Genomic DNA, 72089 nt, shown 5'->3' on the forward strand with positions numbered 1-72089 from the left:
CATGCAAAAACAATTTAAACTGATCTAACATTATAACATCAAATAAGGATTCCTCAAGCAGGTAGCAAAGGAACACGCCGCGAAGTACCCACAATACGCAACATATGCAAATCAAATGAAAGTTGTGGGTAGAACCTGTCCATATGGTATCCATTAGTGGGGGTGTGCATTTAACAGGCACATACATTTCAGTGAGAGGACAGCCCCAAAGATCATGGCCATAGCCGAACCTTCTGCACATGCAATGACATGTGAGTCGGGCAAGGTCACTAGGGCACGATTATGATTAGAGCTGAGCCTGCAGACATGAGAAGTTGTGCCAATGTGATGCCAGGCATTGTCAAAAGGCATGCAACTCAGCGGTGACCTGGGAGAGCCACAAAGGCTGCATGTAGCATCATGATATTGTACATTCTTAGTGGAACACAGCGTCACGTTTATAGGGAGGATGCAAACAGTGTAATAATGAGCAGTTAGAGATCATCTGCTGTGTGCGGAGTAATTTCTGAGTCGTTATTAATGTAGATGGAGGTGGTATGGGAGCTTTCCGCATCAGAGCAAGAGTCTAATCTTTGCGTGTATTTTAGTGCTGCAACAGCATTCACCAAGTTTTGAGTGATTTCCTGAAGAACTTTTGCTCATTCTTCTGCTGACTGAGATTTGGTGGGTTTGGACTGTGGGTTGTTACGACGGTGGCAATGGTTTCGGGGGGGTCACCAATTCGTCAGACTTTGTTTCTCCTGTTGAGGAATGGGATATACCTTTGGCATGCATCCATGTCCAGATGTCCTCCAGCGTGGAAAAGATGTGAGTCTTCTCGCCGTCCACCATTCTCAGCCTGTCAGGAAACATCAAAGCATACTTGAAGTTCTCCTCCTGTAGGCATTGTTTGATCTTCACATAGGAGCTGCATTGACATTGCACGTCTGCTGTGAAATCTGGGTACGCTGTGATAGATGCGTTCTCATATTTCCATGGCCCATGGGTTTTAAATTGTTGCAGGATCATGTCCCGATCTCGGTAATTAAGAAGTCGAGCAATTAGCAGCCGGGGTGGGGCGCTGGGTGGTGGCAGCCTCCCTGGGATCCTATGTGCTCTTTCAATTGAGAAGAATTTCCCCCTTCAGTAGAGTGTTGTTAGACTTTTCATCCTTGGCGTGGTCTCCCTTAACTTTTTGCCTCTGTTCTCCCGGTTATTGATGTGTGCTGGACTCTGATTTTGCTGTTTTTATTACTCTGGGCACTTTACCACTGCTAACCAGTGCTAAAGTGCAAGTGCTCCTGTTCAAAATGTGTATGTAATTGGTTCTCCATGATTGGCATATTTGTTTTACTGTTAAGTCCCTAGTAAAGTGCACTAGAGGTGCCCAGGGCCGGTAAATCAAATGTTACTAGTGGGCCTGCAGCACTGGTTGTGCCACCCACACAAGTAACCCTGTAATCATGTCTCAGACCTGCCACTGCAGTGTCTGTGTGTGTAAATGTGCACTGTAAATTTGACTTGGCAAGTGTACCCACTTGCCAGGCCTAAACCTTCCCTTCTCTTACATGTACAGCACCCCTAAGGTAGACCCTAGGTAGCACCAAGGGCAGGGTGCAGTGAATGGTTAAGGTAGGACATATAGGGGGTCATTCCGACCTCGGCGGTAAAAGGCGCTTACCGCCGTGCAGAAGACCGCCATAACACCGTGGCGGCCGCGGTAAACCGCCACGGTCATTCTGACCCACAACAGGCAAACCGCCAAAATACAGACATCCACAAAAGTCTGCCACACCAAAGGCCAGCGAGAAACTGGCGATGACCAAACCTCCACCGTCACGCCAAAAGAAACACGCCCATGCCATTACGACCCACGAATCCACGCGGCGGTCTTTCAACCGCGGTATTCCATTGGCGGTACACACCGCTGCGCTCAAAATACACACACACTTACAAAACGCAGGGACATTGGACTATTCAAAATACACACACCTGATACACATACACACACCACTCCCACACACCCATTACAATATAAAACACACACCCACATCACCCACAAACCCCCACTCCTAGAGATTCATGAACACGCACAGAGAAAAGAGATCCGAGCACCCAGACGTGCAATTCACTGTCACCCTGCAATATTACCACGCACTTCAAACAACACACCAATACACATCACCACACTTAGCACCACACAATCCACCCCACACATCACCCACACCACCCCATGGCACCGCAAAGACACCCCAGGTTTACTGAGGCTGAACTCAGGGTCATGGTGGAGGAAATTGTACGGGTAGAGCCACAGCTCTTCGGGACACAGGTACAGCACACCACCATTGCCAGGAAGATGGAGCTATGGAGCAGAATAGTCGACAGGGTCAACGCTGTGGGACAGCACCCAAGAAATAGGGACGACATCAGGAAGCGGTGGAACGACCTACGGGGGAAGGTGCGTTCCATGGTATCCAGGCACAACATCGCGGTGCAGAAGACTGGCGGCGGACCCCCACCTCCTCCCCCAGATTTTACTTCATGGGAGGAGCAGGTCTTGGCGATCCTGCATCCTGACGGCCTCGCAGGAGTAGGCGGAGGAATGGACTCTGGTAAGTCAAATCTTAACTACTTCATCCCCCCCACCCCACCAGCATGCCAACTCATACCCCCACCCTCACCCCCACCCCATCACACCTACTCCTTGCAAATGTCTCACCATCACAACCCACCCATCCCAACACCAAGCCCTGCATGCGACCACAAAGCATGGACACCCATCACCTAAGCATGCCCACTGCACATACCCACCCCCCGCCCAAACCACCGTCACAACATCCCCCACAAGGGAATGCCAGCACTGGGGTACACGGGCACCCACACATTGCACGCTATGGCACACACAGAAGCAATAACCATACCTTTATACCCCTGCAGGACCCGAACGCCACGTCACCGCGCAGGAGGGTCCACAAATGTCCACTCCACCCCCAGAAGAGGCCCACAGTGATGACAGCAGCTCGGTCTCCCTGGATCTAGATGACCAGCCCGGCCCATCGGGGACCTCGGGACAGTCGGTTCCCCTCAGACAGCCACAGCCCACAGCAGACCTTCACCCCTCTGGGAACAACAGCACAGCACCCACCCAGCGGGCCCATACCTCTGTCCCCAGGACACGTCAATCAGCGGTGTGTCCACCACTACAGGGAACCCATGTTAACCCACCACCCCAACAACAACAGGGACCAGGGGGCAGTGGTAGTGGGCACACGGTCCAGGGGACAGAGGCCCAGGGAAACAGGGGAACTGGGAGGGCTGCTGTGCGACAAGGGGGGGACAGGCCCAGGGAACCCACTCTCCACGAGGCCCTCTCCTCCATCATGGGAGCCTACCACCACTCCCAGGAGACGATGGCGACGGTCCTGGCCAGGTTTTAGGAGATCCAGCTTCTGCAGGAAGAACAGTATATGGGGTTCAGGGAGGAACTAAGAAACATCAGTTCCGCCATGGGCACCATTGTAGTGGCTCTGAATCAGGTAGTCACCACATTGCGGGACACTGTGGCACCACAAAGGGCCCCTGTCACTAGCATGGACCAAGAACTGCCTACCACCCCCGCCGGCGCTAGTGGACAGGAGGCCCCGACACAAGACCAACAGGCCACCAGAACCCCACCCCCTGCAGAAGGAGAACCACCCCGCAAGCGGGCCCTGAGATCCAGGAAGAAGACAGAGTAAGATGGCAAGACCCCCGCCACGAAAGGATACCTCCCTGATTGTCATCCCACTGTCCCACATTGACACCCTGTCCAAACTTAAACTGCCCCTGCTCCACTTTCCACAGGCATTTGGACAATGCACCTGTGATACTGATAGTCTTGACTCTGCCATGGACAATCCTCCACCATCACCACTCACCGATTTGCAACCACCCACCAATTTAGAGCACTGTAATAAACACACTTATTGCACAAAACAATCTGGAGTCTGGCTGTGATTTTGAACAAATGTATTAGATATGACCATGCCAAAATGCTTATTTACATTGTGATGCCAACATACCACTGCCACACAGCTGTAGTCCTTGGGGAAACAAAGCAGATGTCAAGCAGTGGGGCCCACATCTCTGAAATCGGAAGGGAAAGTCACAACTCAGTTACCATACACTGGGGGAAAAGGACAGACAGTAGAGAGGTAGTAGTCTTTAAGTAAATGTTATATGCCGGTGTGGATTCTTACCTGTGTGTCATTGGAAATACTGGTGTATTACTGTATTCCTGTTGTCTATGTCGTCCTCTTCGCCTTCCTCCTCTTCACTCTCCACAGGCTCCACAGCTGCTACAACACCACCATCTGGACCATCCTCCTGCAGAAAAGGCACCTGGTGTCGCAAAGCCAGGTTGTGAAGCATACAGCAGGCCACGATGATCTGGCACACCTTCTTTGGTGAGTACATTAGGGATCCACCTGTCATATGGAGGCACCTAAACCTGGCCTTTAGGAGGCCGAAGGTCCGCTTGATCACCCTCCTAGTACGCCCATGGGCCTCATTGTACCGTTCCTCTGCCCTTGTCTTGGGATTCCTCACTGGAGTCAGTAGCCATGACAGGTTGGGGTAACCAGAGTCACCAATTAGCCACACACGGTACCTCTGGAGTTGACCCATCACGTAAGGGATGCTGCTATTCCGCATGATGTACGCGTCATGCACTGAGCCAGGGAACTTGGCATTAACATGGGAGATGTACTGGTCAGCCAAACAGACCATCTGGACATTCATGGAATGATAACTCTTCCTGTTCCTGTACACCTGTTCACTCCTGCTGGGGGGGACCAAAGCAACATGTGTCCCATCAATGGCACCAATGATGTTGGGAATATGTCCAAGGGCATAGAAATCACCCTTCACTGTAGCCAAATTCCCCACCTCAGGGAAGACGATGTAGCTCCGCATGTGTTTGAGCAGGGCAGACAACACTCTGGACAACACCTTGGAAAACATGGGCTGGGACATCCCAGATGATATGGCCACTGTTGTTTGAAATGACCCACTTGCTAAGAAATGAAGTACTGACAGAACCTGCACTAGAGGGGGGATCCCTGTGGGTTGGCGGATAGGTGACATCAGGTCTGGCTCCAGCTGGGCACACAGTTCCTGTATAGTGGCTCGGTCAAGCCTGTATGTCAGTATGACATGTCTTTCCTCCATTGTCGACAGGTCCACCAGCGGTCTGTACACAGGAAAATTCCTCCATCTCCTTGCATGTCCCAGCGGACGGTGCCTATGAAGGACAACAGCGAGCACAGAGTCAATCAACCCACAGGTACGTTCCCACAGCTTGCACATAACACAATTCCCAATGCATTGTATGGCTTGTATGAGTGTCGATGCAAGGCCTAGGTATGTGTGACGCAGTACAAATTAAGCCATGTGGGCCCTTGAAATGGCAGCTGCCTGACCTGTGAAGTGTGACAATTGGATGTGAGGTCAATGCGCTGGCGTGGCACACCATGGCGGTAGGCGGTCAAAGACCGCGGCGCAAAGCAGCATTGGTTAACATAGAACCCTATGGGTCTCAGGAGCCAATGACGATGTGCGCCGGTGGTCGCGGTATGCACCGCGGCGGTACGCACCGCCGCAGGCTTGACCCCCATTTTCTATCTGCTTAATCACTCGATACCTGATCTTCGACAGGAGAGGACCTACACTGCAAGTGCTGCTGTGACCTCGGTCTGGAAGAGACAATGGCTCATGTGACTGGGGAAAGGGCCCCTGCCTTCACTGCGGAGTAGTTGGAGAAACTTGTGGATGGGGTCCTCCCCCAGTATGTGCTACTCTACGGTCCTCCAGACCAACAGGTAAGTACACTGGGACCATGCTTTATGGGCAATGCCTGTGTTGAGTGGGGTGGATGAAAGATGGTGGGGAGGGGAGCGATTGAGGCATGCATCAAACGACGGATGAGAGCATGTACCACATGGCAAGGGTGGGGATGGTGGGCCACTCACATCGAGCATGCAGAAGGTGATGATTATTCTTCTATCCCTGTACATGTCACATAGGTCAGCGCCCACCAGAAAGTCGATATTTGGCGTGCCATCGCCAAGGACGTCCGGACCCTGGGGGTCCACCAGAGACGGGGCACCCACTTCTGGAAGAGATGGGAGGACATCCGCCGCTGGAGCAGGAAGACGGCGGAGGCTCACCTGGGGATGGCCTCCCAATGTGGGAGGGGTGCCAGTCGGACTTTGACCCCCCTGATGTCCCGGATCCTGGCGGTGGCCTACCCCGATTTGGATGGGCGCGTGAGGACATCATAGCAGACACAAGGGGGTGAGTACACTCAAATCCTGGTGACATTGCGCACAGTGGAGGTGTATGGGTGGGGGAGGAGGGCTGTGGGTATCCCTAGGCCAGGGCGATATCTGTAGGCTAGGCCCCTCCGTAAGGCATGGCCCTGTGCCCCCGCCCCCCACCTCTGTAGGGTGCCAAGTACAGCTATTCATTGCCCTGTGTCATCTATGTGTGCAGATGTCGCCCATAGGCTTGTAGGCCATGTCCCACGGATTGTGTAGTCCACCCCAAGTGTGCAGCGTAGTGCAGGGGGCTTCTGTGTCTGTCCTGTCCGCCAACGGTGTCGCCAATGCATGCACTCAACAAATCTTTTTTTTTTCCCCCACCCTTTTCTGTTGTCTTCCGGTTCATGTGTGCATTAGCATCATCAGGCGGAGGAGAAGTGGCATCGGAGCACGAGGGAGCTGCATTTCACATGGCCATGGCAGGCCATGCAACGGAATCCGAATTCGCCAGTGAGACGAGGGCGAGGGGAGCTCCACAGCAGGGACTCATGCGGATGTCAGTGACAGCGACTCGTCCTCTGAAGGGAGCTCCCTTGTGGTGGAGGCAACATCTGTGCCCCCCGCAACAACAGGTACAGCCGCCACCCAGCGCACCAGCACCGCCCTCCCAGCAGCCCCTCAGCGTTTGCCCCGTGCCCGCTCACCCAGGAAGGTGGGCATCTCCTTCGCCCCAGGCACCTCAGGCCCTGCCCCTGTCACCCCTGCTGCCCTCAGTGAGGAGGTCATTGACCTCCTGAGGACGCTCATTGTTGGGCAGTCTACCCTTTTGAATGCCATCCAGGGTGTAGAAAGGGAGTTGCACCAGAGTAATGCATACCTGGACGGCATTCATTCTGTTCAGGCTGCCCATCAGCGATCGTTCAACACTCTGGCCTCAGCACTGATGGTAGCAATTGTCCCTGTCTCTAGCCTCCCCCCTCTAACTTCCTCCACCCAGACCCAATCCTCTGCCTATCCCAGACACACCATCAGACCAGCCTGCACACACCTCAACACCCAAGGGAAGCTCATCCAGACATAAGCACCACACATCACACAAGCATTCACACAAGCAACATCCACATACAGACATACCAACACCCACTGCCTCCACTGTGTCCCCCTCCTCCTCGTCTCCCTCCTCCCTCCCTGTCACGTCTCCACTCACACCTGCATGCACAACATCTTCAGCCACTACGTCCATCACCAGCACACCCACCAGAACCACCCGCACACGTGCAGTCACCACCCCCACTACCATTTACACGTCCCCTGTGTCCTCTCCCACTGTGTCTGTGACCCCCTCTTCCAAGCTACACAAACGCAGGCAGCCACCCACCCAACAGCCATCCACCTCACGACAGCATGCAGCCCAAGCACCTGCACCCAAAGACACCAGACTGAAAACTCCTACAACCACAACCTCTTCCTCCACTCCCATACCCACTACACCTACCCGTCCCTCTCTTCCCAAATTGCTTTTCCTTTCCAAACTTGACCTCTTTCCAACAACTCCCCCACCCCGTCCATCTCATAGGACTCCAGTCAGCACCTCAGCCACCACAAAAGCGGGACATGTAAAGACAGTCTGCCATGGACTGTGGAGTCCCCCACCCTCAAGGGCAGCCAGCTCAGTTAGGAGCGAAGGCACGGCCAGCCCACCCCCGGAAAAGTATCCGAAGATTGCCAGTGGCCGGCGCGAGAGGCCGAAGACACCTGGGACAAAAATCCCTACCATGGCTCCAAAAGGAAGTGTGGTGCCACCTGGCACACCGCCAAAGGTGGGGAAGGGCCACAGGCGAACAGGGATGGGTGGGAAGGGCAGCACGCCCGACAAGCCCGCCAGCAGGCCAGCTGGCCAGGAGGGCACGGCCAGCCCCATCCCAGGTGGCCAGGAGGACACCCACAGGCCCGGTACTGCAGCCCAGGAGGGCCCAGCCAGCCACACGACAGATGGGCAGGAAGGCACCACCAGGCACAGGTCAGGTGGCGAATGACCCCCATGCCATGGCCGGATCCGCTGAGCTGGACACTCATCTCAAGCACCGCTGAACTGGGCACCGCCGTCTCAAGCACCGCTGAACTGGGCCCTTCATCTCGAGCACCGCTGAACTGGGCCCTTCATCTCAAGCACCGCTGAACTGGGCACCGCCGTCTCAAGCACCGCTGAACTGGGCCCTTTCACTCAAGCACCGCTGAACTGGGCCCTTCATCTCAAGCACCGCTGAACTGGGCACCGCCGTCTCAAGCACCGCTGAACTGGGTCCTTTCACTCAAGCACCGCTGAACTGGGCCCTTCTTCTCAAGCACCGCTGAACTGGGCACCACCGTCTCAAGCTGGAACGTGACGCTCTTCGCGGGCCCGACTCCGTGGAAGTTGCCGCACCACATCGTGACCGACACTGCTCGAAGTGTGCAGATTCAACGCTTCACACAGACGCCGCGATCCCCGACTTCGCACATCGACTTGTTTTCACTCTTCACCAAAGGTACTGTACTTGGGGGTCCACGCATTTCTAACAAGTGTCCATTAACCAGTTTTCTACGAATATCTATTCTGGCCTTCCGCTTTTTCAGGGATGCCCATGAAGCGAACATTGTTTCATCGATAGAGACCCTCCACTTCCTCCGCCCTACTGTGTAGGTACACCACCTCCATGCTGAGCTGTGTTGCCTGAGTTTCCAACTCTTGAACAGTGGGCCTCATGAAACTTAGGGAGTATTCAGCATCTTCGACCCTGCCGGTCATCTTACGATGATCTTCATGTAGGCGGTTGACATCCTGGGAGATCGAGTCAACCTTGTTTTCCAGCAAAGTTTTAGTATCCTATATAGACTGCAGGATTTTCTCAAATTGGTTGGAGTGTGTTTGAAGCATAGCTTCCAGTTGGTGTAGTGCCATGGTGGTGTCCAATGTGGCGGATGTCTTTTGGGACTGGCCAGAGTGTTCCTGTTGTGTAAGCCTGGAGAGTTTGTTTTTGACCATTGTGAGATCTTGTGTTTTGGATTGATAGTTAAATGTAAGGTTGTTTATTGGCACCTTCTAGTTAGCGTAGGACAATATTGTTTTTGTTCCTGAAAAAACAGTACCATGGGGTAAGATTGGGCAGAAGTTTGTACAGTGGCCTTGGGTACAATGGCCACATGAGTCTAAGAGTGCCTCATCTGGAGCAGTGCAGGGGGTGCCAGTATGCTTACAACTGTCATTTTGGGAGTCTTGTTCCCACTGATGTAGCACAATCAGTTACAAAAGTGCATACTGCAGGTGTGGTTCCCACCTCGAGCTGTGTTCACGGGGCTTTGGAGTGAGCGTTGGATTGAGAGAGGAGCAAGCAGCTACTGCGGCCCTCGTAAGCAAGCTAAAGACACAGTTTGCTTATTCGCCTCTAGTGTTGTGCCTTGAGATGGTGCCAAATGTGCTTTAAATTGCATCAGACTCAGTTCATCAATGTAACGCCGCCTGGAGTAAGATATCCTAAGTGTGCGATCTGCATGAGGTTGTGCGCATCCATTCACTCATGCAGGTGGTCACATGGCCCAGCTCGTCCACGATCTGCACGTTGTACTGTTTCTGTTGTGCCGCGGCGCGTGGCGCAAGCCAAACATTCGGACCGGGCCGCAGCGCGAGGCACAGAGACACGCCACGCCCCCTGTTTCTCGTGCAGCATACGAGGCCCCAAATTGGGCATGGGGCCTCGTTTCTTCATCGCGTGGCACACATTCAGGCATGTTTAACCCTCCCTCACTCACCTGCTATTATGTCCTTTTCTTTCTGTCGCCCTCATTTGTGCCTCCCTTTATGTTTTTCCTTCTTTCCCATTATTCCCCTCTCTTCCCAGCTTGCTTTGGTTTCCTACTTTCTATGACTCCTTGTCCATTACTTTCTATGTGTTTTTCCCTATCTAATATGGTGTCCTTGCACTTCCTGTTGGTCGCTTCCTGTTTTTGGGTATTTAAGGGCTGTGATTCTTTCCCTCCTTGCGCTGCAACACTTTCTGTTTGGATGGTGTCTTCGCTCCTCTTCCTTGTGTCAGATACTGGTTCACGTCAGTTCCAGTGTTTTTTCCTGTTCTTTTTTGATCTTGTATTTACTTTTTGACTTTTGCTCCTGTTCCAGGACATTTCCTTTTTGGAGGTTTTTTCCCCCTAATTAGTTTTTTTTTCCCTCTGGCACTAATTCTGTAGGACATGGCCTGCCCTTGGCGTTCCTATCGCCTGCAGCACTGTGGCTACCTGGGCCAAGGCCGAACATTCAGGAACAAGAACCTCGCCACTCGTTCAGCAGACTCCAGGTTAAAGCAGCGCGTAAGTCGTGACAGTTTCCTTGTTTGTGTCAGACTTCAGCATGTATGCGCTCTTGGTGCTGCGCAGTGTGTTTTCCACCAGTTCTATGCTTGCACTGTAAAATCTGTCCCATGGACGGTACACTGTAGACTCCTTGGGTCGCCTTTAAGGTCTTGCCACCAATAACAGTGATTCAGCATCAGCACGAAGGGGCACGGGTCACGTACAGGCTATGGGCTCACTTTAATACTGTTGTGGTTTCGCAGCCCTCTGCCCAGCTGCTTCTCTGTCACACCTGGGGTGTTCTGTAGTCGCAGTTAAATGCCCGGCAGCAGCGATCTTCTGGTGCCGGCAATGAGGGATTCAGGGGTGAGGTCCCTGAGAAGTATGATCCATTTGCCTACAGCTCACCACTATGTCTCACGCGGCCAATGATCCGCCCACAACCTCCACCGGCAGGTGGGTCGCACCTGGAGTAGGCCATGCTCCTGGTCACTCCCGCTCCCCTCAGGATGGACCCTTGCTACGCTGGAACCACAGCGGTAGGGTCACAGTTTCCTGGCGGGCACTTGCAGATGGTAGTTGTCGGGTCAACGTGCTACTACCATGGCCCGACTGCGAGGGATACATAGTGAAGGAGGTTGCTCCTCCCCCTCAGCCAAGTGTCTGTCGATGTACTCAGTGGGGTTTGGCCCAGCTAACAAAACAAAGTGGCACATTAACATAGATCGTGTCCCAGTTATGTCCGAATGTAGGATTTTCGGCTACTTGGGTCGGATGGGTGAGATTTTGCAGGATAATGTTGGGACCGGAGCTGGACCTAACTATAAATCCTCCGACACTGCCACCATCTTGGCCACGCCCCCCTTGTAAACTGTGTTGTGGTTACAGCTATGGGGGAAGCTGTTAGTACTGCTCAGCTTACAACTAATATTGCAGCTGTTGTTGCTGCCTTAGTGGTTACAGCTGTCCAGGCTACTGTGTTTGTGTTGGGGCTCTTGTTACTGCTGCCACGGCCCTTGCTATGGTGAAAACTATTGTTATTGCCTTTGTTGATGCTCTTCTGGCATTATAGTTGTTGAAGTAGCAGCTTTGGTCACTTCTGCAGTCACTGCATTTGTGAAAGATGACCCCCACTATGTTTGTATCTTTGCTAACTGTTTGGTGAATGCCATGGTGGCAGCTGTTGTCACTGCTGTGGCTCCAGCTCTGCTTACAGCTATTGTAGCTGCTATGCAGGTAGCTGTGATGACATCAATGGATCTGCCATTGTTTCTGCTGCTGTAGCACCTGCACTTGTTGTTCATGCTGTGATTACTGCCTTGGTCACAGCTGTTGTCCCTGCCTTGTTAGTAGTTCCTGTTATTTCTGCATGGCAGTAGCAGTGGCCCCTTTTGTGGACACTTCTGTTATGGCAGCTTTGGTCATTGCTGTCATGACAGCTGTTGAAACTGCGGTGCCCCCTGACCATCCTTGCAGCTTGGGTTTTTCTGTGATCTCTGTCATGTTGGCAGCTGTGGTCTTTTCTATGGCTATATCTCTGGTCACTGCCATTGCCCCTTTCCTTTTAACTGCTGTGGTTACAGCTGTGATGGAAGCTGCCGTCCCTGCTGTGCCAGCAACTATTGTAGCCATTGTTTTGCTACTGTGATTGTGGCTGCGGCCAGAGCTGTTATGACTATTGTTAGTGCTCCTGTCGCTGATGTTGTGGTCTAGACTATAGTGTGATTGTTGTGGTTGCTGCGGTGACGGCACATCTTATTGAAGCTGTTAGTTCTGCTGATGTTGCAGCTGTGGTCACTGCTGTAACCTCAGTGGGAAGCTGCTTCTAGGTCGCAGACCCCCCCTTCTGTGGTGAAAACTGTGCTCATTGCTGTGGATTCAGCTTTAGTTGCTGCTGGGACCCCATCAGTTGAGGGCAGCTGTTGTTGTTGCTTCTGCCATTACCGTGATGTTCCCTGCTGTGGTTTCCATTGGGCTCACTACTCTGGTCTCTGGTGTATTGTCAGGTGTGATCACTGTTTTGGTGCCCTGTAACAGCTGTGGACGTGTTTTGTAGCCCTTGCTGTACTTGAAGATATTATTACTGCTATATGAGTAAAAGGCTATCCCAGTGATCCCATCTGTGTAAATTGTTTGTTGATCACAATATCTTGCAGATCTCTATAGCTGACTTTACCTAGAACCAAATAAAGTCACTCTCACAATCAAATGGTCAGCTCGTGAAAAGATGCTAGTCAACTTCACAAAGCCTCTCTTTGTGTACTCATTTTCTGTTTTTTTGTCAGGACGAGATCTATGGTAACGGCTAAATCTGTCTTTTGCCAGCCCTAAAATGTTTTACCCGGAGTCATTTCAGTTATGAAATTTAAGGGCACTGAAATACAAACTAGGCACAAGGTCAAATAGTTAAGAATGATTTTTTACTCGACAATGAATTAAGATAGGTAAATTAACACCGCCATTGCTACTTCAAGCTATCATTTAAAGCAGATGAAAAGAATAAATGCCTTTCGAGAGGAGAGGCAGCAGAGCAGTGATAGCTGGCACAATTCTGTGAATACCGACATGGTCTGTATAGTGATACAGTAATATCCAACACCAGGGAGATGCGCGTATTCAAACGTCAGAGGTAATGTACAACATACCCAAGAGAAAACACATTGACCGTGATAGCTGCAAAATGCATTGGTTGCCAGTACATGAGAGAATACATTTCAAAACTATGATAAACAAACTAATCTGTTAAAAATCCCTGGATTATCTAAAAAATATTATACAGATTATCAACCCAATTAGATTCTTCAGATGAAAAGTAAGATGATCTGCTAAAATTGTGTGGTTTAGGGCCAGAGCAAGTTAAACTCGTTGGCGATCATGGTAATCTGCTTAATCTGAGCCAGTGGTTGCAGGTGAGGTTCACTGGCACTTATATTTGGAGAGTGGCATTTATCTTTCCACATCAGATAATTACCGAAAGCAAGAGGGGAATGCATACAAATCCAAGTGACAGAGGAAAAGAAAGACAGAAACCCCGTGATAAGGGGAGAAAGCAGCAATCTGTAAGAGTGAGATAAAGGGACAGGGAGTGTCTGGTAGTGGATTAAAGATGCATGAGCTGATTTATGACTGCTAGGCACTGCTCTCTGAGCAAAGCTTTGGGCACTGGCACTCTTTCTATAACAAATTATGCATGACGTGGGTGAGTACGTGTTCTACAATACTTTGATCAATTTTACCTCTCTCTATTCCAACATCTCAACCAACTTTTCCACTGCTCCTATGAACGCTAGACTGTAGAAATTGATGGAACAGTTTAAATACAACCTCTCCTTGAATTATATTATTCAACATAAAGCAAGCACAAGACGAATAAGCACTTTTGGCAAAACAAAAACACATTAATATACAATAAATAAATCCATAAGTAAAACTTACTTGCTGACGATCATCCAGTGTGTCTCAAGAGTAGCATCTAGGCTAGAACTAATGGCAGTTGAACTGCTTAAATTACCAAACCCCACCCACCTGCTCCATAAGAACATTAGTCAAGGTATCTCTGCTCCTAGGTTTCTTCGAACATGTGTTTTTGCACGTACGGGTCCTCTGAAATATTTGCAGAATGTACAACAAGGTTGGGTAGAAGGAGGCGGCGGTAGCACCCATGGGCTAATCGTATTCATCGACTTAACTTGAATACACATATTGCATTTTTCTAACACTGTCTTCGGGTTACAGTAACCAGAACCAACAGACATTATTCAGCAGGGCTTGGCAAAGCACAAGTAGACGCTTTTATAGCACAACGCTGAGCTGCACAACAGGTATTTCAGGCCTGTGATCTTAAGCTGCAAATACAAAACATGTATACAACTTTTATTTTTGAAAGCCCTCTCAATTTAGAGCACAAACCAGAATCTAGGGGTCAAAATGTTAATTCAAACATTAGCTTGGATGGTAAGGCATGGAAGCAACAATGTCACAGCATAGCAGCCTTGGTAATGAGAGATTGGTCTGGTATTTATGGGTCTAGCCGTCAACCTATCTCTGTTGATGTTGCTGATCAAGTTGGCTTTACTTGGTTTAGTTTTTTTAGCTTGGTGTGAGGGTGCCTGGAGGTGCACAGTTGTTCAGTACACTGAGTTGAAACCAGTTGCAGTGCAAACTTTAGCCAAATTTAGTAGACTGGCCTACAAGAGGAAAATTTCAAAGTGCTCTTAAGGCATCCTTAATTTTTCTATTTTTTTCCACATACAACAAAACTTAAAATAAAACATAGGTAGGTGCACATGAGAGCCTTAGCCAAAAGTATATATTTTTAGGGAGCCTGGATCCCTCTAATAACATTACAAAGGCAGACTACGGGGGAACGGTTATGAACTTTTTAAGGGAAAATGTGATTAATGTGAAACACAACTCGTGGTGTAAATGCAGTTGCCGTTTTTTCTAGAAATATGTTTTTGGAAATATGTGCAAAATCGTCCTTTTTGACCCCAAGGAACGTGGTGCATGACAGTGTCAGGTCCCTGCAGTCGACCCCAAAACCCATTCTAGTATCCAATTTGTGGCAGCAGTACCTATGAGAAAGGCCCCTGTAGACTCTAGGCTAAACGCAATGGGTTAGAGTACTTGAAGCTCTATTTCGCTTTTAGTGCTCCTTTGCTGTGATATTATTTGACGTCCCTGATCTGGTGAACCATGCCTTTAATGGGAAGCAAAACTGCAGGGCTGGTGCGATTCGTTTAGAATCAGTGACATGTTAGAGACAGACTAGTTCCTCGGAAAGTTTAATACAGGAGGAACACCTTGTCAAAAAGCAGGACTTTAACCTCTGAAAAGTAGCTGGATTGAGGAAAAGTCAATACTTTGGAAGTCCTTCACGACTCTGGAAGGTCCGTAGAGTTGGGCATTAGGTCAAATTCCATGCCCCTCAACATGCCATTTCCCTTGCCAAGCAAGCTGAATATTAGGTATGCAATAGTTGTGACACAGGAAAACACCCATGATTGGAAATGAAAAATATTAGTTCAACAAAATGCATTTCATGCAGAGACATCGTAAGGACTTTTGGTGCCCTGGGGCAAACGTAATTTGGGGAGTCCTTTTTAGAACATCTTTGAATTTGTGATCCAATTTCAGCTCTTTTATGCCTTCTTTGTCTGGGTCACTGAAGGTGTACAGGCACACGGGTCCAAATTCTAAATGTGTTCACATCTAACATTCAGGGATCGTGATGTGTGCTGTGAATATTGTAACACACCAGTAGCTCGTAATATTACTGCAAATAATCTCAGTGACATATGTGATGTTGCATGAAACATAAACGCACATTTCTCTGATAAATGTCTGTAACAGACAGACACATCACCCGCATTAAAAATAAATTAAAAGAGAACGGTGTTTGAAACAATCTTCTTAAGAATTAATAAAGGTCATCAGAGCAAGACTCTCTGCAGAACAGAGCTGGCTCTATCAAGGAGCCCCCTGAAAGGCTGGGGCCCTGGGCCAGAGCCCATAACTCACTTTGCCCATGCCTTAAAACGTCTCTGATTTTATATCTACTTAAAGATGAGTGAAGAATGAAGACCTTGTAAAAAGTAAATGTATTGATTGATTGGCATTTGGGTTTATGGCCAATTTGTTTTCAACTACGCTCTCCCTCTTTCTCACTTTCATTTTCTTCCTGAAGCAGAGAAGTGCAAAGATGTTTTCAGCATACTCATATAAACGACTGGCGAGTCAATAACACTTACAAAGGGACCAATTAAATGCCAAATCAAAGATGTGTCAACGAAAAAGAGGCTGTGCCTGTGATATTCTGGCCTTTTCTACCCTGTAGCTTCTTTATTTCTAGCCACAAAAATCTTCCTCCGCTCTTTCTGTCTTGTCTCTCGGTCTCACACACTTTACTTTTCTATCATTACCTCCACTCTGCCTATTGGATACAGGTCACCTGAAGAAGAACAATTAAATGCATTGTTTTCCTTTTGCTAGGAAATATGTCTGACATTTTTTAACTGCTTCTAATCGGCTGTTAATACATCTACATTAGGGAAGAACAATTGTAAGTGCCCTTTAAAGCCACATCACTATGCCAATACCGAGGAAGAGATATTGTGCCTAAGCTAAGATACTATTTTAAGACATTAAGGAACACCTGTTTGTGTTTTTTATAACAACACAGAGCAGCGACTGCATATCTAGGATAGTTGTTGCATGCTTGGAACTGTCGTGAATAAATATTTCACTTGTTTTTAGTAGTCCAACCGTGACATCATTAAATACATAATCTCGTGTTAGATCAGAATGAGCTTGACTGTTGTTGATCTGACACGGCAATTACACTTTTATCCATACCTAGGCCACGTTTTAAAATCTGGCTTAAGAGCACATGCCAGACTCTATGTGACCAACTGAAAAAAGTGTATTAAAAAGCAAAACTGAGAGATGGGTTTAAGCTCTGCCCACATATTGATGTTCTGTGTGTGCTTTCACTGGAATTCACTGTGTGCCTCTTGAATAGCACATCAATCATTAAGGCTGTAGATCTGATTGGATCATTTGGAAGAGTTATGTTTCATGCAATAGACCTGATCTGTTTATTATTAAAAGTTATGACAAACATTGAAGGCCTCAATTATTTATTGTGAAAGGCACATGTAAATTAATATGTCTGTAAGGGTGGATTTTTATTAGGCAGTGCTAATGCCTATAGAAAGGTATTTTGTGACATGAAATCTCACAAATTACTATGGAATGTCAAGGTTTTAGTATTGGTTACCCTAACTGAAAGACTCTGGTTTCCAAGATTGTGCATGGGGCAAATTGAAATCTAACATTAGTTTGTGGCTCTATTTCTCCACTTATCGCTGGCCTGCCTGCACTACCATATGACCAGATGTAACACGGTCAAGCACATCCTTAACAAGCGAAAGCTTTAGACTGATGACTGATCATATTCTGCCAACTCAGTGACATCTTTGAGGCTACAAGACCTATGGGTCATTACCTGGCCAATAGTGGGAGGGCGGGGGGGCATAAGAAAAAAGACCCGAAGCTGATATTATGGACAGCTGCAGTACACCCGAAAGGAAAATTACATGAACTCTTAAGAAGCCTTGTAGGTTTTCCTGCTCTTCCCCTTTTTTAAAAAATAATTCTGTTTTTATGTGTGAATGTGATATTATTGGGTGAAAGGCACTTTTGCCAAAAGCACCTCTTAATAAGTTACCATGTCTATTGCTTAAAGAGTGATCAAACCAAACTTTATCACAAGCGCCTGCAAATAAATACACTTCAGTTCCAGGGTTTGTGGGTCCATCCAGTAGCTTTACATTTCCCCTTTTTTAAGCCCTTACATGTCTTTACTTCACCTGCTTTTTGTTATATTTAGTTGGGCTATCCTTAAGGTTGGATCCAAGATGATTTCTAGGACACCAGTTACCTTTGGAGTAAGACCTTACGAGAAGACTTTTCTAAGTCAAAAGGCTCTCTGCAGCTCAAAATCAACAATTAGACTGTTAGAACATATGATTTTCTTGCTTCTGGTAATTCCTCCTAGTTGGTTCTTCTATTTTGGGACTTGGAGAAAATTATGGAGCTCCAAAATCTACAACATGGTAAATATAGAGGGGCTATGTGATTTGAGCTTCAGGGGGTTAAAATGTTTTTTTCAGGTCCTTGCATAATTTAATTTAGGACAAGAAAGTGCACATTGGTGACTTGAAGATACCAGATTCCTTAGTCAGACATATAGTTAATTTTTTTTAACTAGATCTTCATAAACTATTTCAGCTTTGTTTCCAGTTACCTGGTCCACATAAGCAGAAATGAGTGGGTCTTCCTTATAATGTCCCCAGTTTAGAGTTGTCCTTTGGTCTATGACCATGAACCTTCTCAGTATTGTAGGGGTCAGAAATCAAGTGCCACAGCAATGTACAGCATTGGCCAGTACTGTTCTAGTACATACAGGACTCCAGCACTTCAAGGTAATTGCAGTTTAAACACATACCAATATCTGTAACAGCTGCACCGACCTGGCAAACCAGATCCTACAAGAATGATGCTCAGTTCTACACATTCCTGACCCCACTAAGCACCATGCAAAGAATATCTATGCTGGTCATCAGCATGGGGAAAGGGAGAGAGAGCAAAAAAAACTCCTGGCAATATCCATTCCATCTTCATCACTGGCAATACCTTCATAATGCATGGCATTCAACTTACAGTACCTAGGTCTGTATAATATAGAGGATCGACTAGCTCTTCCAACTAATACATGCAATGGAGTTTGTAATCCTTAAAAGGGTGGCTCCAGTGTATAGTTTTTGCAATCCCTGGCTGAATGGCTACAATACCATAGAACAAATCAAAGTCTAAATCGTTGGCCTCAAATGTTTATCTAGAATGCTTGTCTGGGAATGAGGCCTTTGACAATGCTTGATGAAAATACAATAAATTGTAGTCTCCTGGCAATGACACTTTAGTTGCAGCACCTAAGTATCACAATTACCTAGCAAGGAGTGGTCTGAACCACGATGAACTTATATTCAGTGGGTCCAATATGGATTCCATCATGAAGTCCTTAGAGTGCCTCAGGGACATGTAGTTTGCCTTGATATTACTTGCATGTTTCATGTAGTGCAGATGTCACAAATGTGAAGCCTCACACCAAGCAGCATATGGACCGTGAGTGTACAGTTGACCTCCTCTGCAATAGAAACATCAAACACCATTGACCTTTGGAGGAGTGTGTCTCCATGCTTACCAGGCATACAAAGGTGAGCACAGGCAAGAGACTTTGACAATCCCACCAAACAGACAACTTTGAGAAGCTAAACCTTGATCAGGTCAACTTTCTCAAGTTGATCTGGTCCCCGTGTTCTTGTACGCCAATACAAGCTCTGAAAGTCCTTGCCTACCGGGGAATCAAGGTGGAAGCTTTGTGCAACTTTGTAGGTATTCTCCCTCCAGGTATAGAAGGAACTTTTTTCAGCAATGCTTTTCCTCTACAAGTCTTAAACTACTGCAAAATAATTATGTCCTTCTGAAGGTTTATTCAGCCCATTTTACCTGGCCGATTGCTCTACACAAAGAGGACTAGAGTAAAAGGGCCATCTATACCTTCCAGATGTAGCAAAGGTAACCCCTAAAAGCTCTGCCCAATAATTCCTCTCATGTCCCAGTAATCATTTGAATTGCTAGCAGTGGTCCGGTCCAAGCGGGTGCATGAGAAAAGGCTGACTGGGATTTCACTCTGCTCAAGAGATAGTATTGTTCACAGTAATTATCCCTGGCTGGCAAAAATATTAAAATCATTATTATACAAATGTCTTCAAATCAAAACCAGCCTTTTGATGTATGCATATTGGTAAAAACTATTACCCACTTTCTGAGCACTCAACCAATTTGCATTATTTAGCCAGGGTCATCCCAAAATGTATGATAACTGTTTATTCATGAATGTATGCTCATTTCTCTTACTTCTAAACAGCTCCTTTATTGTGTTATTTCCTTGATGAGGCTGCTTGATTAGTGGCAGTCATGCCTTTTCTGCCCCATTGTGCTCCTGCATCTCATAGGCCAATTGCAAGTTATACAGTCCTGCAAGCGAACAAGGCTTAATTGTGTTGTGCTCTAATAGGCGTATTTAAAGGGGAAATACAGTGCACCAAGGAAATAGCTCAAACGTTTAGACACTAACCAATCTAAATACAACCGTGCACTACTATGGGGAATACACCCTAACCCCAAATGCTGGCTGTGCAACCAGTCAGACTACACACGTACATACTGTGGCACCCGTTGTTCTCAAGTACAGGCCCTAGTGTAATGACTCATATTTTTGAACGAATACAGTACTCTTATTGTGCAAAAGCAGCCACTCTCTTGAGATAATAGTTATATTGATATACACAAAATAGACAAGTCAAAAGGTCTTGTATTCTTAATGTTTTAGGAATCTGGTTAAATACTCACTCCCACAGACTAATTACCCCTTACATGTCAATATCATGTTCACACAAGTCCAATTTAATCTGTCCATCTCCTTCCAAGGCTTAATTGTGTACTTTCTAAACATTCCTTGAGTCATCAGACTTGGTGGTGGGTGTTCCTCCTTGAGCAAATACTACAGTTGCTACTTTTGTTTCTAACTTTGTCTGCAGCACAGCATTAACTATTTTAAGCCCTTACCGTAATCTTTTCCCCATCACAAAATGGGGTTTCATTGTCTCACAAGGTCTTTCCATCCTTTCATTTCTATGACAGTAAGACAAGAGTGTCACAGATATTTTTATTAAACAAAATGTGATGGAATATGTTGGAAATGGCCCTCTGCAAAGGGTCACCCCCCAAATGTTTTGCCTTACTCCTCCTACTTTTTGATGGATTTTTGTTTGTTGGTCTTAAGACTGTGCACTTTACCACTGCTATCCAATGCTAAAGTGCTTGTGCTCACTCCTATAAAACATGGTTTGATGGGCATACACCTGATTGGCATATTTGATTTACACACAAGTCCTTTGCAAAGTGGTGTTCCATATACCTAGGGCCAGTAAATTACACTTTACCAGTGGGCCTGCAGTACTTCTTGTTCCACCCACTTAAGTAGCACTTTAAAGCATGTCCCAGGCCTGCCATTTCAACCTGAAGGCAGTGTCCCATTGCCATGTTGATATGGCATTTAACACCCCTTGCCAAGTCTTACATTTCCCCTTTATTACATATACGTCACCCCTAAGGTAGGCACTAGGTAGCCTATAGGGCAATGTGTTATGTAATTAAAAGGTAGGACGCGTACTCCTAAGTTTTACATGTCCTAGTAGTGAAAAACTCCTAAATTTGTTTTTCGTTACTGTGAGGCCACCCTGCCCACAGGATAACATTGGAGATGTCTTAGTATATTTAATAAGCTGTAATTCCTAAACCAGTGGTGGTAGATATACCATGTTTGGGGTCTATGAACTTGCAATGATAAACCCTTTTTAATGGTAAAGTTGAATTTATCATTATAAGTTTCAAAATGCCACTTTTAGAAAGTTGGCATTTTCCTGCCCTTAGACATCTGTGCCTGAAGCCTGCCTTAGGTCACATGACTGAGTGTAACTGACAGTTAGGACTTTGTGAATACTACCCAGACAATCACACAATAGTGGGATTATTTAAGCCTGAATGGCCCATTAACTGGCTTGATGGGGTGATGGAGCCATGGAGTATGCTATGCTCTGCTACAGCACAATAGGCTTAAACAGTATGGTCAGTGCAGCCAGCTAGAAGCCGAGGCAGGAAACTTCTGGAACTTCAAAGAACCCTTCTGGAAACACCCCCCAGCTTCTAGGAGCAGGGCACCAGGGTATAAAAATAGGGATCTCAGTCCCACTCTTCAGTCCACTACTGTCTGCTGTGCAATCCACCAGACTGCTGCTGTACCTGAAGGACTGCTTTGATGCCTGGAGCCTGCCTTGAAACCGAAGAGACTAGCCCTGCTGTGGAGCCCTGCAGCCTCACCTGCACCCAGGACTTCAGAAGTGACTCCAAGGAGTAGCTTAGCTGGCCTCCTGATCAGAGCCACAGACACATAACAGGCTCCCACCATCTTGGACCTGGACCCAGCCTGTGTGAGTCTTGAACACAAAGAGGTCTCCTTTCACTCCTGGAGCCTTGGTTGTGGTGCTAAAGATGCCCAGGTGACCATTTTCTAAAACCAAAGACTTGCTATTTTGAACCATAAACTTTAAAAGTTCATAACTCTGGTTCTACTAAAGGGATTTTAATGATGTGGGTGTTAAATAATTTACGAAAAATTTCTCTACTTGTCTAATTGGTTTGGGGTACTTCTTGTGTTGCATTTTCACTTTATTACTGTTTGTGTGCTGCATAAATTCTTTACATAGTGCATCTAAGTTTCACCGACTGCTTTTTGTGCCGAGCTTCCCAGGGTTATGCACAGGTGAAATGTGGTTCACCCTGCAAGGGATTGTGGCCGTTGCATGACCAAGGCTCACATCCCAGTCAACCAATCCCCCAATCGCTCACAGGATACAAAATACAGCATTGTATTAGAGGACAGTGGATCAATGAAAGCTACATTGCCATCTTTTGCAGTGGCTGGGGCTATCTGTGTGCTATTGCAAGAGTACTTTCAGCAGGTCTTTCTTAACACCACTTTGCACTGGGGATTCCTCGTACTATAAGCAACTCATAACACTCCCATGATCATGGCTGTCCATCCTAGCTCCTTTAATTGCTAAATAACCATCAATTACTCCAAGTAATTTGATTCAACCAGGATTTGAACCTGTAACCTTCAGGTCACACACAGATTTCTACAGTGGCTGCATTTGTTTACTGAGCTACCTTACCCGCTGGATTACCCTACTATCCTGCTTTTGATGAACATTGTAGTTTATTTATAAGAATAACTGTCACAGAACCTTGGAAACTGAACCCACACCACTTGCCATCAGCAGCAGGCCTTTATCCCCAGTGCTTGCCACTTGGCAGCAAAGACATGCCTTTTTCTCTGATCGTACAGCAATCAGTAAGTACTTAGGAGCTCTCTGGCAAGCAACCATCCTTTGACAGTGTGTCCCAGTGGGGTGGAGGGGGTAAAATACTGCTTGAAAATGCAAAGTATTCCTTTTTGAGCTTTGGCTCCCCAAAACGTAGGATGAATGAATAGCCATTGTTTACTTTAGGAGACAATGCTCATTTGGAATGGAGTTACAACGTGACACAAAGTAATGACCCCCATTAAAAGCCATTCTGCAGCTAGTGCTACTTTTATTTTTTTTAAATGTCTTTGTGAACAAAAGCAGTATATAGAGCAATTTCAATTAACACACACATTAGCGGGAGGCCATAGCACCTTTTGAGGTTAAGACAACTCCAATATTATTTGAAAGGGCCACTGTAATTATGTTAACAGGTGATATAGTCATTCGTACTATAACTCAGTTCCCTCAGTATTATCCGCTTGGGGATAGATGCTACACAGAATGCATCAAAGTATTGTTATAGTCTGATATATCTACCCCTTTCCTAGTTTCTTCCCAGCCAGCTTAACTCTGTCGGCTTCTGTAAATGCTGCAGAGATAGTATGGAATTTAAAAAAAACAAGAACCTACAGTGAGCAATGTTGCCTAAGTGAAACTGGAGATGGTGTGTGGCATGGCTAGGAGAAGGTGTACATCGTCTCTATTCACAGAGATGTGCAGGGGCTTCAAAAGTATAGTTCTCTAACATGCTTTACATGACATAGATCAGGAAACAAGTTGTTGCCCTACTGGTTTTGTAGAAAAGGCCAGGGAGTGAAGTGGAGGGATCTGGATTTTGAAAACTGAATAGGGCCCTTGGACTAGACCTCATGTACCCACATGAATAGAACTCACCCACCAAAAAGACAACCTACTTTTGATTCACAATATCGTCTGACATTTAAGCCTTGGTAATTCAAAAGCCATACATCATTGGTGATTCCAGTGATCCATAGTTCAGTGTGACCAGCCTAAGGCACTGAACACACTAGAGGATCCTATAGTGAAAGGGGAGAACCCCACAGTTTATAAAGAGCTCAAAGATGTTTAATATAAGCTTCATAAGGTCAATACTAGTTTCTGAAACTTTCTGAGGACAATTCATGCAGCACACGATTTACGCACATATCACTTATAAGCATACTCACACAAGTCAAACTGGGAAATGAAGGATGGCAATCATGAGAGATATATATTTTTTTTATTAACAGGGTCTGTGGACATCTCTCCATGGATACATGTAAAATGTATTGTTCCCTTTGGCAGTGAATTAACTAGTATTTCTCTCTAACCTGGTACGGCCGAAAGCAGTCATTCTTATTTATGGTGGGGATACACTTTGGGTCCAAAAGAGTCCAGAAGAGTCTAATACTCTGCTGTGAGAGTAGCAAAAACACTGTGGATAATGTCCAAATGTGTTTGAAGATATTGAGACCAGAAGGGCAAAATTCATGAAGTAGTCAAAAATGCAAAGAAGGCAGGAAACAACTGTCCACGAGCAGCTTTGAACTCAGCACACATTTCTTAAGGTTAATCTTTCTGAATCTGTTGACCTTCCATAAAATGAGGAACAAGGTTTTTGGATAAAATTCCAGTGCATGCTCTACACACTAACACCGTTCAGCCTCTCCTCAGAATTGATGAGCATGACAAAGTTCATAACCCTTTTGTCCCCCTGTATATAGTCTTTACTGTCCATCCAAACAGTATAACTTATCTAACACCAAAGCTGGGGGCAGGGAGAATTGAGTATTCAAGATGCCCTCCTACGGAATGTACAGTATCACACATGCTCCTTACTTGGTATATACAAGGGTTCAACACACTAGCCTTCAAGCATTTAACACCATTATTAACTTTGTTACTGGAAGCTGCACAAATCTCAAGGGGGGCTGGTGGTGAGGGTCGACTGGGACTGGGGAAATAAATAATAATATAAAAAAAATAAACACTTACCATTTCCGATGCTGCCACCTCATTCTTCTCTTCTGGTGTCCCAGCAATCCCCTGGGACACCAGCACAGGCTCCCCAACAATTCTACGGCTGCTCTCATGCTAAACCTAGTGAGTCACTATTAGGAAGGGACGTCCTTAACACGCCACTTCCTAATATCAAATCTCTAACCCAGTTTGCGATTCAGTAATCGGTTACTGAATAGCAAAATAGGGTTTAGTACATGGGAAATTGCTTTTAAGCGGTCACAAATGTCCCAATTCTGTGGACTGGACCATTTGCGACCACTAAAAACTTTTGAACATCTCACCCATAGACTCCACAATTTTTTTTACATCTGTTGCATTCTACCCTATCTACCACTTTCACAACGGATTCCTGTTAGTGAATACATTTGCCTTAAGATCACAACAGGAATGTCAATGTGGTGAACGCCAACTCAATATTAGGATTTTTGTCTTATTGTTATCTGGGCTTCTCTAATGCATATCCCACCCCATAGAAGCAATTGACTGTTTGGACAGCTATGTTTTATTCTGCTTCATATTTGCTAGATAAACTATTACTATTCATAGGTAGTGATAAGCAGGCACTTTTCTAACAACATGTTGTAGTGCACATAAGATGAGATTTCAAAATCACATCTTACACTTTTCTGTCTGATTTTATGAGTAAAAAGTTGTTTCTCCTAAGAATGATGAAGAATTGTTCCACTTCCTCACAGCAAGTAGCACATCTCCACAAACTTACTTAGACTGGTCTGTGAAGCAAGCGCCTGGAAGGTAATTCTTAAATTACTGAAAGTACAGTGATGGCAGACCGAGGGCAAATTCTGCACTATGTAAATGCTAAAGAATAATTACTTATGAATGTCCTGATAAAGACACTGCAAACTGAATACCCTCTTGGCACTGAAACATGTCATCAATCCTCTAATAGGTAAGGAAGCATTCTGAATAGGTTTTTAGGTTTGGCATGTAAAGGTGGTTGCAGTGCTTAATCTGAGTCGATGGTTGAAGGCGGGGCACACAAGCGCTCATATTTTGGGACAGGCACCTAATTTTTTGTCATCAGATATTACCTGCAAGCAAGAGAGGGAAAATATGGATAAGATACACTACAAAAAGAGAACAAGAAGACATCAGAACAGCTCTCCACTGGACCCCAGAAGGTAAACGTAAGAGGGGCAGGCTAAAGAACACCGGGAAATGAACTGTGGAAACATCAATAAAGACTCTGAACCACAGTTGGGGCCCCATACAGGCACTTGCCCAAGACAGACAGAAGTGGATGCCCTTTGTTTGTGCCCTACATGCTAGTCAGCAATACAGACATTAAGTAAAAAGATACATTCATCAGCAATTACTTGACTGCACTTTCAATTGGGAAGTTACACTTTTCTGATTAGCTTGGCACATTCCTGAGAAAAAAGGCATTTTTTTTGTTTGATCTTTGAAAACTAGTTATCCAGGAAGTGGGCTAATAGTCCTCACCTGTCTCTCAAGTGGACTGTCCTCGATATTTTCAGAAGGGATATTTTTCTTTGCCGGAGGTCCCATTTGCAATAAAAAATAAATGTGGGTGATGTTGTCTGTTGACTTTCATCAGAGTGGCATTTTGCATGCCCTTAGTTCATTTGCTCCCTCTTTGCAGATGTGCAACAAATGTATTAGGCCAGGCCAACGTTTCCATAATCTTCTAGAAAGGCAAGATTTTCATGCAATTGAAAGGCAATTGCAGGTGAAAAGCCTCCTTTCAGATGTGTATGTATGAGGTATTGGAATTGCTTGAACCTAGTCAAAAGGCATCAGAGGCCTGTACAGGGTCAAAGGCAAGCATCAAATCACTGGATTAAGGGGATACCTTTGAGACAATCCAGTTGTTCACCCATTTTTTGTGGCTGAGCGGAGTAATCTCTTTCAAGCTGGTCATTATCCAACTTGTCTTTGAGGCAGACAATGAGAAGGACTGTCTAAGGAGGCAAGCTCAATCTGCTTTCTTGATGAACCAGTTAATCATTCTTGGTGGCTTTGGTATTTGGTTTAAAGTTGGTTGTGAGATTATATTCACTAATTGGGCCCGTGCCAGGTGCAATACCTTCAGCCAGACCTGGATTTTTTTAGCCAACATGGTGCATTCTAGGTTTTGCAAGAATGAGTTGAAAAATCACATCATGCAAAATGTTTAAAAAGATACGACTGGCTGAAGTGCTCAAATATGAGATGAGACACTGAGCAGGCATGGGGAATACAGGGAGGCATCATCTTTACCACTCTTCCATAAGCTATAAACAGTGCAGGAAAGGCTCATAGGCATCTATCGCTAAACAATCTGGCAAAACAATAACACCTCATTTTATTTGACCAAAAAGTACAATAATTCTTCCACAGTCAAATAGCATGCAACTTGAAAGCTTTCCCCTCAGCATGAGTCAAATGCAATTTAGGAGAGTGCTCAACTTTTCCATATTAATGCATCATTTGTGAAGCACCCTTTTCTCCTATAGCAATGATATAGAACTACAAGTGAAATAGGAGATTGCTTGATTTTCCTATTACATGTAAACCTAAGTTCTTTAGTTACCCGATGACCAGGGAGAATTTTCGAGAGTTATCTCCATGGCCTAGAATATGCAAACATTTAGTGCCTCAATTAGTATAATATTGATAGCGCCTTCACTCTGGTGATTATCACAGCACCTACACAAACTGGCAGAGTTATAACACACCAGCAATGATCATGATTAATGACATTAGCACACTAATATGTTGTTGGTTTTAATTTGGGCAGCACTCCTTGTTATTTTGCATACCTTGCCAACTCAGTTTTGACCCAGCCATATGAAAATCAGTCTTGGCGCTGCTTCAGTTGGAGCAGTCAAGTCTAAATGCCAGGCCTGATCCCCCCCCTGCACCGGAACACAAACAATTCAAGACTTGTTTCAACCTGATTGGGTCTCTTCAGTCTGGTGTAGCCTGGTTCAGGTTACTAGGATGCAGCCCAAGTATATACCAGTAACTGACATTAATTTAAGCATTCTATGCATCACTTTTATGTATACTTCAGTGCAACAACCCAAGCAGAGACAGGTATGCCCAGACACAGGTTCCTTGAACACTGGACACCGGAACCAAGATCTACCTGACTGATAATCCGTAACAAAGGCCAAACTGGTCTTAGGTCACTTGTGATCCAACTCAGAGAGGACCTGGCCCTGCAGCTTGGGGTGGATTGTTCCTATTGGCGCAGCGTCAAGACTAATTTGCAAATGGTTGGGTCCAAACTGAGGCGGTGTGGAAAATTACAATGGACTGGGATTCAGCCAGAGTAATTGCCAGTGGTTGAGATTAATTCAAGAAGTCTATTCATCACCTTTTTGTATACTTCACTGCAGGACATATGGCATCTCTTCGGACGATTTATAGTTCTCTCACTTTACTGTTCTCTTTGTTACCAGCATTTTTGTTATGGTTGACAAGAACAGAATGGCAAGCCTGTTGTAAGTGGGTGTTATGAGTATAGCATAATTTATGTACTGTTTTCAGCATGAAAGATTTTGAAGTACTTATGTTGGTGTTTTTTCGAGTGCAGGGGTGCATATTGCAGCAGATAGTGTTATGAAGCCTTCTTGGGTCCAAATTGGTTCTCCATTTTAGCTTCATTGCATGTTTTACATATGTTAGCCAACATCACTTTTAGCAGTAACATTTACACACTTAGGCTTGCATGATATTATTCTGATACTACAATCCATATGTTGCTTGTTTTTAGTTTGCCCTTCTCGATGTAATCTGTACACTCCGTTCAACCTTAGGATCACAGTAGAAGATAGAGTGCTTTCGTAGCCAGTTCGGAGAGAGCTTCTAACATCTAGACATAGCATTGCATCAAAGCAATGTCTCTGACACATTTTTTCTTTTCCTCTTACCATCTACACTACAGGCTGACTCCGTGGTTCAGGTATGGGGGCTAAGGCTATCCTCTTAGCTCGGGTGAAGGCAGAGGAGACACTCATTATGCTCTCAGTATAGGGTTAGTCTTAGCACGGAATATTTGAGAATCATTTGCCATGGTTGGACTACTCATCATTTTCACCATGTTTGTAATGCTGATAACATTGCTTTGTTTCATCTGCCATATTATCACAGCTCATTCTCTGTACAAGGCTATGATTGTTTCAATAAAATGTATTGGAAACTTATATTGTCTCTCTTGTGTTTCACCTGGGCACCATGAGTAAGAAAACAAAAAGCGTAAAATCTGTTTCCATGATACCTTTGGTGATCAGAGTGTCATCTTCAGGTTGCCATAATCAGTTTCAACCCTGGGAAGGTTAGGGTTCCAGGTGAGGCACTCTGAGCTAGCCTGGAATCAGGCAGACAGGTTCTGATGTGTAGACAGACTCTGTGCCCACATTCTGAAGTTCTGTCTTCCTAATACGCAGCCCTATTTTAGTAGGAACCATACAACTATAGTGCTGCCTGAGCTCTTAGATATTGTGTGTGTCAGGGTGCACATGCAGTGTAGAGGGAGTCAACAATTTGAGCAAATGTATGCAGGAACAAAACTTGTGAACAAATTTGGGGCACGCCAAGTGTGTATCAGAGAATCACTCCCATGAACATATTTGGGGTACGCAAGTGTTTAAGTGATGGGAAATAAACCCCCATCAACAAGTGTGTAGCATACATGTGTTGTGTGTGCCAGAAAGTTATTATGTGAACAAATATGATTTATACATGTGTTGGCAATGCAGAAAAGTAAATCATGTGAGCAAATACAGTTGTGTGTTCTGGGGAAACAAACCTATAATCAAATCTGGGGCACACATCTGGTATGTCTCGGGGATTCATCCCAATGACATATATGTGCATGTGCATGTACTGCCAGTAGAGATAAAACTGTGAATGAGCACAGCTTGCATTCCAAGTGTGTTTAGGAATGGGGTTAAAGCAAGAAGTGTTGTGAGAGCATGTTTGTGCTAAAGACAACAGAAGTGTAGTATTAATTGAACACTCCATGTTGCTATGAAAGAGAGGAGAGCACAGCGCATGTCTCTGCTCCTGCTGGGGATTTACACTGTCGTCTACTTACTTCAGCTACTTGAAGATGTTCCCACTTCATCCTAATAAATATTCTACAGAGAACTGATTGGCCTCCAACATGTCATATCAGTGTGCAATAAGTTCTAACTGTCACACTCTCCTTTAAAAATACACTAAAATCACTTTTTGGGCATGTATTTTTGCACTTTTATAGTGAGGCACTCTTAGACCTAAGTTGGTTCCCCATTTTAGCTTTGTTTTAGGTTTCATACTTTACATGTTTTAGCTGCAGTGCTTTAGACATTTTACACACCTTGCTTACATGATATTACTCTAGGAATATATTGCAGAAGTTGCATGTTTAGTTAGTCTTTTCTGGAAATATAATAAGTGCATTCTGTTCAAGGCTAGGAACACAGTACACAATCCTCTAGTCCTATCCCTGTCTGTTCAGGAGACAGCTTCCAACATCTACAGGCATTACATCAGACTTGTGCTTCTAACGCAGTGTGGCTTTTATTATACAAATGGTGCACTGACCCGGAAGGGGCACGCCAATTGCTACAGTCCTAGGACAAATGCTATGTTCGACATGGAGCTCTGCTGGTGCTAATTCTCCAGGCTTCCAAAAGGGACTGCCATCCACAACACAGGCTGACTCTTGACACAGTTTCCAGGTATAGGGCTAAGGCTAATCCATTAGATTGGGCAAAGGTAGAGGATACACCCACTATGCTCTCATTCTAGTTTTAGTGTAAGTAGGAACATCTAGAAATCATTTATTATGGTTGGTTTATTCATCCTCTTTACCATACCCATAATGGTGGTTACTTTCCTTTGTTTCATCTGCCTAATTATCGGAGCTAATTCTTCCTATTCATGACTATGATTGTTTCAATAAATGTATTGGAAACTTATTTCAAATCTCTCTTGTGTTTCGCCTGGGCATGCATGACTAATACAACAAAAGGGAGAGATCTGTTTCCACAGCATCCTTGGGAATCAAAGTGTCATGTTCAGGTTGCCACAATTACCTTCCATCTCGGTAAGGTTAGGCTGTGGGTGAGGCACTGTGAGCTAGCCAGGAACTGGACCGACAGCTCCTGATGGTGTGGATTGACTTAGTCACCCACATTCTGAAGTCCTAATATCCAATCCTATTATCTTATAAGCAACCACAAAACACTTCCAGCAGTAAGAAGCTTTGAGGCTCTAGCCTGCAGAGCTGCATTAATCAAGTTTGCACCTCATTTGTTCATTGATTAATTTCAGTTGCTCGGGAAACAACTGACTGTCTTTAGTAATTTATTACAAACATTTTGCAGTACATACATAAAGATAGTGAAATTTGACAGCAAATAAAAATGCTTAATTTTGTTTATTTATATTTCCATTTTATGCAGCACAGCTCCCATCCAATGGGCAGTAAACAAGTACATACATTCTAAAACCAAATGATCAACGAAAAACAGTTTTGAAAATGTTTTCAAGGATAAAAAGTAACATTCCATGCAACACAGTCAAAATCGGAATAGGATCATTGTATGCCCCAAGAACTGGTTGGAGGCCCTAGTCCTGACCAGAAGCTCTTATCAGCAAATGCATAAGCAACCTGAAATATTGGATATTAATGAGTTCTGCCTAGGACTTCATTTTAGGACACATTAAACAGCTCTAACCCACTGGAATGGGTGGGCGAGGATACAATGATGCAAAGAGCAGTCAGGAAACTGGGAGATGGCCTGAGAGGCCAAACTCTGTGAAAGGCTATTGGCAGTGGAGCACAATTAGCGGCATTCACAATCCCCATCCGTATGAGCCTATAAACAGCACTGGCCTTTTGACAAGCCTCCGGATTTAACCCTCACCCACCTCACTTTTTCCAATTTGCAGAACCGTAAATTGTTTCCCACGTGGTAAACCTTTCAATCTCAATACTCACCAAACTCTTGATCAATTATTCACTTGCAACATGTGACATCCAATCCAGGTCCCAGTTATTGTCCTCCATTTCCCATACTCAACACATACGAGATAATTTGCAGCCCAAATGATTCCGATCACTCTGATATATGCATTCCCTATTTTCTTGGCACTTGGTAGCAGACTGAGTTCGAATGGGACAGAACAAAATCGGAGGAGAACAAATCACTGGACATTCTTCTAATTTCTGGCCTTTCAGAGAATTTGCCCTATTAAATAATCTCCTGACTTCCCAACAGATCAGCCTACTGCCTTCCACAAACGGTAGGATCGATGTGACATGATAAAGTACACAGGATTTGGCAACAGAAACATACAAAAAAATACACACGTTGACAATATATATATATTAATAACATTATTTTAAAAAACATTTATAGTATGAACAAGAATAAGTAAACATTTTTAAGGAATTTTACTGATGTACGGTATGTTGCCCTGAAATCAACACCCAATGTGAAATTATCTCAAAAGTGTAACACTGAAGTCCAGTCCCTGCCCCAAACCAAAAGAAACAATCACGCAGCCAATAACGTCATCATTTTGTTTGTAATGTACAAAATAATAACAGCGCATTGGGTTTTGTGATGAAATGTTATTGATTACTCTTGATGTAAAAATAGTCATGAAATATAAAAAAAAGGACAGGATAAATATACAAAAACTGTATATTTTGAGAAAAATATACATTTTAAAACCCCAGATACTGGGGATAGATCTCGGAAATCCTTCATATTGCTTCAAGAAATTAAGTGAATAACCACTTCCAGCCAATTATATTGACCAGAAGAGCCTACTGCATATCTCACCTCTCCAAACAAACCTGGTTCCTTGGTTAATTTAGATTCAGCAGTGACTAAATAATCATGATATTAACAAGGAAAGAGGAGATAGCAGAGGCAGCCCCGCTTTTTGGTTCCGCCTGTTCGTTTTGCTTTGATGTACCTCACAGAGTTATCAATCCACTTATTTCCAACCTCTAGCTCATTCGCCAGAGCATGGAATCAGTGAGGTGCTAGGGGACAGAAGAGCATGCTTACTGTGAAAGTTGAAAAAAAGCCGATTCAGATGTTGAATCAGCAAGTTGTCTTCTACTGCAGAGCACTATACTTTATTTGAAACAGAGAGAGTAAGCTCCACGTGGGCAAGCAACCCGATATCAGACCACCACAGCATAATGCACAGGTCATTTAAGGCTGAAAACTGGAGGCTAAGCCAGCAGAAATAGTTTTAGGGATCATATTCATCAGTTTAATTGACAGATTGTATGGTTCCTTATAGAATTAACCAATTAGGTCGGTTGATGTTCTACTAGGTATCAACCAATCCGATTAGCTTGTTCTACACTCAGTGCTTTTCACAGACAATTTAATTGGCTGTTTCCATTCAAACTTCCAGAATAGCCGATTCATTAGTCTCATCCCTTGCTTACTAAGAGGTTTACCCAAGTGGATGTTTGATTTAGGAAGTAATTTGATTTACTCTCGCTATCCTAGCTTAAACGAGCAGCCAAGAGGATTCATATGAAGTGTTAATGAGCAGGTTCTGCAAGCCAGGGTCCATAAGTTCTTCAGGTGGTTTCACACCATTCCTTAAAGGACAGGGCGAGAATGTCTTGACAGATATCTCCTGGTCTTTCCTAGCTTGCCTTAAATGGAAACCTTCTATGCCCCGCTTTCAGTGAACAAACACATTGTTCTTTAAATGATACGGAGTTGATGGCACTAAGTTAAATGTAGCAAGTTCTTAATGTCGCAAAGATGTGAGAGTTTGTCAAGTTGTGGATGATTGTGCAACTAAAGATTCTTCATCATGTCGATGTTCTTCTGAGCTGGTGGTCCTTCAAGTTCGTCATCACGTATCTTAAATAGGGGAGGTTCTTGACAGAAAGCTGTGATGCTGAGGTAGGTACATGAAAACATTCTTTAGTCTTTACTTCATTTTAGTTGTGTAGAAACTGGTGACAGTACTTTCTTTGATTTGATGAGCACAATGCCTGCTGGACTCAGAATTTCTGCCATTTCACATCGACTTTAAATCACTGCCCATCACATTGGGATCTTATAGTTCTTGGAATCCACAAGTTCCAATGTTCAGGTGAGAGGGCTTTGCAAGCTCTAGTGGTCAGGCCGAGTACTTCCATGCGTTTGCCTGTAGCCAAAGCTGAGTTTTCTGAGGTCTTGAAGGTATTTGCCAAGAGGGGTTCCCTTGTATCCTTCATTGCTGTTATAAAGTGGAACTCTTGGAAATACCTCCTTCCGAATATGGGTCCGTTCTGAAACACAGGAAAACAAGTGTTTACCATAATATCGTGAATTCCTATGAAAGAATTACATTTGTCTTTAAGTGTCAAACACTAAGAGCTCAGTATTATTGGATGTTATGCAGAAATCATTTTTAATACTAAGACAGGATTTGTATATGTGGCACCCTTAATGAGACAAAGGCATTAATGGGAGCTCAAACTTCCCAGCGGCAGCAAATCTCAAGAGGAGAGCCGGGGGACGAAAACAGCAGAGAGTGGGGAAATAAATAATAATAAAAAATAAAAAAAAGTACTGTTCCCGTTGCCTGCCAATTTGCTCCTCTTCTGGTGTCCCAGCATTGACTGGGACACCAGCACAGGATCCCCAGCAATCCTGGTGCTGCTCTCATGCTAAACATAGCATGAGAGCAGTGTCAGGATTGGTCTGAGCGGCTTGTTCTGCCTTTCAGATAGTGCACTGGAGCCAGTGCAGTTTCTCAAACCCAGCTGTGTAACACAGCCGGGTTCAGTAAATTCTAAGTGCGCTTGTGGGCATTTAAGTTCACAGACACCACTTCCCTCTCCAGTGGCCCAGCCCTGCCACTCCCTGCACTTGATGCTGGCTGAGCCAGTAGCTGTAAAATAAAACTATAATGAAATATTGTTTTATTTTACAGCTCCTGGCTCTTAGCCACGACGGTGACACTCTTCTGCCATTGCCGAGGAGCCACCACTGAAACTTTCATCTCATGAGACAAAGAAAGGCCTGTCACTATTTTATCCTGGCCATTGGGTACTTCCCTGCTGTATATTTGTAACATTATTTACATTGAAAATCCAGGAGTTCAGAAACAAGCAGACATCCTTCATGCACCACCTAAAAAAGCAGACCACGGCACCTGCAGTTAGATACATATACTCACTAAAACAGTGTCAGAGGACAGAGGTCAAAATACCATGGACCACCTCCACTATTTTCACCGTTTAGAATAATACAAAACTTACCTGCATAACAAACCTGCCCTGGATGTTTATCAGCAACAGCAGAATAATGAGACAAGGCAAACGTAGGGGGGAGCATGTAGAGGGAAAGCCAAGAGGGTACATTTTCTCTGGTCTCACACAGTTCCTCAGTAAAGAGACTTGCCCAACCTCCTTGAGACACAGACGTCCAGAAAGTAGTTCTAGTCAAAGAAGTGTTTCATTAGAAAGACTGCATGAATGTAATGTATGAAAAGACATTTATCTAAACCAGTGGTAATTAATAGGGTGCATTCCATTGTTTTTAGGTCGAGCGTTAGCGTTCGGCCTGCTGTATACTAAAGTATACAATAGAGTGAGTTCCAGCATTCGGATTGGTTAGTTGCAGTGTCCTTCAAAAATCCTTGCTTGCTAGTGGTCAGTTTGCCTCTTTGTCCTGCCTTTTTTCACTTTGGGAGCAGCACAAAGTACTGTGTAATTATGATATGTCCTGTTTATCTCTTCTGTAAGGGTCTTTTTTTTGGCATTTGCCTGTTTCACCTCAACAGTGTGGGTGCTTGTTCAGTCCCTCCTCCCTCTGTAAACATAAACCAACAGCAGAGGGGGGCTTTTCCAGGGCCAGCTCCCCTCTTCCTTTTGTTATTTTCAGTCTGTCTGGCAATAAAAGTCCAGTCAGTAATTTACAACGCTATGAGCTCTAACTCAAGCAAACACGAGACCATCGCATTCCAAATGCTTATTTCACAGTGTTTGCAAGCGAGCTCTCGGTCTACACTCTAACAGTCATGGCTCTCGAAAGATGGCACACAACAACATATTTATGCAGCTCGACCGCAAGGTACGATTCCGCCATGCCACCGTTATTATGGTGATTGGGCGGGTTTTTGCCTTTACGTGGCGATCCTTCCAATATTTGGTGTTAGCAGCAATATGAAAGTCATCTGCCTCCCAATGGACATAGAAAGCAGACTCTCGCAATTTTACATCGTTTTTATTCTGGTGCTAAACGTCTGTGCGTTCTTTATTATATGTGCTTGCTACATTGGCATCTACCGAACGGTTAGAAAACCAAACGTCGTCTCGTCGAACAGTGACAGAAAAATTGCAAATCGGACGGCAATCCTCTGCATGGCACCAATTTCCTTCTTTGCAATCTCGGCATCGCTGAAGATCTCGCTCATCACAGTTTCCAAATCAAAGATCCTGCGGATTTTATTCTACCCGATCAATTTGTGTGCCAACCCCTTTTTGTACGCTATTTTTACCAAGACATTCCGCACAGACCTTTTCATCTTAATGAGCAAGTTTGGCTGTTGCGAAGTTCAGGCTCAGAACTGTAGAACAGAGACTTCTTCCTCTCTTCATCACTCCCACATGAGAAACGGACATTATGTTCCCCTCCGAAAAATAGCGCAGCTTCGATTCGCACGCTGGTGCCTCTTAATAACTTGAACTAAAGGCCACAGTCACGAATATTATGCCAGAAGAGGGCTGACTGTGAACTAATTTCATCTGTGAATTTGTAAGAATAAAAGAACACAATTCGCAAAGAACACATATTGTAATTTTGGTATTAGCATGATGCCAACATGGACGTAATGCTTTGCGGTACTGCGTTAATCACCACAGACAATTTAGGTTCCTGCACGAAGAATAAACAACAAAGCCGTTCCTCTCAGCGCCATTGCAGTTTGTCATCCTAATTCGAGTGTTTGACGGTAGCGAGAGAATGTTCTATTCTTTTTTGGTACAATGCAGGGATCACAGTGGCACAAAATGATTTTATATGTATCAACGCGTAATCTTTAACGCCTCGCCAGTGGGTAGTAAGCGCTATATACTGTAAGTACAATTTCAATACATTGGGTCACAGCATCACTGATTTACATAAAAGGGCGGCTGAAAAAAACTGAACCTTTTTAAATGTACTCTCTTATGAAAGCAGGCATTCCAGATAAAGGGAATACAATCGTCGAGAAGGAAAGCTTGAGTTTCATCATCTTTTCCGAGAGAAAAAATAAGATCCAAAGAATGCATTTGCATTTCACCGTATATCATGACATATAATCTGACTACATCCTTGAGTGGGTAGAAAACTGGAAATTCGTGGTCTTCAAATGCAGAGAATTTCTGAACAAGTGTATTTACATTTATGATTATCTCCCAGTGTGTAAATGGAGGCAGCAACAAGGGTTTCTTGCCTTAAGAGAAACGTACGGCCTACTCCTTTTTTTCTAAGCACATTTTTCCTATATATATTTGCCTACAGTATCATGCCATGGGCTTTATTACTTGCACGAGATTAGACAGAAATGCATACCCAATCCTTTGTTTTGTCATTGAATATCTAAAATGTAAACTATTGGTGTGTTGATTATGTTCGTTTTGCGTGCTACCAATGGACATAATTAAAATAATTAAAACTCTCGAACCTGCTTTAATATTATTTTATAGCATAATATGCATTAGGTTTTATTGCTAGCTCATAGTGTTTGTACTATGTCACTAAAGCTGCATTCACATTCACATCTTATTTCCTACGTGAATAACATGTGATGTACTTAAACTTTTATGTGCATCACATTTAGAATGTAAAATACTAGCTAGAAACGAGAGCAATCAATCAAAGTTCAGGATGAATGTTTTATTTATTTTTGAAATGTGTTAATTTCAAAGTAACCCAAATGGTGGCTTGAAGCTCGCTAAACAGACGCAAGAAGTGGCAGTTGGTTCGTGCAGAAAATGAAGGGTCCACAGTAATAGATAAACAAGCATTTTCAATGCAACTGGTCTCGCATTTGCTCGAGTTAGAGCTATCAGCTTTGTAAACTCCTAACCGGACTTTTCTTGCCACACGTGATCGCGCTGCGTTTTTTTTTCTTTTCAATTGTGTGACAAGAAAAGTCCAGTTAGGAGCTTACAAAGCTGATAGCTCTAACTCGAGCAAATGCGAGACCAGTTGCATTGAAAATGCTTGTTTTGGTATTACAGCTGCATGCAAATTTGCTTGGAATGGCAAGAGAGTCAAGCTGAAGCACACTGATGAGGCCCAACAAGGTCTAATGTGAACTGGGTTACTTGTGTTTCTGTCCAGAGGGGACATAGCCCAGCAACAAATGGAGTACAATTCATCCTGCTTAATTTGAATAGCCCCTGATCCCCTTTCTGTGCTGTTTGTCTTGTAAAAATTGTTCAGAGGCATAAAACGTATTTGCCCATTGGACATCATCCACTGTAGCTATAGCTGCCCTCTTGTTGTGGGATTGTCTAGTGTGGATCTAGCATCTGGCCTTGGCCTAAACTGGATCTACAGCAGTCTTAGGAGCTGCAGTTCTCACCTACATCATTGGCTTATTCTGTACCAATTTAAATTCCCCCAGGATATCCTTCGAAGTCTTGCTTTTTAGGTTGAGTGCACAAGCGCTTTGACCTGTTGTAAGTATTGTGGGTTTTAACCATACCCATCACTGTAACTCATTCCTGGGCTTGTCTTTCAAAAATCCTTTATCATCATTCGTAAATGCTTTACGTTTGTCCCTCTTTGGGTTGGTTTTATTACCGCAAACTGACCCAGTTACCTGAATAATTGCACAATTGCGATACGTTTGAGTGCAAGCGAACTTCTTTTTGGGTCTCTCCTTCATGCTCATGGCAGCCATGGTGCTTTGAATCAGCTCGCTTATGTCAACTGTTCTACTTTTCATTTTCAATTTAAGTGGCAAGAAAAGTCTAGTTAGGAATTTACAATGCTAATAGCTCTAACTCAAGTAAATGCAGATGCTTGCTTTAGAATGGGAAAGAAGAACGGATATGGCTTAGTGGGTCGAGCTTCCAACCTTGGAATCAGGGGACTCAGGTTCTAATCCAGGCCCATGCACTTGGCTCAACATTGTGTGATTCTTGGCACATCACTTAATCTTACTGTTCCCAAAAGTATGAAATGAGTGTATGTTATCTCCACTGTAGTGTCCTAGCTAGGTATGGGTGATATGAATCCCAATAGATACAATGGTCACTGCGCTAACAGGCCTCATCCTCTTGAGAAACCACTTTTAAAGACCAAACCTAAGAGGTATGCACGCGAATCAGTCTCTAAGCACAGCTGGACGAACTAACTTTCTGCTACCTCATTTACATAGACATGTATAGCTCTAGGTTTTTGCTACCTCTGTATTTAAAATCTCTCATCTCCTGAACATGACTGCTTGCTACTTGCTTTGCCCATTGATGTCCCTTCCCCCATATCTGCAGCTAGCTACCACCAAGAGAGCCAATTGCGTTAACGAATAAACTACAGTTTTAATTTAACAATTCTGACAAAACGCCCTATGAGTAAAATAAGTTGCTTTATGATTGTAATTTTCTGACACAGTTGAGTGTGATGCATAATATCCTAGCTGGATGACCAGTTGTAGGTGATGTATTATTTTTATGCCACAGTTGCAGAGTCTCCGGAGATCCTACCAAGAAACTCTTCCTCCAGTCTCTCATGCAGCACGATAAACAACGTACCCAGTCTGGTACAGAAACTGGATGTTGGACAGCCCCTTTCAGCCACTGGTTACTGTGACTCAGCTGATCTTGGTCAATGATCGACAGGGGTGTCCATCAGCAATGAAGTCGGCCCATAGCATTTTGCAAATGTGGTTTATTTAAAGTTCACACACAAACAAAATAGTTGCCTTTTCCATTATTTTTTTTTTTTATTTGGGAGGGCAGCGGCTCCCTCATTTTATATTTCATTTCCCAAGTCCACCACCATGCTTGCTTCTTTTAGTGCTCCCCAACCCATTATTTATAACATTCTGCAAGATTTGTTTTTTATTTAACTATCAAGGGCTTGACTGTTTACTAAGACCTACTGGTTAGCATGCATCACTTTTGAGTGCATTATACACGATTTTAAAATTTTAGTTTAGTAGTTCAGCATGGTTGTCGGTCATATTGGAATTTTAAAGTTAAAAAAGTAAAATGTCTGTCATGTGTTGTGATGTTTATTTACATATGCTTTGTGATGGCTACGCTTGCATGCTTCTTAACCCGTTAGCTGCTGGGCCTTCACCCTCCTCCCCGAGTGCGGAGTCCTTTTTTGGCTATTGGGGTAGTTCGCGCTTAGGCTGTCATAACTTTTTGGCCACATAAGCTATCCATGCCAAATTTGCATCCTAGGGACACAAAAGGTTCCCAGAGTTTGTAGGTTCCCCTGGAGGAGACTAAGAAATTATTCAACTACAGCTAAAATGTTTTGTTCAGAAAAATGGGAAAAAGGGCTGCAGAAGAAAGCATGGCATCAACAAAGGTTTTGCCGTGCTAAAATCACCATCTTCCCAGCTTTCAGGAAGAGGCAGACTTGAATCAGAAAACCACATTTTTCAACACAATTTTGGCATTTAACTGGGACATACCCCATTTTTACAATTTTTTGTGCTATTAGCCTCCTTCCAGTTAGTGACAGAAATGGGTGTGAAACCAATCCTGGATCCCAGACAGCTAAACATTTCTGAAAAGGAAACTAAATTATGAATTCAGCAAGGGGTCATTTGTGTAGATCCTACAAGGTTTTCCTACAGAAAACAACAGCTAAAATAAAAACAATACTGAAATTGAGGTGAAAAAAACAGCCATTTTTCTCCACATTTTACTCTAACTTTTTCCTGCAAAGTCAGATTTCCAAAAGTAATATACTGTTATGTCTTCTGGACTCTTCTGGTTTTGCGGATTTTTAAGGCGTGTAGCTTCATCAATAACCCTAGGTACCCAGACCCAATAAATGAGCTGCATCTTGCAGTCGCTTTTTATTGTACCAGGTGTACAGCAATTCATTTGGTGAAATATAAAGAGTGAAAAATAGGTATCAAGGAAACCTTTGTATTTCCAAAATGGGCACAAGATAAGGTGTTGAGAAGCAGTGGTTATTTGCACATCTCTGAATTCCGGGGTGCCCATACTAGCATGTGAATTACTGGGCATTTCTCAAGTAGACGTATTTTTTTACATGCTGTCTTACATTTGGAAGGAAAAAAGTAGAGAAATGCAAGGGACAATACCACTTGTTCTGCTATTCTGTGTTCCCCCCAGTCTCCCGATAAAAATGGTACTTTACTTGGGTGGGTAGGCCTAATGCCCGGTAAAGGAAACGCAATATGGACACATCACATTTTTACATTAAAATCTGGCGTGCCTCGCTGTGGATTTGGGGAATCCAGGTTGGGGTGACTTGTGGGGCTCTCACCAGGTTCTGTCACCCAGAATCCTTTACAAACTTCAAAATTTGGCAAAAAAAATAAATAATAATAATAATAATAATAATTTCCTCACATTTCGGTGATGGAAAGTTCTGGCATCTGAGAAGAGCCACAAACTTCCATCCACCCAGCATTCCCCCCCAAGTCTCCCAATAAAAAAGGTACCTCACTTGTGTGGGTAGGCCTAGTGACCACAACAGGAAACGCCCCAAAACGCACCATGGACACATCAAAATTTTACAATGAAAACGGACGTGTTTTTTAGAAAGTGCCTAGCTGTGGATTTTGGTCTCTAACTCAGTTGGTACCTAGGAAAACCTACCAAACCTGCACATTTTTTAAAACTAGACACCTAGGGGAACCCAGGATGGGGTAATTTGTGGTGATCTCACGAGGTTCTGTTACCCAGAATCCTTTGCAAACCTCAATATTTGGCAAAATAAATACTTTTTCATCACATTTCGGTGATAGAAAGTTCTGGAATCTGAGAGGAGCCACATATTTCCTTCCATCCAGCATTCCCCCAAGTCTCCCGATAAAAATGGTACCTCTCTTGTGTCGGTAGGCCTAGTGCCCACGACAGGAATAGATCACACAACGATCAAAGTTGGTCCTTACATGAGGGCAACTGTTGACCCTCGGGTGATCCATTCCTGGTGCAGGCACTCAAGTAGGGTAGAGTTTTTATCAGGACAGGTGGGGGAACACTGGGTGGTAGGAATTTTGTGGATCCAAGCAGATTTCTGTAATTTGTGTGACAAATGCAAGAAAAAAAAAGATTTTTTATTCAACATTTCACATTTGCAGGGTATTCTGGGTAGGAAAACTTTGGGGAATCCACACAAGTCTCACCTTTGTGGATTCCCCCAGATGTCTAGTTTCCAGAAATGTCTGGGTTTGGTGGGTTTCCCTATATGGCCGCCGAGCCCAGGACCAAAAATGCAGGTGCCTGCCTTACAAAACCAGGTTGTTTTGTGATCGAGAATTTTTATGTCTCCACAATATGATTTGGGCAGTGGAATTTGGGGCGGAATTAATTTGAGGAGCTCCCAAGAGAGCACTCTCTCTGTGCTTGCTGCCGAATGCACCTGCTCTCTGGGTTGTGATAATCCGGTATTGTCCCGCTGCACAGACTGTGCTTGTGAAGGGACAGCAGGACTGTCCTGTTCACTTCCCTCATAATCAATGGAAGAGGAGTTATTGAATGGGACTCCTCCGACTGAAAAATCACTCCCAGAGTCTGCGCCATTGTCCTATCCCTCAGATGCTGTCTCAGTCTCTGATCCTACATCAGAACTGTCCTTCATAACCCGAGTGAGGGCTTGAGCAGCAGTCATCCAACGAGATGCCATCTCTGCTACTGGCTAATTTGTCGCCCTAAAACACTAGCCTATGTAGACAGTCACAAAATTGCTGGTGTGTGTGTATGTGATACGTGCAACAGTAGAGGTCACCTTCCCTCAATCAGCACGTTCTTTCAAGACACTCAAAAAAAGGCACACTATTACTTCACCTTGTCACATACCAATCGTCACAGTCTTTAACGCCTCTAGCGCCCAGAGAGAAAAAAAATTTAAGAGCCGTATGGTTTCCTTGGGAGCCATAGTGGTCCCCATGGAAACCATATAAGGTCAGCCTTCACACGGACGACCCCTGCCAATTTCTATTTTTGTAAAAAATGTTAACCCCCTGGGATCGCGCCCCCCCCCCGGGGTAAACCTACCTTTTATTTTTTTTAAAGAAATATGCCCCAGGAGTAGTGGGGGGTGTTTTCCGAGGGGCCGACCTCACCTCCCTCCCCCAAGTGAAATCCCTGGTGTCTAGTGGGGTTTCCTGGCCCTCGATCTCAGAAGGCCTTGTTTGAAAGGGGAGAATCTCCCCTTTCAAAACGGGCCTTTCCGAATGTCGGGGAGCATGTTTGGTCCTGGTTTCCCCACCTTGCGGCCGCTTCCTGCTTCACTAGAGAAAACAGATAGTGTCGTCAGAGTGCCTTGCGGCATGCTGACATCACAAAGGGGCGGGGGAGACACGGAAGATCTTCCATGGCTCCTAGGTTTTTTTTAAATAAAGAAAAAATCCAACCCCCTCCCTGGTGTCGGCCAGTGGTCGTGACCCGCACCAAGGAGGTAGTGCTGGCATTGGCGAGTGGCAGACACCTGCACTGAAGCGGTTAATTCATGCACAGACATCAGCCATTTTAGAATGGTAATCAAGATGGATGAGGGCCTTGTTGAAACAGTAGCAAAAAAAGAAAACAAACCAAACTAAATTGTGTGCTGACTGCCAATGCATAACTGGTGTTGGCAGAGCCTTAGGTAGGTTCTCATCTTGTAAAAGGCAGTCCTGTGGTTTTTTCAATGCTTGTTTTAAAACAATAAAGTGGTTTAGCATTTTTTAGTAATCTAAATAATTAGATGTTATGTTTCATCGTGTAATAGCAGTATTCTTTCCAATATTTTATTTAATGTATCCAGAAAGACATAATTGGAGAGGGATTTATATTTTCACTCGCTTGGGGAGCGCCAGACAAAATACCACAAAAAATTCTTCTGCACATAGCAGTGGACTGGCCCCATGTCATCAGGGTAGGTTTTTCATCTACAGCACTCAGAAAGATTGGACTAGCAGGATCATGTTTTAATAGAGAAAAAGCTACCTCTAGGTCCAGGCATGCCTTGTTCAAGTGGACGAGGGAGTGGAGGATGGATGGTGTCAAGAAATCAGCATTGATCCAGCTACCATTCCAGGGTAAATTGCTCTTTGGAGAATTAGATTTCCTGATCTCCAATGTCTTTAAAGACTGTAAGCATACCCTTCCATAAAAGTAGAAAATGGAGGTGCAAATGCTCTGGGTTAGGAGAGCCACGTCTTCTCCTCGCAGAAAATGTAAGGCCTATGGTGTGTCTAGGCAAAAATACCAGCCTAGAAGTTTCACTCCTAAAAAGGATGTGAGAAGCGAGTATCAGCAAAGAAGAGGTCCTGACAATTAAGGTTCTCTCTGCCAGACAACAGTGGGGGTAGGGGGTGGGGAAGGGTGCGTGCCGACTACATCAGCTTCTTAAGGTTTGGTGGGAGTAAGTCAGAGACACTTGGATATTGTGCAAAATCGAGGAAGGTTATGTGATAGACTTTCTGCAGATACCTCCACAGACAGGTACCAAACTAATTTTTCTGTTTTAGGTCCCAAAAGAGAGGCTCTATTGAAGGGAGTGGACGATTTTCTCGGAAAGGAGGCAATTGTAAAGGTCCCCCGGGAAGAGAGGGGAAAAGGTTCCTACTAAATTATTTTCTTTGTACAAAAGAGCGTGGGTGTGGGGGGATATCACAGACCTGTTGTGGACCTAAAATTTGTCAACTCTTTGGTCACAATGTGCCACTTTCGATTGGTAACACTGCAAGCAATTCTTACTCTCATAAACCTAGGAGATTGGTTAATGTTCTGATAAGGAAGTCATCACAAAAGTTTCTACTGGGGGAGGCTCACTGCCAGTTTCCGGTTCTACCATTTGGTCTCAAGTCCTCTCCCACAGTCTTCACCAATTTCTGGCACCACTGGTAGCCCTTCTTCCTTCAGAGGATATCTTCGCCCATCCATACCTCAACAATTTGCTGATTCAAGCTACTTAAAAAAATTCTCTGGTGTTGCACACAGAGTGCTGGAGGTTTTGCAGAAACTTGGATTTATTATACACAGTCAAAAATCCAAGCTGAAGCCAGTTCAGGATTTGAGACTCATAGGAGCTCAATTTTCGACTGTTCAAGGGGGCACCCAATTACCGCCTCAAAGGGGTGCCAAAAATGTAAAAACATATTTTGTAATTGTGCAGGCACAGGCACCCATAGATGGGGTTGTAGCTCAGAGAATCCTGCCCTCTAGTATTCTTCTGGTTCTATGGGCACAGTTCCGCCACCTCAAATTGTTTTCATGAATATTGGCTCATTGGGACCTAAATTCTTGAAATCTAAAGCACAAGATACTGATGGTCCAACGGGTAAAAGGGGTACAGCTTTGCCCACCGGACCCTCTAATTGTTACAACAGATGCTATATTGTCAGGTTGGGGGGTGGCATGGAGAGAATCGATGCAATTTCAAGGGCTCGGGTCGCGCTTGGAAGCATTGATATCCTCCAACTGAAGGGAGTTTGACGCAGAAATGAGGGCTCTGGCGGCATTCGAAGGTTGGATGATGGGGGAAAGCAGGAACTAAGTTATGGAATGAACTTCTCAAAAGATTTGCGACACAGCAACATAGCAACATTTATAAAGAGGCTTAAATATTGATGTTGTTGTTTTTGGCCTGCATCACCCGACCCCAGTCTGACTCAATTAAATGTATTTGGTTATATGCACTGTGCATTGAAATTAGCTATCTGGTACTGTTGTGCATTATGAACAAACTAAAGCAAAAATCATGCAATCCGTGCAGTGACACCCATCCCCCTACCCCCGATATTTGTAAAACAGAAACATACTATGTCCACAACAATCATTCCTTGCACTGGTATAATCTGAGTCCACTTCCACACTTGTAGAATCTCATAGGAAGGGGGTGTACACTTTCTCCGGCCATATTCCCAAACTCTAAAATGTACTGCACCAAAACGTCTGGGCTTTGTCAGCACATCCGTTTCTCTTCTACGCCATATTACAAACATTGCTCTGTAACCTACTCCCTTTGGCGTCCCACTCCTGCATAGCTAATTTAAAGTTCCGCTCGCTAAGGAACTCAGATGGGTGGAGGCTTCTTATAAAAAAAGCTATAAAAGCTATAAATAAATATATACCGATGCACCTGGTAGTAGCATTTTCGGCTTGACCGAGATGAGGTACCAGTGCTTGCAACAATAACCCTTTACGCAAAACTGCTGTGGGTGGCATACTTTTGTTGAGGAGTGCTACCGGGCTAAGCGTGCACAGATTCCTGTATGCTCTTCAGCACGCTGGATGAAGACGCGTATGACGCACAAGGAATGCAATGACGCGTGGGATGCATGGTGTTTTGAAAGGAAACTCGGCAGTGTAATTTGGGACAGTACCAGAAGAAAGAGAAAACAATGCTGTGTCGAAAGTTTTGCATATTGCTGGTAAAGATGTTCCAAAAAAATACAAGAGAGTGTCCTTCTTCAGACAACAAGAACTTTATCTCAAGGCACAGATGGTAAGCGGGATCCGATCCCACTGTGGCATTTCCCGTTTTCCAACGAAGGGTCACTCTGTGACGCCCTCTTCGGTGTTACTACCTGGGGAAAAGACTGCATCTGGTTACCTGTAGCAACCTCGCAGACAGCAGTATCAAGACTGGCATTACTTCTATCTAAGAATACCATCTTCGCTTTTAGTCTTTCAAAGCTGAAAACTGTTTTTATAATCTTTGGTACACAGGTATAAAAAAAAAAAAAAAAAATATATATATATATATATATATATATATATATATATATATAGATTGGCGAAGCGTCTGGAAAGATCTTTTTTCAACTTCTCAGTCACAGCTTTACACTTTTCAATACCGACTGAGCATTTCAATCGCCAAATTCACAATTCAGTTGGCTAATAATAATCCATGTTATGTACAGCTCTTGGAAATTCAATGATAGGACGTGTAGAGATAGTCTGTCGCGAAATCTGGCGAGTTCTTAAGGTAATGGTAATGGTTTAAATAGCTGCCAACTGGGGCCCTCTCGTTTTTAACACCAGCCCTGGAAATAAAGATTTCTGGGACAGATAGTTTCAAATGATAGGTAGAGGTACACAAGCTGCAGTTGTGGACTAAAAGCCAGAACTGCTTGGACGTAATGCTCCCCATCAACCAGTTGGCATCTACAGACTCCTGGGCTGGTGTAGAAAGAGTTGCACGCTAGTCTCACCATATTTCACTTAACAGTCTCACACACCTGCAGAGGAAGTAACCACTGCATTTACCATTGCTCATCTGCACAAGAAATGGCATCGTAGGTTTCCTGCCAAAACCAGCCTTAGAAAAATAAGCCAGGCAATAGGACATCATTTACCATCATCCACGGCACACAAAGAGACATCATCTTCTGCTTTTTCCCCACTTCAGTCAACTCTTCAAGGTGTCCCATCATATGGGTTTCCCTAGCAAGGGGTGGACACAGGCCAGGGTATCAACTGTTTTGGTCTGTAGGGGCCATAAGGGCTTTGGTCCAGAACCCCAGTTACATTGAAATTTACAAGGTGATATTTAATCAGGTGCCTAAACCAGCCCAGCATCCCAAACCCCTAACTTACAACCAGACCTAGAGAACCCTCTAGGCTGGATCTGCAGTATTCCACCCACCAGACTTCTCAGATATCATATCCCATCACACGCCTGACATCATCTTCATCGCAAAAAACATAGTTCACCCTCACATTTTAAACATCCTTTTTCCCAAAAGCACCAGCATTCATTTTGTAGACCGTGCACATATGAAGGGAGGAGCCCTCGCTGTCATCCATAACTACTCCTGGTTCTGCAACCTAGGCAAGCAAATAATACTGAACACCACGGACCAGCTGACAAGCCATTTGTGCACTCTGCAAATCAGACCACCACCTTACATCTCATCTACAGGCCTCCTGCTTAGAAAAGGACTTTACTGATGAATTTGCAGATCTCATCCTCGCCTCGGCTATCCAACATGCCCACACCACTTCAACCTTCCAGACAAAAGCTAAAAAGACTCACTCTTCAACCTCATTGGCACGTTAACACATCTCCTACAGCCAGCACACTCAATACTTCAAAGGCCACATCCTCGACCTTGTTTTTTAACATCACAAACAATCCAAAGCAAACCACTTATACCCCTAGTCTGAACTGACCACTTTGCTATCAATAACTCCTTTCTCAATGCCCTGCCAACAAATCACGATCAAACCTTAAGAGAGGACAAAACTTTAGATCTTTCAAAGACTTGTCCGTAGACAGCCTAATGCTTCAACTCTTCTCTCATCCTATCAACTCTATGCCACACACCAACATACTTCTAAGCAACATCAACACTTTTTGGAAAACTATTTGAACATCCACACCCTAAATACAACATGTAGCAGCAAGCCAAAGCCTTCAGCATCCAGTACTTTACATAACTTGTTGACAAATTTCCACAGACAGGAAAGTAAATGTAAGAAAAACTGAACTGGTGATGACTGCATGATACGTAAGTCTCTTACACAAAATGCTGACAGTTCCTCACATAACCCAGAGCAAAGCACTTTACCAACACTGTCAATGAAGCCACCAAAAGAAACAGAACATTTTTCAATGCAATCAAGCACTTCCTCAACCCTTGACCACACCCACCTATTTCTCACTCGACAGAAAATGACAATACCATCAACCTTTTCTTCAGTGAAAAAAAAAATACAAGGGACCCAACAACATATCCACATCACTAAGCTTGCTTTATCTTTTACTCCCACCCCTTCCCATAGAATCCCACAATGGTCAGCCTTCAAGGACCTATCTCTGAGAGATCCCGTTTACATTGTCAACTTCCCCAAAGCCACTTTTTGTGAAGATGATGTCTGAACCTCTTCCTTCATTAAAAACACTTTCTGTGGATGCTATCTCACCCCTAGTCACCATTGTCAATATGTCCTCACCAAATGCTTTTTCCCAGAAGCTCTGAAAACAGGCCAGACTCTCTCACTACTATGGAAACCTACACTAGACCCGGTTGACCTCACCAACAGCCAGCCTATCAAGCATTCGTCAGCAAGATCATTGAAAAAGAAGGCTATGTTTATCAATGACAGCAAGCATGCTTGCAATTAAACATCTATAAACATTGCTGAAAGAGCAGGGCATTGGAAAACATGGGGACTGGGCACAATGTCACCTTTTACCTCTTTGTTGCAGCCCTCGCCACTCTGTCGCAAGGCCAGCATGGCTTATGTTGCCAATGTAATAGGCCTAACCTCTTGACTGCCATCTGGCTGCTCAGGTTAGGTTCTAAGTGGTTAGGCTCAAGAGAGAGCAAAGAATGTTTCACGAGTGTGCCATTTAAAACCTTCACTTACTAATGACTCGTCGCCTGCCTGAAAAGCACAAACAATTGCTCATTTCCAATTCCATGAGAGCGCCCCAGGCATGAGAGCTAATTTTTCCATGTCAGAGAGGCTAATATTATCAGGTTAGCGCAAATAATGGGAGGATCACAAACAAGGAGAAGGAAATACTGCAAGGGAGAGAGGAAGTGAAAATTAAAGTGAGTGTGAGTATGTGTCAGTCTGTGTGCCTATGTTTGTGTCCGTCTACCTGCATATGTGTGTGCGCCTGTCTGTGGCTTATGTCTGTGGTCAATCTCTATGGCCACTTGTCTGGGATGTCTCTCCATAGGCCTGCCTGTCAGTCTGTCAACTCCAACGTGAGTCAGTCAGACAGGCCACATGGCTGCGTCTAGCAGCCTTGTACTCGAAACTCTCACAATAGTCCAGAGTGAGGGTGGAGCGGGAGCAAGTAGTTTCGATTTTGGGCACGGTCTTGAGCAGAGCATGGTGCCCTGTTAGGGGGTCAATGAGATCTTGAAGAATGAAAATTAGTGAGGGACTGGAGAAGTAGTAGTGACATCTTAATGATTCCTGGATCCCTGGCAAGGTATATTGTGGAGACCCCTGTCCGAAACAACTTTGGATCACTTTACCCGTTTTATATTAAATCAAGCCAATAGGAAGCAAAACAATGTTTACTCGTATGCTAAAGGTTCAGTAAAAGGGTCAGAGCCAGAAACATAGGTAGGCAGAGAAGAGAAAGATGTTAAGATAAGGAAAAAGGTGGAGGAAAAAATAAGAGAGAAAGTTCATTTTCCCAGGGGGAACCCTTTGAAGGTGGGGCCCAGGAGAATTTACACTTTGCCCAGGCCTTAAAACGTCTCTGGAAATAAGGGCAGTTGGGCCTGGAAACATAACACTTGTCAGAAAGTGGGGCCTACCAGGCCCACCCCGCTTGAAAAAGAAAAACTGAACCACACCACACGGACAATTGGATTGTGCCAAGCTTGGCTAACGTTTTTATGTGCTGATTAGAACTGAATGTCAAGCGGAATCATAACAGCAGTGCATTTTAAAGTCAACTCAGCCATTCTGATAGCGCTATGAGTCTGTGCTTAACCATTAAGCCACTGGATAAGCTACAACATTTTCTATGCAGGAGGAGATCTTGTTGTGTCCTCATCTGCTCAAGCAGAGTGCTTGGTGGTATTCTAGCCAGGTTTAGAGAAACCTTCCCTTCTGCTTTAGAGGGCAGTGTGTGCCCTAGAGTAAATAGGTCTGTAGTTGCTTTTTAGGTATGGTATAGGCCACGACGTTTTGAATTACTAAAATTATATTTAAAACATAATTACAGGAGCTTTTAGCCAGACCTCATCACCCTTTAATCTCTTATTGTTTCATTTCTCCTTCGACCACTACAGCATAGGGCAAAGGGTAACATTACACTAGCTAACATCTCTGTGAGTGACAGCATTATTCCTTTCACAAGGAGTGCATGTACACACAAAGTAGTTTATTTCGCTGCCAGGAATAACTGTAGCAGCCTGTGCTTTTTGAGACCAAAAAATGTCCCTTTAGACCATTTATTTTTCTGTTTTTTAGGGTCGAGGCTAGGAGTACATGCAACTCACTTGCAAGACTCTGCTGTGTTCAGTACAGGGCTTGGAGCCCAGCTGTCGCTCACCGTTTGTTGGTTTGCGTGGCACTCTTTTTTACAGCCTCGTAATTTGTCAAGGCACGCCTTGCATCATTTCTGTTCCTCTGTGTTGAACAGGGATCAAGCACTAATTGATGAAACTTAATTGGTGCCCACCTCCTGCTCCCAGTGTGATTGAGGTATTATTTGTTGTTTTTAGCAGCTTGTGCCCCACAAACAGAAGGCTTGTGACTGGTAAAAGCATGCCTAGCAGGCACAAAATTGCAGAGTTTTTATAACAAACTTTATTTTATTTTTCCTAGACGTCCTTTCTCAGTTTCTTCTCATATTTCATTTAGTTTTTGCTCGTGGGCGCTGTTGTCAAAAGATGACAATGAACTTGTTCGAACTATGCAAGACCTATTGTATTGCAAATGTTTGGTTTAGGTTGATGTCCCAGCAGCTTCCCCCAAAAAACGTTTTTTTCCAAACATGTTGACAAAACAAGCATTAATAAAGCCGTATGGCTAGTGGTCAAAGCTAGGCCTATTTGCTTTGCCAATGCTTGTTTATTATTCTGTGATGAACCATGATTTGACTTATGAACGAAGGTGAAAGTTTTACATGCATTTATTTCACATTGGAAGCAAGTGAAAAATATTCTCAAAACGTGTATTGTGGGTTCTGTGAGGAGTATCCATTAAAAAGATTACAATCCCTGCAGCAGAAATTTTGTTTTTTAATTTAAATTTCTTACATAAGTTTTGATATCCCATTATAGAGACCATTAAAATAATGCTCTTCCTCTCTAACATGGCCTTGGCGAATGCAGGGCATTTCTCCTGACACAAGAATTGTTTTGATTGTTTTTTATTTCATTGTACAGACAGAATCAACTCTTTGTTTAGGCCATGGTTGCCTTTGATGCGGTTATTTTAGTTTAGTGCTAAGATGCTCATAGATTTACATAGCGCTTTTGAAAACTTAAAAATAAAGTAATACTCTGACAGAGAAGACTCTTGGGCTCATTTAGACTTTGGCGGGCGGCAACGTCCCACGTTGGGATGACCGCCTATGTGGCCGTCCCTCTGCGGGCCCTATTACACTGTGCCTGCCCTCCGGCCCAGCAGGAAACTCAACACAACATTGACACCGGCTCGTAATCCAGCTGGTGGCAATGTTGCAGTGGGCCAGGTGCGACAGCAACAGTCACGCTTTTTACTGCCCGTAATTCGGGCAGTGAAAAGCATGACCGGGCTGTCCATGGCAGGCTGAAAGGGAACTCGTAATCCGGAGAGCAGCGCTGCTTGCAGCACTGCCCTGGTGGATTACGACCGCCAGGCTGTCGATTGGAGGCAACCTGGCAGGGCCGGCAGTCAGACCGTAGTGGCTCTGCCACAGTCGTAATGTGGCAGTCGGATCACCACACTTGTAATAAGGGCCTCTGTGTCTATTGAAATAAATGCCTATTATAATTATTGATCAGCTTATAATGGTTTTATGATGTGATGTATGAAACTTTTGCAGTAGCCAGTGAGGTGGATGCTTGAACCCATTACAGTTAATACGTTATCACCCTGAACGCCAGAGGCTGGTGATGGATTGACGAGAGATGAATGGAGGGGACTCAGGTGAAAAGCTCAGAGCATTGTCAATATCATGTTCAACTTTTAAGGATTCACGCATTTTCAATGTAAATATATCAAAAATGGTTTAAACGGGCCATCTATGTAATTATGTCACATAAGCTCTCTAAGCAATGTAGGCATCATGAAAATCTGGAATGCCTATTAAGGCATTTGGTTTTAACTTATGTAAACCCCAAACGAACTATAATAATTTTTCTAAAATTATTAGTTGTTGGAGAGGTGCCCTCTCAACTTTTCCAGTGACCTGGGAGATGCTCTGTGGGCCTTGGATTTACCTACTTTAAATTGCATTATGGATTTTGCAGTTTTGCTTTTCCCAATATGACAATACAAGAACCCAACGTTCTAGAAATGCCCATAAATGTATGAGTAACTCACACCTAACAAAGGGAAGCTAAAGACCTCATTGCTATTTTGAAAAAAAATGCTAATCTGCATGGTGCATATCTTGCTCGATAGTGGCGAAGGGAGTGTCCATGGAATGTTACCCTTGGCCTCTTTGATAAGATTATCACGTCTGTACTGAGTGCTACCAACCCTTTTGAGATCCAGCTATAAACCGTTTATCACCAAGCACTTCCCAAACATTCAGGTCAGCTAGATTATCTACAGAAAGAACCAGTTGCGAAACGTCAAAAAACGAAATCGCGCTCAGGTTTTCTTTAAAACTCTATCACCAGAAGACCTTATGCGCCAGCCCTGCGCTTTCATTTAACAACTAAATACAACCTGGGAGTTCTATCCGTTATTCACTTCAGTGTAACTAAATACAAAGAGCAACAATTTAGAATACACTTTAAGTGGTAAACCCCAGACTGGAATCAGGTGACCTCTGTGAGATGGTGTCATGTGGTAACACTTAGAATGTGTGGAAAACACGAGAGTTAAGCTGCCATCCGTTTGGCACCCGAACGAGCTCAGGAAGAAACATACTTGGCTAGCACGACTAATGTTTACAATAGCAACATCTACAACACATACCCTCGGGCTTGACTATGGAGCACACATCTCCGGCACGGCTCAGCGAAAGCACATTCAACAAACAGGCTGAATCGTTGAGGTGTTCTCCAATAAACTCCTTTCTGAAATGTCGCAAGCGCCAGACGCACGGGGCACTTCAAAGGAACGGGTCCTGGCACGTGAAGTCTCCGCTAAGGCGCTATACCGAGCTCCTTTTCGGACAGCTCGATGTTGAACGTGTACCAAAACATCCAGAAGATCATGCTCAGCGCGATGATGACAGCGCCCGAGTAGATGTAGAAGTCCCAGGCGCTGAGACTGGCGAATATTCCCACAAGCAGCAACACCAGCCCGGCTACGTCAAACAGGAGCGCGATCAGAAGGATGACATAGCAGCGCCCCACAACTTTGGGCAGTTTGGGGAGCCTCATCACTGGGTGCAGAGTCTCGTGGCAGCATGAGGGCTTGCTTAACACCTGAGATCGTCCCGCGCGCCTCACCGTGTCTGTCTGGAGCCAACTGGCTACTGCCAAGGAGCAATGCTTTTTTAAACGCCACACACACCTTAAATAACAATGCATAGGCAACTCACCGCGACACCTGTTAACCGTTTCACCGCCCTGTCATTCTTTGGCGTCCAGCGCCTGCAGTCATGAGAGGCCAGAAGAACCTGCTGGGTGACTCGATTTTTTTTCCCACAAGGCGCTTGGGGATCTGGCATGGCGTGCATGCATAAAGCAGAGTTCTTTAGACTCCATGGAAATAAATTCAAATATAGTCCATTGATACTTGGCAAATGCTCTACTGCAGTTCCTGAAAAGAGCTAATTTTCACACACGTTTCAGGTAGGAAAGTGCAATACACCTCGAATAACATTATCGCAGTTCCACGTAGTAAATAAAACGTAGCAGGCTTAAAACACCCCTAACACTAGGTCCTATGCTTCGGAATTGCCTAAATATATTATTTAAAGCCGCACACAATGCCGGTCTATTGTTTCCAAACTCCCTCAAGGATGCTGTGGGATAAATTAAAGTAAAAAACAGTGCAAAGCGACCATGATGTAGTACCTATGAGATACATTTATAACAACTTCTTAGCAGGACTACAAGTCTCGCACTGCCCTCCCGATTCAAGCAGTTAGAAAGATGTGGGTATGCAAATTGTCACTTAGGAACGCCCACTTTCGAGATTTTCTCAAAATATTGCTCAAAAGAAACCGAAAACATGCATCATATTCAAAGAGATGCCGAAAGTGCTTAGATTTTAAGTGACAAAAATCCCCGAGTCAAACATGGCACTACTAGCGCAAGTCTTCTCATCTGAGTGGATGCTGTGCACACCTGCTAGAGTCAAAGGGCGTTTGATAGCACAATAAGCTAAGATTCCAATCAATCAGTGTCAAGGCTGACATGTAAAGTCAGTCCTGAAGTTATAGGTCACGGCATGTTGCATTCTGGTACTTGTAGTTTTATTTTTGCCTTTTCAAGCTGCATTATTAAGTGCTGAAGTTCATAGTGGCGACCGCAGCTGTCGCTGGAAACCCGGATAGCTCAGATTAAAATGGGCACCTCTGCAGGGTTATGGATTATCACGGATCCTGAAGGCCTTCAATTTCCCAATGTCTGTGTTTGTTTCAACCAGTCCTGGTGTTTCAACCAACAAAACACTTTCAATGCTGCTACTAAGTACATGCCTGTGATGGCATCAAATAAACCACCAAGCTTTTGTGTGAAAATACAGAATGATTCATTTATGTTCTTTAATTTCTCACAACTCTTACACTGTGCTGCTTAAGTATACCACTCCCATTAAATAGCAACATTCCTCACATTGGCCTGACATACTATAACATTTATTTTGTATTCGGCAGGCCCCTTTCACAAGGGCAACTTGAAGCCAATCCCTGTTTTCCTGCTGACAAGGCTACCGAGTGTTACCGCTCCGGAAGTGAGGGCCTACAAGTCCCAGCACGCTTACAAATGACAGCTATGAATTTGCCTCCAGCAAAAGATTGATTTCTCTCCGATTAGCACCAGCCTTTTCATGTAGCTGCGTAGTATATTATGTAATTGTAATTACACTTTTGGCAAAATCCTATACTACAGTCGGTTGTGAAAAAGGTACATCAAAGCCGCTTAGGGAGCCACTGTCTGAGGCCTCAAGAGGACCTGACACACAAAGCAGAGGTCTAAAACTGGCATCTGTGATATCTGAGAGTAAAAGACAAACGTAAAACCGTCATTTTTTCAGGGGGCCCAAAAAACCCTTACGATGAAATGAGTGTCATGAGGGCTTCTCGTAGAAGTAAGGTGCACCTTAGAGACCCACAGCAGAAACGGGGCAGGTCACTGGCAGGGAAACAAGCCTGTCAATAATAGCGTTTTGAATCTGGCAAGGGTAAGTGCCGCATTTTCCTGCTAGATGTATGGACGATGGGTTTGTGTGAAGCGGTGTCGTTTCTTGGTCTTACAATCTGAAAAAAGTTTGGACGGGTGGTAGAAAGACAGCTCAGTGAATTCAGTGCTTGCAGCTGAGATCAATTTGTAACCTGCGGGTCATTAGTTTTGCCACGGCTGACTGAGGCGTTCACCCTTTCGGGCTGATGAATTGAGTACAGATGAATTCGTTAAGAGCCACACCCTTTATTCTAAGGGCAGGGAATGGCAAAAGTTTAATAAAGAGACCACCATATAAAAAGAGATGACAGTAAACAAAGTCTACTGACTTGAATGTAGCAGTCTATGTGCAAATTCTAATCCACGCCAGGCATTTTTTTGTTTATTTTCTAGTTCACAAAATGGATATTCATTGATTTTAGGTGTATAACGTATAGCACTTGGAAACTGCTAGCATGTGGCATAAACAGTTAAAGATGGAATACAGACTAGTGAGACATTCTCTACGTAGCTGTTTGCTGGATTAGTCAGTGGTGTAGCATGGTGCAAAAAAGCAGAACGCCCCGCCCACTTTTCTTAGCTGAAAAGCAACAGCACTGCAGTAAGACCCTAGTACCTTTGGGTCCAGGTGTCACTGCACCTGCTGCACTATTGCAAGCTACACTTTTGAAAATAGCCTTGATCATGCTTTCATGGACACTAGCAGAGTGAAGTGATCCCCAGTTAAGTGGGCGGTTGCGTTACGTGTGTGTTATGCCAGTGGAAGCAGCAAACCGGGGTTCTAATCTCGCCTATCACGAGGGAGTTTTCTTTCGACTGGGCACTTCCTACCGTAATTTAGATGCAACTCGACGTGTTTTTAAAAGTTAAAGCATATACTTACGCATCCCAATGCGGACACCTTTGTTCGGTGGTGAATGCCACCACATCCACTAATCCTGTCTTTACTCGAGGCTGGCCATAAGGGACACATGACTCCAGCTCGTGTCGACTTCCTGTTGTGGAAGTGTGGCATGCACTACTCACTCACCAGCGCTCCCGCCTGCATAAGACATACCAGATGACTAACTCAGGTTAGATAAACTGTTCCCAGTTCCTTTGATTCATGTGACAGGATGGTGATTAAATAAGGACGTGCAAGGAGCCATGTGTTGTCAGCACACAGAAGTGAAGTGGTGGGACATATTGGGTGAAAAGCAATAGCTGGAGGGAGGTGGTGAGCAAAGTGACAAGTTTTCAAGTTTTAACCTTGTCAAAAATCACGTTAATATTGAAGTAGATTTAGGCCAGGTCAGACCATTACACCTTTTGTGAACACCTCTTTTTTCCCACTAGACAAACTAACCTTACTTTCTTGGCTCCTCCCACATCTTCTTCCCACATCTCCAGGTCCTATTTCTTCTAAGGCGATGGAAGGAGGGATGCAAGGGGTACTACAGGGGCACAACTGGACTGAACTTCGTGGGTAGGAAGGCTAGTACTAAACAGTGTTGGTGGGGCTACAATTTCACACACTGGAAGCTGAGACAACATTAGAATACACGTTTGGAAGGTCCATATTTAATGCGCTAACGCATGGAAAAGGCTTATATCCATGCATCTTCTTTTCTGCAGTAGCACATTACAGCCAGAACCTTTGTCTTTGCTAATGCATTCCCCTACGATATCGAACACTGCTGGACGTCAGATACTGTCTGCCAGACCTGCGAACATCGGATGTCAATAAGATGGTTGGTACCAAGCGGGTCCTGTGCATGTTAGAAATGAAAGCACTGAAGGCTTACTGGAAAAGTGTCTTTTCTGATTAAAAGAAGCATGAACTGCATAATGATAACATGCTTCCAGAGAACAAGAATCTCCCAATGTGCCCAATAAAGTGCTCCCACCAACACTGAGAAGTAGACTTGAGGTGAGAAGAATAAGCCGGGATAAAGCAAATTGTGGGAGCTTTTATCTAGCTGTTACAAAATGAGGTAGGTGCACCAATAGCTCCAATGGAAGGGGTATACACACTGAATAATAAACTGGGTACCTGTTCACAATTTAAAAGTATGCATGTGTTGATAATTCTACAGCACGGACCTAACCTGAGAGCAACAGAGCATTGCCCATTATAGAAGGTGATGGAAAATGATGCAAGATTGTATTGATCAAGTGGTAGCTTATATCTTTTTGTTACACACACTTCCACTAATATCTCACACATTTAAATTTTAGGCACATTAGGATTAAGTGATTTCCCAGAACTGCACAATGTTTCTATCAATGCTAAGCTGGATTCAAATAAAAGTGCTCATATCAACAGCTTAGCCTCTGGACCACATCTCCTTCCTTAGTTGATGACTATAACATTTAATTTCATCACTTCTTATGAACATTCATTTTCTGTTGATGTTTTGACATAGCCATTAGGCCGCATTTCCTCATGCTGTCTAGTGAGTGGAACAAATGTAAATTATTTTGATATTTATGTTTTATACATAAGTAGCACCTACATGAGTTGTCTCTTGTTTAAGGTTGATGTTTATCTTTTTGCATGTACACAATGGTTTAAAGTTAAGTACATACACAGCATGCATAATGTGGTATTCTATAATGTGGTCCAATATTACTATTTAAGGGTTCTGGTGATATCTTACCTGACAAGGCATCCGTTATGTATTTTTTTATATTACAAGCTGTTTTAATCAGTGCAGTTAACCATGAGCATTGGCTGGAATTAAAATGTTGAGGTTTTGTTTACCTGTCACAAATAAATTCTTGATAAAACAATAGGCAATGGTGAGATCAGTGGATTTATGTGACTCTGTGGCTGCAGAGTTTACAGCATAATTATGGATTTGCTGAATTTTCCACAGGATCTCCAAAATATGCAGAATTCACCAAAATTGTTCTTTCCAGCTCAAACAGATGAAAATAATACCACCAGACAAAGTGCCACATAATTTGTATTTTTTTCACATAATTTCGATGCTTCTTTAAGCTGCATAGTCGTAGTAGCCTAGTAGTAAAACCTTTGTACAGTATGACAAAATCTGTATTTCATATGTAACTGTAAACTATTTTGCATATTTCAAAGTTCCTTACAAAGATGTGGGTTTAATACCACTGCTGTTTGTGCAATAAAAGCACCAAAACATGTAATACATGCATTTTTACTCAAAGATGTAATGCATTCTCAGTAATCTCCATTGTACCCATCAGTGTGGCGTAGAGATCGTGGTGGGGACAAGTATCTTTTTTGATGTGGTATGTTCTGTCATCTAAAGTAGTGTTCAAATGGTTGATAACTCTTTTTTTCTGGTTTTTAGCCCTACAATACTTCTTTAAAATGACTAGACTGATTTGAGAGAAATTATACTATATTGTAAATTACCACTATACAGCCAGGCTCCAATTTGTTAGCTCTAATTTTTTTTATAAAAAATACACACCTAAGCCAAACATGCACTCAATCACTGTTTCTTTCTTTCCAAATGAAAGAAGGTCAGACAACGATGCAGAGATTTACGTGTGTGCATGCTGCAACATACATTTATCATGGGAAATGTAGTGTTGGCAGCCATATTAGTGAAGGAGCTGAAGCCATGTAAAATACACATTTATTCTTGTTATGGCAAGCATCAACAGTATAAAATACTTCTGCAAGATTAGATTGAGATAGCCAGATGGAGACCTTTGAGTAGCCCCATGCATGTGGGAAAGTGTGTGCATGCCAATAATCCTGCTGTACCACTTTTAAAGGGTTCCTGTGGCTCCTGATAGTGCACAATGCCTGCACCCTCAGCAAGTGCAGAGCTCATGTTTCTTCACCTGGACAGATGCCTGGTGTTCTCTTGCAAGAAAATTGAAGGTACAGCTAGAAGTATAGGGGAGTATGCAGAGCTTTTGTCCACTGAGGAGACCACAATTTGAGGGCTCCGCGATTGGAGCCCTTCCATTTGTTTGTGGTCCCACCAAGCTATACATTAACAGTTAGCGCACATGCGCTAACAGCAGCTCCTGCAAGAAATCCCTCTTATTGCACCCAGGAAGTTGACCTGCCCTTACAAGTTTTATGTTTTACTCCTCCATCCACTCACTTTGAGGTTTGCCTCCTTCAACCATGCCAGGGAAGTGAACATATAAAATGCCAAACTCCTTTAGTATGTGAAAGTTTTTACGTTTGATGTTCCACATGAAACACAATTTCCAAATTGATGAGATCACATTTGCTGCTGCCATGGAGCCTCCAAGTTGCCAGTTAAGTAAGCCAGGTAAATGAAACAAAAATGTTATTTCTCTATGTATTTGTGAATTTGTTTGCGAGTATGTTTGTGCTTGATTGAGAGTGAATGGGATTGAGTGAAAGTGTATGTGTTTGGGGGTGTCAATGAGAGTGAAAGTGAGAATCAAAGGTGGAGAATGTGCATGAATAAGTGAAAGTGAGTATGAGGGAGTGAGTGAAGGAGTATGAGTTTGTTACAACATGTTATTGATTGGAGATTGTGAGAGGGAGTGGAAGTGATCCGTGGGTGTACCTATCAGTGGTGCAGCAGGTACATTTGCAGCAGGACCCAGAGTAAGCAAAATGTGTGTAAGTGTTTTAGTAAGTGAGAATGAGAATCAGTGAGTGTGAGAAAGTTTGAGTACCAGTAAGAGTGGGAGTGAGTATGAGTGAGAATGAGCAAGTGACAGAATGTGAGTTAGATTGAGTGATTATCAAAAAATGTATACAGCGCAGCACCCAAAGGTTCTTCATAGTGAGCAGGAAAGCACCATATCTACAAAGATATGGCACCATCCTGCTCTCTCCCTAAGGCTGGCAGACAATTAGGCTACTGAGCGCCACACACACACACCTTTCCACCATGGTGCTAAGTTGTCTGCATGAGTTTAGCATAGGTTTTGTATTGGAAGGATGTCCTGCTAGTACAAAATACTGTGCTTTGACTAAGTTTAAAACTTTTCCTTCTTCAGATTTGTGCTGTACAGTCCAGTACACATGCACACTGGGAAAAGTTAAGAGAAATAAAAGCATTTCTTCTTTTTAATGTCTGCTTTCAAGTGGCGTGAATGTTTTTGACACAAAGCACTGTCTACTATTGTTAGTAGGTAAGGTATTAAATAAAAAAGCATGGGTAGTTGCATGGGAAAGCCCGTGTATGACCCATGGAATGCCCCCTTGAGGCAGAGTGACACAAATCAGTGATTTGCATTGCTTTGCATTATTTTCATTGGAAAGTAAAATATATAAAACATTTTGTGCAGGTCTGCATCACATTTGTGATTCAAACCCAGCACAACATTATTTGGTTAATCTGGGTCTAAATATGAGCGGGAATGAAATTGATTGAAGCAAATTTTGAAAACAATGGGGTAAACTCCTGGGCGGTATTGTGCCCCACCACTTTCAAAGGTCACCAGGCGCCTCTGATGCCAATACTAACTGTTGAGATGTGGCCAAACATCCTGAACTGCCAACTTTGGAGCTGGGAAAGGAGGTTTGAATCCCAGCATCAGCTCAACATCCTGTGATCCTTGGCAAATCACTTAATCTCCCAGTGGCAAAAAAAATGATCTGATTTTGTGCAATGTAATCTGGTGCTCATGTAAAGCACCCTGATGTCTTTGATCCAGGGTTGGTCTATCTAAAACTGCACAAATAAAAAACGGCATGTAGCCAGGAACATTTCACCTAGAGGATTGGGTCTGCTACCCACGGCCCCTCTTTGATATCCATCCATTCCATCCCTATTTTGCCAACATCATTTTGCATGTTCTTATGTTTTAGTCAGTACGTGGAACTTTTAGAACCAAAGCCACAAATTCCCCCATCCCCCAAGCTATTGATAGAAAAGTCTTGACTAGTGGATGGTCACTGCATTTAAAAAAACAAAAACGTATTTTCTCACGTTATAGCATTTCACTTATTACCCCTCACAGGAGTAGTAAGCACTGTATGAATGCAATTACAAATCAAGACAATTTGGGATTTCTGCCTTGTTTACTTGGAAGCAAAGGAAGATGGCAAAGATTGCCTTTAAAGTGCAGATGTGGTCTCGCATACCAGCATTAATGGGCAAGCACTTCAAAACTCAAGAAAAATCGTAAAATTAGCTATCGGCTCGCTCAACCTTACGGCTCCATAAAAGGCAACGATAAATGCTGCCCTAAATAGGCTGACCTACCCAGGGACCTACAGATGCCTCCTAAAGCCTCCAGAATTGCTGTCAATTTGGTAGTATGAATGGGGCACCTAGAATCCAACCTAGCCCCCTCTAGATGCTGCCAAACCCTCAAGGACCATTGGACAAGAATGACTTGGTCCTATCAGTGTGTCCCATTATTTGCGTGATAAAGAGATCGCTATGGCACCTGTCACAAGCAACCGACTGGCCCACACCACTTAGGGTCCTAGGTATGCAATGACTGAGGGTAAAGCAAATCAATCCATGGTCCCTGTATGCCCCAAGAATTTGCGATAAGTGCTAAACGCACCCTTGTATGCCTGCCTGGTCTTGGGACCTAATCTGGCTAGCATGAGACCTGGTAGTCTAGGCCTCTGTGCCTGATCCACAAGCAACTCTAGGGGCTGCGATTTTAATGACGCAATCGCCTGGTCCATGGCATTCATCCTAAATACCAACGCCTCCAAAAGTGCCTCAGTTTGAGGGAACTTGCCATTCTTCCACACATTACCAGAAATAATATATCCGCCGCCAGGGAACAAGGCAAAACAGGCAAAGTAAACACTTACCAGACATTTGTATGATTGGGTGATGGTTTGTTTCAAATTGTTTTTCTCTCAGTGACTTATTAACAGTCAGTCAGAAGTGCAGTTATCTTGCAGGCATTAGGGTCATGATTTGAATGGTGCAGCAGGTGTAGTGGCACTGTAGTACGCTGGCCTGGCTAGTAGTGGGTACCTTGTGGTACTTACACCTTGTGCCAGGTCCAGTTATCCCTTATTAGTAGAATAGAGGTGTTCTAGCAGCTTAGGCTGATAGAGGTAGCTATAGCAGAGCAGCTTAGGCTGAACTAGGAGACATGCAAAGCTCCTACCATACCACTTACATAATATAGCAATATATCATAAGAAAACACAATACTCAGAGTTACTAAAAATAAAGGTACTTTATTTTAGTGACAATATGCCATAAGTATCTCAGAGGATACACTCCCTTAGGAGGTAAATAATATACACAAAATATATGCACACAAACCAAAAACAGGTAAGTAACAATTAGAAAAGTAGTGCAAACAATGTAGAATCACAATAGAATGCAATAGGGAGAAATAGGCCTGGGGGCAACACAAACCATATACTCCAAAAGTGGAATGCGAACCACGAATGGACCCTAGGCCTAGTGTAGTGTATAGATGGTCGCTGGGAGTGTAAGAAAACACTAAGGGTGTCCAAGATACCCCACCCCAAGACCCTGAAAAGTAGGAGTAAAGTTACCCTACTACCCCAGAAAGACAGTAAAGTTGAGATAGGAGATTCTGCAAGGACAAAAACTGACTGCAAAGCACTGAAGACGGATTCCTGGACCTGAGGATCTGTAAAGGAAGGGGACCAAGTCCAAGAGTCACGCAAGTGTCCAGGGGGGGCAGGAGCCCGCTAAACCCTGGATGAAGGTGCAAAAGGGCTGCCTCCGGGTGAAAGAAGCCGAAGATTCAGCAACAACAGAAGGTGCCAGGAACTTCTTCTTTGGTCAGAAGATGTCCCACGGCGTGCTGGAGGATGCAGAGTTGTTTCCACGCAGAAAGACCACAAACAAGCCTTGCTAGCTGCAAGAGTCGCGGTTCAGGATTTTGGGTGCTGCTAGGGCCCACGAAGGACCAGGAGGTCGCCCCTTGGAAGATGAGACAGATGGGGCACTCAGCAACACAGAGAGCCCACGCAGAAGCAGGCAGCCCCCGCAGAAGCACCTGAACAGGCACTTATAAGATCTGAGGACAGCAGTTGACTCAGAGTCACAAAGGAGGGTGCCACAACGCTGACAAAATAGGGTGTCCACTATGAGCACTGGGGCCCTGGCTAGAAGAATCCCAGTGAGACATTAAAAACACCCTGACATACAGTCACAAACAGGCCAAAAGTGGGGGTAACAAGGCTAGAAATAGGCTACCTTCCTACAGGCACAATGGCCTCAAGGTGTCAGAACCCTCTAAACAGATTATTGCTGAACTTTACTAGCAAGCAGGCAGTCACAAGTGCAGTTATCTTGCAGGCACTAGGGTCATGAGTTTAGTGGTGTAGCAACAGGGCCTAAAGCTCTAGAAACCCCTCTAAACACCAGACATTGCTTTATTTTAGTACTAAACAGGCAGTCACCAGTGCAGTTATCTTGCAGGCATTAGGGTCATGTATTTAATGGCACAGCAGGTGCAGTGGCACCAGGGCCAGAGGGTATCAGAACCCCTCTAAACACAGATTATTGCTAAATGTTACTACTAAAGAGGCAGTCACAAGTGCAGTTTACCTTGCAGGCACTAAGGTAATGATTTTAGTGGTGTAGCAGATGTAGGGATACCTGGGCCAAAAGCTTTAGAAACCCCTTTAAACACTAAATATTGCTATATTTTACCAAAAGACAAAAGTTGTCATAACACCTTTGAGCACCAAATATTGCAAGATTGTACTACTAACCCGGCAGTCACAAGTGCAGTTACCTTTCAAGCATTAGGGTCATTATTTGAATGGTGCGGCAGGTGCAGAGGCACTATGCCCAAAAGCTCTATGAACTCCAGTACACACAAATTATTACTAAACTTTACTTTTAAACAGGCAGTCACAAGTGCAGCTATCTTGCAGGAATTAAGGTCAGGGGTTGAAAGGTGCAGCAGGTGCTGTGGCACAGGGGCCAAAAATTGACATACCTCCTCTAAGCACCACATATTTTACTACTAAACAGGCAGTCACAATACAAAATATAAAACAAAGGCAAAGCCTATTGGCTTTGTCACTGCTTGTTCTATTTACCATTTTCTCTTCTGCCAAAGATGTCACATTACTGTGACTTTAGTGATGTGTGATTAATGGCAGCACCCTTCTCTGAAAATTGTTCCAGCACCACTGTCCTTAATTTACCAATTTTCTGATCTTACTAGTCATTTAACAATCAAATTAGCTCTCTAACTTCCTCTCTAACTTCCTCTTCACATGGCTCTTCCTTTTACACACCCTTACGATCCTTTAGCAGACAATTACAGTGCTTCCATCAAAGTTATGGCATCACTCAGTTCACCCACTTCCCTATAAAATAAACATAAATATAACATTTATTTTCCAGTTTTTTTAGATCTCCCCCATTTTACCCTCATTGAAGAGATGATTTTATACAAGGAGGGCAGGTGGGCATTCTGTTTGCTAGAAGAGAGAGCAAGCATTGGCAAAGTCAATAATTCTGGTTTTAATGGGATAACACATGCAGAATAATCATAATGAATGCAGACAAAGAAATGAAAGGTATTAGGTGTTGCAGGTTTCTTTGCCTTTTGTACAATCTAGCTTTCATTTCTATGTGAAATTAATGTCAGATGGCAAGGCAACCTTCATTACTTTACTTTTTTGGTTCTATAACAATACAAATAAGGCAGGACTATAATTAACACTCACTTGCCACCTGATCTTCTTTTGCCAGGAAAACAAAAACAGGAGGGAGAAAAGTGTTACTAGCAGCACAGAGTATTGTAGTGGTAGGTGGAAATGAGTGTATGGGGGAGGAGGAACAGACAGGAGGGCGACACAAAATGAGAGCAGGAGGTCGGGAACATTCAGCAGGAGTGACTAGTAGGAGGGAAATATTAGAAGGTAGAGGATGGTGAGAAAAGGTATTTTCAGCAAAAAGAGGGATGGGTGAGAGTGGGATAAGAATTGGGTGCGAAGAGGGGAAACAAGGAAAACACTATTTTGAAGGAAGAGGTGGATTATAGGAATGAAAGGGGGAAGTGGGTAGTGGAATGGGTAGCACGTGGAAAAGCAAAGGGGTGTGGAAGAATACAACAATGTGGAAAGTGCGGAATGAGGAGGAACATAAATAACTAAGAGTGAGGCACATTGGGGAGAGCCAGTAGGAGCAAACAAAGAGGGCTTTAGAAGGCTATTCTTGCAAATACTGCTTTGGAGGGAAGGTGAAAAGATTCACCGTAACAGCTAATAACATCAGATGGGAGAGACATGCTCAACTGAGGATTGATGTGGTTGACTAATTCTCAAGCCAAAGGGTGAAAGATGATGGTCAAAAAAGCCAGTGGTTGAAGAGGGTGGATTTAAAACCGACTGTATGTATATTGTTAGCAAAAGGTCCATTGGATAGCTCTCTGTAAAATTAAGACCTAAATAGTTTCTTCTCAATTGAAAGAGACAACATGATTCACTGGAGTGCTGGCCTTGAGGCTGGTGCTTCAATAATTACATCTCACCCAGGTTTTTTTTCCTAACCTCAACATCCCCTCTTATAGCAGGAGTCCATTTCCATCTCCTCTTCACTACCAGATCAGGTTTTGGAGGCAGGTGAAATGGCAAGGACAAGATTTTATGAGGTTAAAAGTCATTTTAATGTAGAGGTAGGCCTGTAAAAACACATCTTTAACCTTGGAAAAAACATAAATCTAGCCATCAGCATTTAACGTGTACATAGATAATCAATACTACAATAGCCCTAAACAAATTAACACTCCATTAACACCCCCACACCCCTTTGTCTCTTCTCAAGGACATTTATCTATTAGTAATTTTAACAATCAATGCCCCCTTATTACATCTTAACTTGCTGGTTCTTCTTCAGTTTTACATCCTGTTCCTAGATGTGCCTAATTCATATTGAACCCAAGCTGCTATATATCCCAGCTTAAACTTATTCTAACTCTAAAGCTGGATAGCCTAACATCAACATAAATTGCTGAATATTTAATTCCCCCCCCTCGGAGGACCCTTTCCAAAGGTAGCATTTCTGTCCCCTCCACTATTTTGCACTTCCTATGAACAAAGTCATCCCCCACTGTCATTTGGTTAATCACATATGTCTGTGGTCAATGAATCTTGTCTGAACATCAAGAGTAAACAACTTTTTTCATCTGCCTTCTCCTACTAAGTGTCGCTCTGGTAGCAGAATCTTGTTGACTTCATTGCATGCCTTTTTAATAGACACCAACAATGGGAACAGTTCATATTTTTCATTTAGACATTAGTCCTGCATTCACAGCTAAGGTGTTATTAGACGCAGGAGTGAGCTGGCTGCAGAACCAGTATGGGGTTCAGAGAGCACATAATACTTTGCCTAGAGGAATATTAGATGGTCATACCGCATACAATATGTTCTTTGGAGAGTCATTATATGTGCCTGATCTTGATGCAATGGGAAAGGTGGCTGGTTGAAAACTTCTGATCCTTTAACTCATTTCACTCTATTACAGAACATTCAATAAACTAGAACCAAATTACCTAACCTGATAGGACATAAATTCTGTTTAATAAATGACGTATGATGTAAGGTCTTGGTCCACTTTAGATACTTGAAGATCCTTATTGCAGTGCTAGAAGTCACTAACAGCTGTTTTGTTTTCATCATTATGGACATCATTACATTCATAAAACAAGTAGCCACTGAGAAATGTATAACTAAACACATTAGGAGTATTGTAGCACTCCCTGGTATAGAATACATTCCCCTATGACATTGACCACGCATAGTATTGGTAAGGTGTGCCAAAGATGGCTCCTATTTAAGTGATGTGAAAGAACACCTGTCCAAAATCAATGAGGACATGGATTTCAATTATTTCCTCCTGGGTCCACATTCTTTAAAAAATAAACTGTTTGCATATGCTTTAATGTATCCCACCGTTAAAGAAGAGCAAGCAAATTCAGAAAAGAAGCTGCAGAAAGAATTAGAAAAGCAGACAAGTAAATAATGCAGACCATATTTAAATCACAGTGATTTCCGGATATTCTCAAAACAACCACACACAATTTCAACCATAATTTCCTCAATCCTAAATCTTCTGAAAGAATAAGATTGCCTTTTAAAAGAAGGACAGGCTCACATGAGAGCTATAACACAGTTACATTGTCCATTACAAAGCTTAAAACCTCAAAAGTGCCCTGGCAGCTTCTCAATGAAGCTGTGTTTGACCCTTGCTCAATTTAACTTAAAGACAGATAGTGATGGGTAAAAAGGAAGAAACAAATGCCCGCTTGTCCATCGAAAAGATAGAGAACACCACATCTTTTGTGACGGAACACCTACATATTGTGTGGCTCTTACATGGAATAATGTCCTTGCTAATCACTGCATTTTATTTTTATGATTGTCAGAAACGTATGTCCCTGGGTTGGCATGAAAAAAACACAGAAAGCCTTCCTTTACAATAATTGGAAGTTCCCACTTGAATTTAACTGCTTGTCAAAGGGCAATCCAGAAGTCATAAGTCTGTCCACCAATTGATTAGGGCATTTACTCCTCTTCAACTCTATCACTCTTCCTAGACGAGGAAAATATGCACTTTGATAAGCTTGTTGCAATAGCAACACAAACGAACGATATTTAACCTCTACAGCAGAAACCATTGCCTTGCAAACAGCCCAATCAACATCTAAAAGTCAAAGACTCCTGCAGGCTCAATTTCCACACCATTTTTTTTATTGGTTGCACATCATCCATTTTTCAAATGCAACCGGCATATCTCAAGTTTTCAAAAGCATTAGATGTGGCCTGTTACCTCATTGGGTTCCGGAGGCTACTTGCCGAAAACCACTTCAAAGCCTCGTTAGGGGTAGTAAGTGCTATATAAATACAATTACAATTACAATTTTAAAACCATTTTTGGATTTATTCTTTCATTCTTCAGTTCATTGTTTTCCTGTCTGGTGGATTTTCAATTACTCTACTGTTGATTGTTCTATTCTCATGTATTTTCTTAGTAAAGAAGCAAAGTCAGCATGAATGCCAACATGGATGGAAGTAACAGCTACCTGACTAACCAACAACCGTTGTGAAAATATGGCATTCTACCTTGCTGGAGAATTATTGAATGCAATAATTTAAATTGGAAACTATCACTTCGCAAGTTTTAAGCTCCCTGAGTGAAACCTAATTTTTGGTGTGTAAAATATTTTGACACAATTTGCTTGACTATCCCGTTGGAACTACCATCGGTAGTGATGACGCAGAAACGAAGGTTTTACATTTATTAGCGCATAAACGTAGTGCCGCAATAATCAAGTGTGACTTTAACCGAACTAATAAAGATTGTACAGGGACAAATGTGCCCTCAGAGTAGTTCGTCAACATTTATAAGCGTGCTTTATATAACGTGATGTATTAGAATTGTACTAATCTGACATAACCGTAAACGTGTGCCATGATTTGCTTGTTTGAAATGTTTTAACTTAGCATAACTTTAGTGGAGGCTTCGGCCTAGTTGCCTTGTCTCACGGTTTAGATGCTCGTGTTTTTCTAATGTGCTAATAAAACGTGTATTCTTGCTTGAAGCTGTACTTTTCCAGTGAGATCGGTTCACATGCTTATCTTTAAGGTTTCGTGCCAGCCTGGAATCTTCTTCTTTGCTCCAAGGTCAATCTGCAGGTGCAGACAATGGAAGCTCTGAAAGTGAGTTAATTGGTAAAATATGTTGCAACTTACGTTCCCGACTCCAAGGATAATGTAGGCCTAGGTAGAAGCTTGTAAATTGTTGTTTTTGATTGGACAATTTGAAGCCAACCTATGAACCCTCCAATGGAAGACCCTACTGGATTTGAACTGTTGTTTATTTAAACCTGGTGCACAAGAAGAAAGCAGCCATTAGCCATTGCCCATTACCCACTGCACCCATGGAGGACATTATTGCCCATTGCAGCCATTATGGCCCATCTTGCCGACCTCATCATTTTGCCATCTTCTACGATGCCAATTGATGTTCGACGCCATTTTGAATGAGACTTTGATGCTTTCTCTAATCGAGAGAAAGAGACTTTAAGTAATTCTCGCCCTAGAGACTTTAACTTTGATCTGCCCCTTTGCATAAAGTAGTAGTTTTGTCCTTTTATCTTGCCGCTGTGAGGCAATTGCCCCGTCCACCCTGCCCCCTTTGCCCCCGTCCCATGCTGATCGAAACCGGTACCTGTGAGACGAAGACTTCCTTGAATGCTGATTGAATTTGGTAAATATGAAAGGAAAATGTACAATTGCATTGTGTTTCTTTTTAGGTAACCAACTGCTGATTTTTGATAAGAGCCCTAGTTAAGAGTTTTCCAAATCAATGTTGCTAAATAGTTTTTTGCATGAAGTCCCACATGCAGATGCTAATTTGAGGTTAGATGAGGATTCATTTGTTGCACGATGCAATTTGAGACCTTGTTATGCTGACTAATGTATGCAATTAGCCCATTACAGATTATAGTTTTAGTGGTTTGCGTTGCTATTATCGAATGCATTGTTATTCAAATGCTGCATAGATTGCATCTTTTTCGCCGTTATGGACAGTTATTAATGTTCATTTACATATATCATTTGGTGTTGAGACACATTTATATCATGCTAGCTTTGTTAATATAGGGAAATAAATTCATTAACTTTGAATGAACTGGTGTGGTTATTCATGGCCGAAAGGTCATGGTTCGCCGAAATGTTTTCTGGATTAATTGTGAAGTGTTATGTTGATCAGGGCATTGCTTATGTTCGTTATTGATTATTGATTTGATTAAATTGACTAATCTCGGGTGAAGAGAGCCCCACTTGGTCAAAAGATTCATCGACCCAAGAGCGTCCGAATACAGGTAATTTATTAGGACGGAACGCTCTATCAGTAGATGGTAGCAGAGGACGGTTAGGCCCTTTGGGACCCCACTCGAGAGGACGGTTTCGCCCTTTGGGACCCCACTCGAGAGGTAACGGTTTCGCCCTTTGGGACCCCACTCGAGAGGTAACGGTTACGCCCTTTGGGACCCCGCTCAAGAGGTAACGGTTGCGCTCTTTGAGACCCCGCTCGAGAGGTATATGGTGTTGAATTAGATTTTTCTTGGGTAAAACAGATTGAGAGAATGATGATGCCCTAAGTCCCCCGCGACTTTCCCGGGATCTCGGAGCTTGCGAATGGAGAGAATGGAGGTGTGAAATCGGCGTTGGTGGTACTAGTGACGGTATGAGTGAAGTCAGGGTTTTGCGCTTGCACAGCTTATTGCCGCAGATTGTTTGAAAAGGTTGCGAGGATTTTAGAGAATAGCGGAGGTGCGACTCCGAGTGTGAGAGTAGGGAAGTCGTCGAACTTCATGTGCATGTGGCGCTTTGTGCAGAAAAAGGTCCACGTGGTTGTTGTTGTTGAGACGGGCCCTGCGAGGTCAAGAGACTCCGGAGTATGTTGAAAAGTGTATGAGACACTTGTTTTATGTTGTGGTCTGGTCGGTTTAATAGGTTGACCGGGCGTGGTCAACGAGTCGGTACGTGTGTTAAGGGAGTGAAAGAAAACTTCGACTTCGGGCTTTGACAAATTCTAAGTGCACTAGAATAGATCACTGACAAGTTGAGAGCAGAATCTGCGGGTCAGATTTGCTTGCGAAAGTGGGGACCGAGAAAGATGGAATAACTGCCGAGGCTAGCGAAAAATCCCTAAGGTCCTGAAGCGATTGTGTTACCCTTCCTGTAGTAAACCGACAGATCTGTTTTATTATTATTTGGTTGCTCGCGATACATGCCAGAAGTTGTTACGAGAGGAGCGGAGTGAAGGAGGACAAGCCGCGAGGCTTTGTCAGCCGCAGTGTGTGTGAGTGTGACGTCACTAGGAGCCGCGCTGGGATAGGTTGGTTGCAAAGAAGGGCCGCGCACGGATTGGACGCAGTCCGTGGGGCTCGATTGGAAGGGGAAAGGCAAGC

General features: G+C 43.8%; 1 long non-coding RNA gene across 1 annotated transcript; it reads right to left on the bottom strand.

Annotated features, from left to right (window-relative positions):
• Nucleotides 1-31495: 31495 nt before the first annotated feature.
• On the bottom strand, nt 31496-54376 carry LOC138246118 (uncharacterized). The gene is made up of 2 exons (XR_011194223.1): nt 53856-54376; nt 31496-34394 (listed from the first exon to the last, which is right to left on the bottom strand). It is a non-coding gene; the product is annotated as an uncharacterized lncRNA (long non-coding RNA).
• Between the last annotated feature and the right edge of the window lie 17713 nt (nt 54377-72089).

The sequence above is a fragment of the Pleurodeles waltl genome, chromosome 7 (genome assembly GCF_031143425.1).
Source record: "Pleurodeles waltl isolate 20211129_DDA chromosome 7, aPleWal1.hap1.20221129, whole genome shotgun sequence".
In the NCBI taxonomy this organism is placed as follows: domain Eukaryota; kingdom Metazoa; phylum Chordata; class Amphibia; order Caudata; family Salamandridae; genus Pleurodeles; species Pleurodeles waltl.